This window comes from Conger conger, chromosome 3 (assembly GCF_963514075.1).
Source record: "Conger conger chromosome 3, fConCon1.1, whole genome shotgun sequence".
NCBI lineage: Eukaryota > Metazoa > Chordata > Actinopteri > Anguilliformes > Congridae > Conger > Conger conger.
In genome coordinates this window covers 62,492,531-62,564,619 of record NC_083762.1, presented here as the reverse complement: position 1 = coordinate 62,564,619, position 72,089 = coordinate 62,492,531, and the positions used below count along the sequence as shown (strand labels likewise).

At 42.8% G+C, this 72,089-nt stretch overlaps 1 protein-coding gene across 1 annotated transcript; it reads right to left on the bottom strand.

Moving 5' to 3' along the window:
* Nucleotides 1-15,248: 15,248 nt before the first annotated feature.
* Nucleotides 15,249-71,444, bottom strand: ahr1b (aryl hydrocarbon receptor 1b). The gene is made up of 11 exons (XM_061233976.1): nucleotides 71,186-71,444; nucleotides 69,467-69,654; nucleotides 42,978-43,096; nucleotides 34,647-34,736; nucleotides 30,096-30,222; nucleotides 29,156-29,289; nucleotides 26,301-26,503; nucleotides 25,935-26,044; nucleotides 23,066-23,207; nucleotides 20,767-22,396; nucleotides 15,249-17,341 (listed from the first exon to the last, which is right to left on the bottom strand). Exons 1-11 carry the CDS (start codon nucleotides 71,224-71,226, stop codon nucleotides 17,186-17,188), a joined length of 2,940 nt encoding a protein of 979 aa, XP_061089960.1. The 5' UTR covers nucleotides 71,227-71,444; the 3' UTR covers nucleotides 15,249-17,185.
* Between the last annotated feature and the right edge of the window lie 645 nt (nucleotides 71,445-72,089).

The following is a 72,089-nucleotide window of genomic DNA, read 5'->3' as shown; positions in this document are numbered from 1 at the left end:
TAATCTCAGCATATTCACTACTATTAAAACAGAAAACCGGTAAATATCAAATGCATTTGTTGCGTGACAAGCAAGCTCCTCCTATTTGGCTGTTTTACTGAAATACCATTATTGACCAGTAGATGGCAGTTCTCTCAAGCATAAGACAAATGCATGGAGTTTTTGGATGCAGTGATGCCTGAAATTGACTAGCTTGAGCCTAAAATGAATGAGAAACAGAACTGGACAAGTGGTATCTCTTTTCAGTAAATAAAGTGAATGTTCCATGTCACTCTTCAGAGATATTCAGATGTAGTAAGGAGGCTCTGTCATCCAGGATCTAAAATGACAGTGTGAACCTTCACTCCCCATGGTCACATTTTGGGACACCATGGAAGGCATGTGCCTGGCAGGATTCAGGTCAGATTCCTAGTTTGTGACAGATGACCTTTCTCTCAGAACTTTCCTCCTGACAACCCTGTGGAGAAGTCAGGTGTGACTACAGAGTCTCTCTGGCAGAGAAAGAATGAGAGAGGAAGTATATTTTTGACTGATTATTCTGGTAAGACTTTTCATTGAGAGTGAAAGGCCACAATGATTATTTAAGTATATATATTCTACATTAAGGTCAAGGGGTGGGGAACAGGGTTTAAATCCTTGTCATAATGTTTTTCACAATAGCACGTCTCTCAGTTAATAAATAAAATGAAAATAGAAGCCCTTATAAATAAATAGTTAATGGAACTTTTACCAGATAGTTAAAACACAATAACTCAAAGCAGGAAGAAAAATCATTGCATTCTGTTGCAAGTATCATGTGTCAATTATGGAGTTATGTTTCTGCCAAATTAAAAAAACAGCCTCTTTTGTTGATCCGGCATTTTGTTTTCAAGCTGGTGTGGAGTATTAGCGATGAAACGACACCGTTCTTCACAATGGAAACAGACCGATGGGAAATGTGTGCGATATGAATCCTGATGAACAATAGAACTCAGGTCCAGGAAGTGGAGAGCTTGGTGAAATGATGAATGCAGTCCTCCACACTCAAAGCCTGGCTCCAGTGTCCGTCCCACATCCTCTGTGACAGAAACATTACCCCGTGTGCCCTCCGCCAGGAGTTCATGTGAGCAGGACATCGAGGGCGATGCCAGAGAGGCTAATCGTTAGCGCCAGCCAGAAATTTAACACCTCTCAGTGACAGTGTGACATGACATGGGCGGTGTGCGGGTGGGCAGGGAAAGTGTGATTTGGGGGGGGGGGGGGGACTAGTGTGAGATGGGGGGGGGGGGAGCTTGGAGGAGTGAGGGAATGGGTGAGGGGAAAAACAGAGGTGATGTGAGAGTGAAAATAAACAAAACAATTAAAAAACCGATCTATAATAAAATAAATAAAAAATCTACAACAAAACCAATTAATTTGTAAAGAAATAGAAGTGAGTTCTGTCCCAGAGCTTGTTGCTATTGGACTGAAGAGGTGGGATGTTGAGTTGGGGGGTATGCATGTGGTTTGTATGTGGGATGTGCCCCATAACCCCTTTCTCCAGTCCCATGTAGTGCAACATTATACGTAGGTATGAGACACCAGCGGCACGGCTCCCGGTGACAGCCAATCAAAATCTCACCCGTGGATTTGAATGTGTCTCTAAGACTGCAGCAGCTCCTCTGAGCCAAAAGGGGCCAGTAAAGAGCCACTGACTCACATAGGGGCAGAGGGTGTTCTTCAGCTGCGCTGTGTGAGTTGTTACGATTCAACGGATTACACCCTCCATTCGATTCCCACCGTAGCCACACCCAGACACAGATATGCCTTAACATGCGCACCCACCCACACATAAACCTGCGTCCCAGGAAGTGCAAAGCCCCCAGCTGCCCCCCGTCTCCTTTACCGCAAGCTTATTTTACTGGAGCTCACACCCCCACCCGCCCGCCTTCAGCACTGCCTCTGCCCCTATCCCATCCTGCTCTCAGCTAGGAGCCCCCCTCCCCTCTTGTTGCATGGTGGGATCAGGGCTGTTGATGACTCCCACAGGCCATGCAAACAATAACAGTAGAGTCGTCATAGAAACGGTCAGGTGAGACAGTGAGGGTGTGCAATGAACATATCAACATATTGGTCAACCACGCCTGCCCTATTCTCCTAAAAAGACCTACACTCGCAATCTCTTTGTCATTCAGGGGTAAACATCAAGGAGCATGTCATATCAGCAACTGAAATTCATTGCAAAAAAGTAATAAAACTATGTTACTGTCCCACCCCCTTTTACATTCTCCTGTACTATTAATAACAAATAACTTTAGCCTGTGGGGCCGAGCTTGTAAATGGCATATGCTCGGTGCATGTCAGCTCACATGCAGCAAACATGAGAAGACAGGCAAATCCAAGCAAATTTGACGTTGCGTCAGTGTCGTGACTAGTCCTGAAATACTGAATCTGAGATTCTCTGAAACGTAAATGCCACCGCTGCATGACCTCAGGGATCTTTGATGAACTTTATTAGTCACTGAGGTATCAGCGGGCTAAACACAATCTTGATAACAATAAAACATTTTTTTATGGTGATGTGAAAAGCACTGCATACAATCAATAATCTGTATACAATTAGGGTTAATTCAGGTCATTTGGGACATTCTTTGTAAATGCACTTTCTGAGGTCTTATTAAGCCTCACCACCAGTCTTAATCAGATCACCAGTCTTAATACATTTCCCAAATTGTGTCCCAAGTTACCTGTATTCACCCTACAAAGTTAGATAAATTGAGAATTAATATTACATATGGCAAGGTCAAATACCCAATAAAAAATTCAATAAAAGTGATTCATGAATGTGAGCATGATAAATTCACATTATTACTGTATATCTGCAACTCTTAGCTATCTTAGACTGTATCGCTAGTCTCTCTCTTTCCTCTTCATTAGTAATATAAATCCTAAAGTATGCTCATTGGTGTGTATGTGAAGTTTAGTATTAAAGAGAACCTAAAGAGAGCTGAGCATGGATAGTAGCCATGTTTGGCTAATTTCTGCTACTGTACCCCAGAGCTCAGAATTCCTCTCGTTCCTTAAGTAGATTTGATCAAATCTATAAAAGCAATGTACTGTAAGGTAAACACAGGCGGTCTTTCCAGGGTTTCGTGCAAACGGCGACTAATCCTTGGGCTCAGGATCAGTGGATTACTGTCGCACAATAGGTGCCATTTAGCAGGCGAGAAGGTGACGGCAGGAACGCGGAAACGAGAGTCGTCTCCGACCTGTGAAGCGTTACCTCCAGTCCCGTGACTCGACAGAATGAGGCCGATGCATGCTCATGCCGTTTCTAGGTTTAGACAGGGCCTGGTACAACGCAAAAAAAAAAACCCTACATTAAATTTTTATCCATACGTAAAACGTTTTTTTTAAATCACATATATTGATTACATTATTATACCCTTTTTCATGTATACTGACGTATTTAAACGTGCACTTCTAATGATGTCAATACAACATTCAGTGTGAAGTGCCTTATATGCTAAAAAAACAAGTGAATGAATGTAAAAATGATTTATGCCAGTGCTAGAACATATATCTATTTTATATCTTCTGCATACTCCATGTGTGTTTCTTGTTTTTTTATTATTTAACTTTATTTAAATATTGTTTATTTGTTGTTCGTTAAATGTTTTCTATATGAGCCATTTAGTAAAACCTATAGACACACAAATAATAGATCATTCATGATACACAAAACATCATATTATGCAAACATGCACAGATATTAATTTTCTTAGAATTGTTGAAGCTCCTACACACCAGCACTTTGGTTTATGTTCTCATCCTTTAAGGAGAGATGCAGATGATGTTTAAAAACAACATAATTAAGGCCATAGAGAGTCTCCATCTTTGGTTTTGTGTGGTGAGTTCTGGGTTTTGCCACACTCATTTCCTGAGTCAGAAGCACAAAAATCATATCCTTTCTGGTGCTGCCATCCACTATCACACAGACAGGATGGCGCTGCTAATGACATGGCTGGCTTTTCCAGACTGTCCTGTGCCTTGGTCCTGTGCCTTAGCTTACATATGGCACATGGAAAGTTTGCCTTTTTTATTATACATTCAGTGAGCACTTTATTTAGTATTTATTAGACTTCTTTTTTAGGCTTGTTTGTCTTCTGCTGCTGTAGCCTACCCACTTAGAGGATTGACACGTTGTGTGTTCAGAGATGCTCTTATGCATACCACTGTTGTAATGTGTGTTTATTTGCTTTACTGTCACCTTCCTGTCAGCCTTGACCAGACTGGCCCTGACCTCTCTCATTAACAATGTGTTTCTGCCCACAGAACTGCTGCTCACTGGATGATTTTTGTTTTTTGTACCATTCTCTGCAAACTCTAGAGACTGTCGTGTGTGAAAATCCCAGAAGATCAGCAGTTAATCAATCCACCATATCTGGCACCAACAATCATTCCATGGTCAAAGTCACTTAGATCACATTTCTTCCCCATTCTGACATTTAGTATGAAAAACAGCTGAACCTCTTGGCCACGTCTGCATGCTTTTATGCATATTAAGGCTGCTGGGTCTAACTACATTTTTTTAAATAAAAATGAGTTAGTGTTATCAATATGTTGCTTTTTTTGCCCATTCACTTTGGTATCTTTGAAGCCCAATATCTCAAAACACAGATAGAACCTTATAATTCCAAGGTCACGACATACTATGTATTTCTCTCCAGAATGAGAATTACATTTTGTTGGAGTTGGTGTGATGTTAACGACATAACTGACTCGTGACATCATCCGTTCCAGAGCGTCTCCTCCCTGTGCTCTTTTCTCCATCCAGGAGCTTGTGTCCTTCCTGCTCTTTTGTTCAATGGAATTTTTAAGAGGCCAAGAAAGGCCTTGAATCAGTCCCCAGGCTCAGGGTTTTTTTCCCTGTGCTTGTCGGTCTGTGGTGGCATATGGAGGAAGAACAGGCCTGTTTGACCACAGAGGCCCTGAATGGAATTCACTTTCCCCCCAGAGTCAGCGTGGGGGGTAAAGGCGCTATATCCAATGACTAACCCAGATGACCAATGAACCTGACAATTCGGAACAAGTGGGAAAGAAAGAGAGAGAGAGAGAGAGAGAGAGGGAGAAAGGAGGGAGGGAGAGAAAGAGTGAAAAACAGAAAAATAGCTGTGAGTGCTTCAGCGAAAGGTCAGCATGATGATGCGATGAATCATTTATAAATATTTAGATGTCTCTGCTGGATAGATGGACAGGCGTAATGCAAGGCAGCTGATTAAAGACATAGGACTCATTTAAACCTACCAGGGTAGTCTGTCAGTCATGGGGATACAGCACATGTTAGTATGTATTTGTTTGTCTGTTTAAACAGACTTATATTAGTGTGCTGTGAACCCAGACAAAATTGTGCACTGTTTCCTTGGAGTTTTTGAAACAAGCAAATTCACAGAAACTTTTAATATATTTTTCACTGTTTGTCACAATTCTTTAAATCATGGATTTGATTGAAGACATGTGTTATGGTTTTCATTTTCAAAATGAATTTGAGTAGGCCCTCACTTACAGTACAACAGCTGCCTCCAACCCTAATACTGGACATGAAATGTACATGCTCATTTCTCCAAAGTACATTATGGTCTAAAACAAACCAATTTGCCATGACATGTTAATTGATGACAACTTGCCTATCTCTCAGACTGCTGGACGTCAGTAAGGTGATCATAAACTTATTAACTCAATATGCTACACATTCCTGCAGTCAGCCAAGCCTGGCGATGCTAATGTTTTACAAACGTAGATTCTCCTGTAATGAGCTGAAAATGTACTTTTCTGGCTGGGTCAGTGCTGAAGTGATGTGCTGAAGAGAGCTGTGATGTACAGGCGGGTTGGACGAAGCTGAAAGCAGAGTGATTCCCTCATAAAACTGATCCAAACTGACATGCACTCAGCCTGTCCCTGAAGCTCGCCTCAGAACACCCCAAATACTACAGCTCCTGTCGCGGCTTCTCCTGAGAGATGGTGAACTTTTCATTAGAAGTGAAAACCCCTCGGGGTGCTGATATTTCTGATGCATTTACAGAGAATAGAGAGAGAAAGAGAGAGAGAGAGAAGAGGGAGATTGAGAGTTTGAGGTTTAACACACCTTTATTGTGACACGACAACAAAACATCACAAGGTGCAGAAAACCATCAAGTTCAACCCCCCCAAAATGCAAGGGAGAGAGAGAGATGGAGAGAGAGAGAGAGAGAGAGAGAGAGAGAGAGAGGGAGAGAGAAAGATGTTGTGTAAAGCCCAGCATGCTGTCTGGGTACAATAAAAATAGAAAGCAAGGAGAAAAAAAGACAAATCTACAATGAACTCAGATTCCGTGACTTGAAATATCTGGGTGTATTCTCACTTTGCACACTACAGGTTCAGACTAATATTTTTGGACAGCAGAAGCGTACATGTGAAAACTCTGAAGTGAACGGAGGAGAGAGCTCTGACTACAGCTAAGACCAAGAAAAGCCTGTTTTAACCGCGTTACAAATAAAACAATGTACGTGTCTGTCACTTGTCCTTGTTCTTCCCTGTGAAACCCATCATTGTCATGACATCAGGAATATGTTATTGTCCCTTAGGTTACACTGCTTTGCCAAATCCGAGCACATCTTATTTAGAATGTTGATGCAATGGTGTCCAGCAATATGAGTCATATTGTTTTGGTTTCTTGTGCCAGGCAATTCTGTCTATACACCAGTTGTAATATACCATTTATGTTTATGTTGGCACCAATCACATGCAAAACCGTTCTCAAAGCCTGGGAGGATCCAGTGCTGGAGTTGCGTGAAGCGCATACCTTTGGGTGTCCAAACAGAACCATCTTTTGTGTGTTTGAGTCTGGACAAAGGAGCTTTGTTTTCTGAAGAGGTGTTGATTACCATCCAGTAAGACAGGCAGACAGAGCGCCGTCACTAGCGAAATATAAAGATCTCTGAACTTGTCGCCTTCTTCAAAATAAGAAAATAAAAAGGAAGACTGCACCTTTGAGGTCTTTATAAGCGTGATCGCTGTGATCTCATCATCAAGAAGGGTCAAAAGGCCAGGGAGTCTCAACACAAAAACAGATGTTTCTGGAAAATGGTGAAACATGCTTATAATTGCAATGAAATAAAAAACTAGTAGTCTGTACTTTTTTCCTGTGTTCTTCTTAAATCCAAATACCTTAAGTATCTAGCAAATATAAAATATTTCACCCTACTGCTAACATACTTTTGGGGGGCACTGTATACAACCCCTAACCACCTTATATAACAACCAAAAGTTGGCTTCAGGTAGGCTAAGGGAAGATTGTGGAAGGTGCAGCACGGGTAACCTGGTTAACAACCTCCTACTATATTTTCCAATATAGTAAGTGTCGATAATGAAGACTATGTTCTAGGAACAGGATATTGACTGGGAAATGGGTGTGGGCTGGTGGGTGACAGTGGATGTTTTATGACTGTGTCCCTGTACCAGTTTTAAAATCACTCCGCTGTCAATTTCAATCAGGTTCAAGTCACTGATCTGCGAGCCCTTCTTCCCTCAATCTTTCCTCAATCTTTCCTCTTCCTTTCTGCTCTCTGTGGAAGGCATTGTGGGTAGAGCGCGGTGTATCCTGCTGAAGGAGCCTGGTTAGTGCAGAGCTGGAAGGAGCCCAGCCACACCATGATGGTGATTAATACAAGCTGGGTGGCCCTGAAGACTCCACAGGCTCAGAACAGTCTAACTTCTTAATGCACCGTTTGTCCACCTTCTGGGATTTCACATTTAACCACAGAGAACCACTCTGTCTGCATATTTCTTTAATTTATTCCCCCCTTTAAATGTTTTACATTGTCATGAAAGGGCCCTAATTTCCCTAAAACTCTTCATTTTGTTTACTGACATATTTTGGTTCTACACAGTACACCGCACCATTTCCATTCTTCTGACAATTATTACTGATGCAGAGAAGCATGAAATTAATTTGTCAAAATACATGTATGCTTTTGATTAAGGATGGCAAAAACACCAAATAAAACGGATGGCAGTAATTTGTTTGTTTAATATTTGTATTAAAACATTTATTTGTTTTGCATATTTTTGTTAGAACATATGAAATATCCAGCAGCAATTTTATCTAATGATCTCAACAATTTGTCATTGAGTTGCTTGGTGACAAAGTGCCTCCAGACATTAAATTAATATGTAGCGTAAAAACAAAACAACAAAAATAGATGAAAAGAGACCATTCACCTTTCTGTAGCCCTGGGGTATATACTTGCCGGCTTTTTCATGTAAATGAAAATATATATTACAGTCCAATGGGATGTTTCTATTTGATGATAATATTTTTTCTGACTCTATAGCCTGTCCAGTCACTTTGAGTTATTTTAGTTTAATTGTGTCAGGTTCTGTGTCTTATTCATTTTATCCCTGAGTCTGCGATTGGTTCCTCTGTCCCAAATTCTGGCAAATTGTGTATGTTTGAAGGGGGTGGGGGTGTACCTCTCAGTGGGCTATAGAATTATTGGCACCCTTGATAAAAATGAAGAAAAAAAGGCTGCAGTTAATAAACAACACAGAAAATAATCTATTAACCCAGAACTACTTCATATTTGGGCACAAACTTGATGTCAACTTGCATACAAAGATATCCACCAGCATTCAAATTCCAAAACTACACCTAAAGAAAATCAGGAAATCAGGGCACAGAATCTTGCAAGCATGAATGAGCTTTTTCTGCACTGGGGGATTTTACTGAAAGGGACAGAGATCACGATACTGCCTCTGGCCAATGTCTCTTGACAATGTGTACACTTTCTTTCCTTGCTCATGACCTTGGGGTGGAATCTCTGTGGACTGCAGTAATCAACCAACTCCGTACACTGGATCACAACGGGGCAGCGAGCTGAATGGGACCCCAGATCTTCGATTCTGGAAATACACCAGGTGTGGAAAGATCAAGAGCAACCAGCTAGCACGCAAACAAGCGAAGAACCTGAAAACGAATGATGGAAGAAGCAAATAGTCAAGCGAATGAACACAAAAACAACACGATAATGCATCCAGTATTTACTGCCAAACCATACAGCCACACGAAGATCACACAACAAGACCCCCACACGTGCTCTTTGACGCTTGAAAGGGAGATATGTGATTTGGGCCTGAGATCGGGAGTGAAGCTGATCCTCCCACACTGTGTCCCCAGGGTAGGGCAATAGATTCAGTTCAGTGGAGTGTTAACTCGGGGATGCCCAATCAAAATATTATGAGTGCGTTTCCTCCTTACGCTCATTGTTTATACTCCCTTCTGGCGGTCTAGCAATCACAAAGTCTAGTGAGTCTAGGTCACCCCATTATAAAGAAAAACAAAAAACGAAAGATTCTGTTCAGCAGCCCACTTTTTAAAGAGCCATCACGAAAAAAAAAACATCTTTTATTGCCCCTGTTTCAGCTCTAATATATGGAGTGCAGTGGTGCCGTATTTTGCTTAGACTGGGATACGAGGGAACTTTCCAAACCCCTCTTAGAATCAATTAAAGTCTAGGAAAGACAGGAAGACAAATACCCTCAGTATAAAGAAGGCAGAGGTCCTGGGCCCAGCTCTTTATAGGGTTGTTTAGACCAGAGATTGGATGTGCACAGGTCTTAGAAAATCCCATTAAAGGCCAGCAGTGCTGGCTACAAATCAGATGAGATAGTCATGAGAATGATGCAGAGTGCATACCTTGCTTCCCATCTCTATCTATCGGTTCTCTGCCCACAGACTCATCTTTGAAAGACCCCCCCCCCACACACACACACTATTTTTGAAGGAGGTTGTTCACCATCATGTGTTCTGGGGGGATTTGGGGTGGGGGGTCATGTTAATACTTGATGGCATCGTTCCCTTGTGCATCCGCTAGGACTTTCCACTGAACCTCTGAGCAAACCTGCTGTGGCATATCGACACAAAAGACAAGCTGACCTGCTGCCCACTGTCACATGTCAGCAGTCACTCTGCAGCAGGATAGCAGCTGAACCACAGAGTGACATGTAACGCTTTTTTCACAGTTTTTATGTTTTGTCTTTGTGACTTGAATAGATTATATAAAATGATAGACATGAATATATATGAATAAATAAAAGATTAATTATCCAATAATCCAATTAACCCCTTAAGTATTGCCCCTTTTCTTGACACACGTTGGAAAATGACATAAATTTAACAGAAGTGACAGAATTTAAATGGTAGCTATTCTTTTGACTATAGGCATAATCCCGGTCTTTTCTGAAAGGTCACCCTTTGGGGTTTGTTTTCCAAGAGTCAGAATTATACTTGTATTATATTATCTAAATAGTACTAAAACAAAGTTACAGAAGCTCAAAAACAGTGAAACTTTTCTCACTGAAAAGATTTTCTGTTTTTGACTGGATACAGATTATTGTAGCTGTGGCTGGTGCGCTTAGAAACAAAATGAAGCCATGTCCCCAGAGGCAGTGCCACTGGACAAATCCCCATTCAAATTTGAGGACAACATCACCAAAAATGAGCATTCTGCATTGTCTAGGCTATTTTTCTAGACATATATGACGCTCCAAAAGGACACATGGGAACTAAATGATATGGGTCTTATGAGGTGTAAAATATTAGAAACTCCAACAGCATCAGCTGGTAGACGTTTTAATGTTTTAAATTCATGTATTTAGGTCTAGTACTAGTAATAACTGAAGTGATGGGTCAGTAGCCCTACCTTTGAATTTAAAGTCATAAAAAACTGTGGTAGGCCTATTGATCAGAATAATATAAATGTCGTGCGTGGTCATCGTGAGACAGGATGGGAAGAGACAGCTCCTCATCCACTGCTAAAAACATTAAAAAATGTAGAAGCTGCAGTAAAACTGGGAATCAGGAGAGGCCGCCTGTTACTACAAGATAAACGGTAAACTACAAGAACAAAAATAACAATTGTACAATAAAATTAAATATTATACAGTACATCACACTGCAATGGCAGTAAAATGATGAAGAATCAGGAAAGAAGAAGCACTTTGAACTTTTTGTGCTTCTCTTTCTAGGGTAATATTATCTTGGGGATATTGCTATTGATTTTTTTTCTTTTTTTCTTTTAATCATCAGAATGGGAAATGTTTGCCTGGGGCTGAGGGGAGGGGGGGGGGGGGGGCGCGGGGGTGTAGGTCAGGGTTCCATAGTGCCCAGTCTTGCTCGTCCTTGGAAAGACACCAGCCTCCTTGGAAGGATGTTACCTTTCACTGACAGACCACTTGGTCCCATACTTTTACACTGAAGCCTAATGGATACCAAGCTGCTACCTGCCCACCCCAGGACGTCCTGGACCCCTGCTGAGTGTGTGTGTTTCTGGCCGTGGGGCGTATTGACCGAAAGCGCATCTGACAGAGTGTCACAGTAACTGGGCCAAAGTCCCACCCAAGATCGGGGGCTCTCTCCCAGAGAGCGGCTGTAGATAACAGCCAGGCTTTCAGTCTGTGTTATGTAGTTCTTATGGATTTATTATGCAGGTGGCCGTACAGATCCCGCTCAGTTGCAGCAGATGATACGGTTTTATAAAGAGGGCTCCAGATGTGTTTCACATGCTACATTGAAGCTGCATTCTGGGTAAATTTGGGCTCAGTGCGAATGTAAGGACCCCATTTCACATCTGTGTTTAACAGCCCTCAATATCAGCTATGAGGTCCTCTGAGGAATCTTTTTTTTTTTTTTTTCATGATTTTTCAGCTGTTAAACTTTTATTTCTTATAGACACAGCATGTTTGATGATCCTAGGAAGTGAAATAAGAGGGTATTTATGGATTCTCTGCATGCTGAAATGAAGCTGGCCTTTGCAATTTGAGACTGTCTACCATCAGCTGTAAAAACAACTTATAACAGGCCAGACTGAAGCCACTCTGACACAGAAAAAACAAAAGGGGTACAGTGACGAAAAGGAGTGACCTCATCTTCCCTCTCTGCTTGTCTCCGGATTCTGGAACTGAGAGGCTTGTGTGAGCACTTACTGTAGCAGCAGGGTGCACCCTTCACAGATTCTCTGCACTTCCTCCAAACTGTAGGCTAAAAAAGCAGCGAAAGTAATAATAAATTCCCTTGGGCGCCGTGGAAACAGGGACACTGACGCCCTATCGGCCCCCATTAGCCAGGCGAGGAACGCAGTTTGAACCAGCAGCTCTGCAGACCTCTAGCGTTTCTATCTGTTTGATACGATAAGTTTGTTTTCTGCCCCATTGAGTAATGGACCTGCATCGGAATCAATGCTGGCAGGAATGTGGAGAGAAGGGGGAGTTTGTGTGCACAGAGGCGGAAGTAATCTGCTCTGACAGTGCATGTGGTGTGGGACCAGTAGAGTGGGAGAGAGAGATGAGGGAGAGAGAGAGAGAGAGAGAGAGAGAGAGAGCTGGGTACAATGCAGATAAAAATAGACAAAAAAAATGAGGTGATTGACTCAGATTCAGTGACTTGAAATATCCAGGTGTAAATACTTTGCCTATTACAGGTTCAGATGTATGTTTTGGTCTGCAGGAGTGTACATGTAAAAAGTCTTCAGAGAAGAGAAAAAAAAAAATGCAATAACAAAAAAACAAACAGGCCCCACACTGTCCTACAGGAGAGGCAGTGCCTGTCAATACAAAATGAAATAAAAAGTGTATCGACTAGCTGTGATGTATTTATGTATTGCACTGTTAGAAAAACTAAGAAGCTCCATTTGTTTACATGGATAGTAACTTGTGGTTTGGTGCCAGTAAATCAATGTAGAGTCTTAGTCCTATTTTATTGACCCTGGTGTCATTGGTTTAGGCCAGTGCAATACTATCGGGCAGAGATTTTAGACAAAGCTGGGAGATCAAGTAACACACACACATACTCACACACACACTACTCCCAAGTGGCCCCTGAAACCAGGTCACTGTACTCAATATTGCTTGCTGAACTTTACTTACATTTGCCATTAGGGAAACTGGCATGCGCTGTATGAAGATGCATTGAATATTTAAATCCATTTCTACATGATGAGCCATTGTGTATGTTGGGGAAGTACAGCAGCAGTGTTTTAATGGCGGTGACAGCCTTTCAGCCTTAAATGAGCAAGCGCACCATGTTCCATTACCGAGTGGTGCTCTGGGGAAGTTCACCACGCCGATGGGACCACAAAGTCCCCCTGCTGGGGTGTATCACCGAAAACGTACTGTACCATCCATGTCCCTATGCGGGCCAGTGATTAAACCAAACATGTTAATGTGGACCATTAAAGTTGTAAACAGAGAGTCATGAGAAGGGGTGGGTAGTCAGTGGAAAGGGACCCCCCCCCCCCTTCAGCACCCTCGCCCCTCACACACACACAGACACACACAAGTCCAGTGCTGAGATGATAGAGAGCATTAAAGATGCAGGAGCACTCTGGCATATTTTAATTTCTGAAGACTGATAAAACCAGGGAAGAGGGGGTAAACTTGTGAGCCAACTCCTGGCAAGACTGTCGCATTTGTACTATATTCAGGACAATGTATATCTCCGCCATTAACACCAAACACAAACTCAAAATGACCCTTTACTTGCAAGAAAAGAGCCCAAGCTTTCTCTCAATATTTGTAAATTCTGTGAATGAAGGATTTCCCAATAATACGGAATTATTGAGTCAGACATTGGAAAAAACGTCCGAAGGTTACCGGGAAATTGTGTGTGGTAGTCCTATTAGAGAGAGAGAAAGAGAGTCAGCCTACATATTTACACAACGCACGGTTTACTTTCAAGCTGAAATGGAGATGTTTTTTTGGAAGAGATACATGTGATCGAAAGCTTTCTCAATGGGCTGACTGGAATTTGTCAAGCGCGTCCAGAACAGTCTTCAAAGTTTTCCGTGAGCTGTCCTCGGACGGCGGCTGTTTGGACAAGCTGCTGAGAGCCCATCTAGGGAGCTGGATCTGGGGCCCGGTACAGGATGGCCAGGCTACCAGTGGAGGTAGGGGGGGGTGAGTTCCTCTCCACATGGGAACAAACAGACTATTATTCCGTGATTATTTAAGCTCCTTCTGAACCTCTGGGCCTTTTGGGTGTTAAGTGACTAATTATTATGCCTGTTTTTCTTTTGACTGTTAGGGAGGAGCTTTCCAGCGGTTTTGGCCCACTCTCTGAACGCTTAAAAACGAAAGGGGGGGGGGGTAAAAGACATGGTAGCTGTTCAAATAAAAAATGTTATGACTGGACTGTGTAAGGCAAAGGCAGTCTTAAAGGCATGTGGCAGAGAAAGTGAGAGAGGCAGAGACATACGGGAGCGAGAGCAAAACAGAAAGAGACACACAAGAGTGAAAGCCAAGGAGAAAACAAGGGGACAGAGAGCAACAGAGAGAGATAGAGATAGATAGAGATCACAAAAAAGGGCCACTCGGAGCCAGAGGGCGAGTGCCCTGCTGTGACTCCTCTCTTTCTCTCTCTCTCTCTCTCTCTCTCTGTACTGGGGGTGATAGTTATTTTAGCCACCAGCTTGAAGCTGTGATGTTAATCTGTGTTTGTTTTCAGCTTGCGGGGTGAGCACTCGCACATCAGCTAGTGTGAAAAGGTACGATCGATGAGAGATAGATAAAAGCACTTTCAGGAGAGCGGGGCCCTGACGGGGGTATCTGGGCAATACAGCACTGTTGTGCCCCCCCCCCCCCCCCCCCTACCATCCCCCCATTCTCAAAGGACCACAGTAGCAATTGAATGTCCCAATCATGTGTCTTCTATGTACAAAAAAAACCCCTGTGCATCAATGGCGGCATTGTTGAGTTAGCTGATTAGCTATTAGCAGTGATTTTGCGCAGGAATGTCCAAGTAAAGTGGCTGCCTCGGTCAGACCAAGACAAGGGAACCTTTGGGAGACAACTGAGGGATGACCTCCCCAGCACCATGTGACCATTTATTATTATCCATCATATGACTTTGGTGTATGGCACCAGACTCTACGTTGATAATAGTTCTCTCGGGGTGGTCCCTATAACCTGGGAAATGTAGTTTTCTGCCTTGTCTGACATCAGCTGTATAGAAATAGGAGTAGAGCTGCGAGTGCTTGAGCACAGTACATATGATCCAGTTGCACTGCATATTCTATAGGTGAAAACGGCACAGTTACCTGTCAAAAGCAACACATTTCTCCATGACACAATTTGCTTTGATGTGATTGCACAAGTCCTTTATTTCAGAACATTTTAACAAGCAGTCAAAAGACATACAGATCAAATTGTACCTGTTTCCTTTCATTTTTACATCTAGAATAACTTGTGTGTTAGCATATTAAAATAAATTGAAGGTGTATTTAAAAAAAAGATTTAAACATTGACAAAACTTCATTTCTAAACAGAAAACATTAAACTCTCCAAAATTAGTCTCACCTGTATGGCACCATTTTCTTCATATCTAAAGTGTCAAACCTTTTTTTCAAAACATGACTTGGAAATGAGACAGTACTGAGGTTTTCCTGAATAAAAAAAACAATCCCTCGCTAGACCTAGATTTAGTTCCAAAGAAAATAATTCATTAAGTAGCAGTGCCTTTTGTTTTGTTTTTTAAATAGTGCTTTCAACAAAAGTAATAAAAATCACTTTTTAGACTATTTACATACCTGTACCATGAAAAGTCCATTTCATTGATTTTCAGTTTGCTTTTTACATATCATTTTGAGCTTTGACGTCATTGTTTCATCAATCTCACATATAAGAAACATCTCTACATAAAAAACACAAAAAAAACAACCAAAAAACCAAAACAAAGGCGAGTCTGGAGAACAAGACTGTTGATTTGTCATATTTTGTCATAATAGTAACAATAACAACTACATCAGCACTCGCCACCTTCATGATGAAATTATGACAGCTTAGAACTGCTTTTTCAGTATGCACAACACATTCAACAACGCAACTAGAAGAAACTACAGAATCTCATTAATGACAGGTCACTCTCTCTTGTTTTTTGGATCAGTGCGTTCACAGGTCTGAAAGTGAAGGGTACAAAGATCCCCTCCACAATGACCTGACAGCAGTGTGTTATCTGCGAGGCTTCAGTGGACCCCATTGAGAGAGTGAGAGCCAATGGGGTCGCTTTCAGAAAATAAAATAAATAAAAAAACTGGGAAACTGAAGTTTTGAAGAAAGTAAAAAAAAGAAGAAGAAACTGTTTCGGTGAATCAAACATTTTCCAGAATTGCCCTGCTATTTTTTATCACAGTCTTGGAACAGTTGTGCCACCTGAAGATACTTGATCATACATTACAATCTAATAAGTAAATGTGAATAACCAAAAGAAAATGTTCACAGTGCTTCCACCCTCTCTCTTGACCTTTTTTAATACTGAGCTTAATACTGACAGCAAGGGTGCTGTGATCCAATATTGTGAGGAATATTTCATGTGGTTCTGCAGTTGGTGAGGGAACTGACTCTAATGTTTACAGGAAAAAGCCATGAGGTACTAACGAATGAATAAATCCCAAGGCATTGGTTCAGTAAGATATACCCAGAATGCACCGAGGCAACTGCCCTTCCAAAACAGATTTATACACACTTATCAGAACCGCCTCCCACCGCCTTCACCGGACTCTCTTCATAGCATTTCCCTTGATTTAGACTTTATTTACTTCACATACAGCAAACAAAAAGTACAGAGACCTGATTTAAAGTCGTACTTACTCTGAACCAAAATGCACCACGCCACACATAAATCAGTTTCCTGTAACCCTGGAAATGCATCACAAATGCTGTTTTTAAAATAATTGGTGGTTTTTTGTCTTATGAAGGATACAAATCATCAAAAAAATCTATGCAATCTTTCAATGCAATTCAATTACATTTTCAGTATTATGACCCTTTGTGTGAAAAAAAAACACTGCGCTGATTCACTCTCGTGAAGCCGGCTGAGGAAATGCAAGACACCGTCCTTCTGTCAGCCCCAACAACTGCATCGACGTCAAAGAGAGAGTTTTTTGGATATATAGAGAGAAAGAGAGAAAGCCAACATCCGGAAAAAACCCCCCCGAAAATGATGGAAAGCTGTAGAGAGCCGTGGTCTTGGTGAGCGCCTGGTCTTACTGTGCAGTACACAGAATCACCCTGAAAATGTTCAAAACATATGCCTACCCTACGCCAAAACAGAAATGGCGGGAAAGAAACAGAGGAAAAAAACCCCCCAGTAAAACAGAGGGAGAAAGACCCCTATCGTAGTTTTTCCGCCATGCCGTCCTCAGAGGTAAAACCCAGAAGTCCGTGGGTCTGGAAGGGGAGCTGCCTCAGGGCAGGGTTGGGCGGCATCGGCTGGAATGATGGCAGCCCCGTTGGGCATGGTACAGTTACCAGAGTAGGCCGTGCTTCCGCCATTTACCATGCAGCCGTTCTCCATCTGAAAGAGACAGAGAGCACGCGTGTGTGAGGTTGATCTGGCCCAGTTTGTAAGGGAACAAATATAGTATTATCACGATTGATCTCAGATGATTAAAAACACACACGCACACACACGTGCATGGAGGAATAGTCAAAATTCTCTAACCATCTAATCACAAATTATAGGAAAAGACTCATGGCCGTCATCTTTGCCAGGGATGTTTGCATAAAGTATTAAATCAGGGTGGCAATAATTGTGAAACCTCTTTTTGGGGAAATACATTTTTTTTATTTAAGATTTGGTTGATTCCATCGAATCATTACTAAAGCACACTACTTTACACACGTTGGAAAAGAGTGTTCAAAGAAAGGGTAAAAACTAAAATAAAATATACAAAGATCAATTGATACTAAAGAATTACAAAAGAGTTACTTTTTACAAAATACTCGTACATGGGCGTGCAGATACACTCTTCATTCCCCTGCCATTGGACCATACGGCCACACTCTCTTCCCAGCTATCTGAAGTAGCTAGCAGTAGTTTTTAGGAGGAAAAGTTTTCCGACTATTCAGGCCTATGTGCACATGAATGGAGTATTCTCCATGACATTTTTACTGGCCTTCAGGATTTTCAGTCACATGTGCAGTGTACACACAACCACATACCAAACAAGGTCACATTGCTGTTGTGTGTACAATGACCACTACAAAGCCATACAGAAGGACTATCGACCTGACCATTCTTGTAGCTCTGCTCCACACCTTTACCCTGATCACTCACCAATCACCATCAACTAAAGCAGAGCTCATTGGCTACATGCTCTACGATTCCTTCCTAAAATGATCCAAGGGCCATTTTTGATAACTTTGCCTGGCTCTGTCATTTAAACCCAGGGTAGGGATCAAACTGAAAGGACTGAGTGGATATCCACATAGAACATCCAGCATCCAGCAACAGTCCCCCCACCCCCATCAGCGGGTCTGTTCTTCTGTATTAGGTAATGGCAGTGGCGAATTGTAGGTCAGAGAAGCTCACGCTCGGTTGCCCAGAGATGCTCCATTTTCTTTTTGGCTGGGTGCTGCTGCTGACCCTGAATGAAACCAAGGCAGAGGCCGAGCAGGAGGAAGAGATGGACCCCGATCTGTGGTGTTCCAGTCAAGTCACTAGGGCTGGGCCATGCCCCATTCTCCACTGCCCTTCTTCTCTCTCTCTCTCTTTCCCTCGCTCTCCCCCCTCCGTGCCTCACCCTTCCCCCTCTCCTCGTTTTCTCTCTCCCCCTGTCTCATTCTCTCTCTCCTGCTCGCTCTTTCTCTTTCCTCCCCCTCCCTTTCTCTCTCACTCACATTCTCTCCCTCTCGGTGTCTTTCTATCTTCCCCCCTCTATTCCCCTCTCTCCTCCGTCACCCTCTCCCCCTCTCTTACTTCCCTCTCCCCATCACTTTTTTGGTACGTTACTTAATTTAATTTAGTTTAATTTAATTTGCGTTCCCTCTCCTGCTGGCTGAGAAGATGGGGAATATGATGTGTTATCTGTTATGGACTGAATTTATTTTCCCAGTGCTTCTCTCTGTCTGTCTTTATATCTCTATTATTGAAATTCAAGTGAGCTAAACAAAGTAAAGTACTGCCAAAACATAAAGCACAAAATGAAAATGAAGCAGATAGTTAACAAAAATAAGGATGGCTTGTGAGACTTGTACACCACAGACTATATACAGTATTACTGCAATTATAAGTACAAAAGTACAAAAGAAACGCAAACAGAAAGACCGCATCATTAATGAAATGACTGTAGTGTGAACAGTCTTAAGACTAGATACTGAAAGCTTTCTTATGCTTGCACGAAGGAAGTGATTGAATACACCAGACTAATTAGAAACAACTGAGAAGCCAACTGTCCAATCACTTCTGGTCTGTTAAAATAGAGGGATGTAATTTCTACATGTATTACCCAATATGGATGTAAATGAAAGGTGACAGTCAAATCCATTGCGCTGGAGTACAGAGCCAAAAGAACAGAAATTTTACCACTGTCCAAATACTTGGTATACTTGGTATGTACACTGTATGTACACTATTCGGTATGCTGAGAATCTATCTTTCGTACAGTGTATCCTCAGAGAGAGCAAGCAGAATAATTTATCCTCTAAATAATCTCTGCCTTGTGACCCCTGACCCCTCTACGGGATCCTCCAGGAATGGAGACTCCTTTTTCCACGGAGCTGATTGGTCAAAGGCCGGTGATTCATGTTTCAATCTGACAGCCTGAACACAACCTGCCCCAGGCCCGGTTAACCGTGCAGCATAAATTACCATGGCGATCTACCTAGATTAAATGTGAGTCAGTTTTCTGATGGAATGCCTAGGGTTAAATCTTAAATTAGCGCACTAACCCTGGAATCTCTCTTTGTAGTACACCCCCTTCGCCTATTGTCGCTGTTGTGCAACATACAATGATACCATGTTTCAGATTCTTCAGTCGACGCACTGATGGAATTACTATTTCCTGGCAGTGTTACAGAACTAGAAATGTAACTGAAAGCATACATCTTATACCCAGGGCGTTTACAATGACTGATGTCATCCATCATCAGATTTCTGAGATATAATTCAATGTTGATATGTGTTCGGCCATAAGGTCACCAGAAAAGCTATTATCGCTCTTGGCTTAAAGGCGCAGATCTGCTATATCATCACAATCTCTCGAGCCCTCCCCTCCCCCCATCGGCCCGGCTCACATTCATCCCTGATTACTTGCGAGTCGCTCCTGCTCGTCTCTAAAGCCAGTCTAAGCCCAGATTTCGCTTGCTCACATGGGGGAGGGTGAGATGTTTCAGGTGTGAGTGGGGGGAGCTTGAGGTAACAGGGGTAAGCCCTTCTGCCAAATGTTGGGTTTGAAGATTGCAATCGTACATGATACAGACCAATCGCATACAGACCGATACTCTGACCTTTACTGAGCTTGGCTGGAGTATTGGAACCTATGAAATACTCTCAGAAAGTGTGAACCCCGCTTTCTGGTCCTCTTGGTTCTGGTCCTCAATTGCACCAGACAAGATCAATCGAGCACAGAAAAACAATTATGTAATTGATCTGTTATGATATAACTAAATGTACAATTGCCTTAATTATTGCTTCGGTGTCAATGAAAATGACATACAAAGAAGTTGCGGTTGGAAAAAAGTTATAAAGTGCTGTGAGAAACACTGCAGAAATATACCGTTGAGACACATAGCCCCAAACGTACGTCACTGTAATAGAAAACTCTAGATAGTCATTGAAACTAGCAACCCTCACCAATATGCCATAATATCGAGTAAATATGTTAACAATTGAAGTCAACTATATCCACTGCCACACATGCACACAACTTTGTTCACAGTAACATACACACACACACACACACACAAAGCAAACTGTGCAGTGTCTGTCAGGGTCCTTACCTTGTTATGGGAGGTGTCTGCTGGTAGCGTGGGAGGGAACAGTCCATAAGACTCCAGAGAAGGCAGCTGCTGGGACAGTCCAAGGCCCAAAATGTGTTCCAGGGTGGAGTCCTGGCTGGGGTACTGAGAGAAGCAGGGGGGCACGGCCTCGCCCGGGCGGGGCTGCTGCTGTGGTTTCTGGAGGACCCCCTGATAGGAGGACGTATTGGCGGCCACGGCCTGGTACGCCCCCACGTCGCTCAGGACACCATTCGCCATGAACTCCCCGCCAGGGATCTCACTCGCGCTGTAATCCATGAGCAACGTGCCTGAAGTGTCGCCTCCAGCCACGGCCCGCCTGTTGGGGAAGCATGGCCCGTCCGCCCGGCTCAGCAGCGACCCCTGGTGGCCCGAGCCGTAGCCCTGCCACTGCTGCTGTTCTACGGGCTGCTGGCCGAGCGGAGGGTAGACCCCGTTCAGAGGGGCTCCCTCGTCTGCCCCGTTCTGCTTAAAATGGCACTGAGAGCGGAACTGCAGGAGGAGCTGGTTCTGCTGCCACTGATTCTGGGGCTGGCGCAGGCCTGGGTCCAGGGCCTCGCTGCCGGACAGCGCCTCCTGCTGGTGGCAGCGGGAGCAGCTGCTGCCCAAGGCTTCTTGGATCCCGGGGCCCGTGTGGACCTGCTGGGGAGCCCAGCTCCGGACGGGCTGCTCCCAGCCCCGAAGTCCGTTTTCAGAGGGCTGTGCCCTGGAGTCAGCATGCCGGGCTAGCGAGGGGCCGCTCGCACGTGGCCCCTGCGACTCAGCCCTCGGCCTCCAGGAGTCCCCCCTCCCGGGGGCCGGCTGCCTGTCTACATGCTGCTGCATCTGCTGGGACAGCTGCAGGATGGGGGGCTGTCTCTGCGGCTTAAAGGCCGGGTAAGATGCGGGCGTGGCCTGAGACGACGGGCCGGGGGTGGGCGTGGTCTCCACCAAGGGGGCGGCAGGCAGTGGGCGAGGCGGCCGAACATCGCTGACCTCCTCCACCCTGCCCTCCAGGGAGTCGTGGACGTAGGAGAGGATCTCGCTGTTGGTCAGCAGGTCGTTGAGCGAGGGGATATAGTCGGGCTCCACCTCCACGCGGATCATCCTCTCGTCCAGCAGAAGCAGCTCCAGGTCCTCGGCGTTGAGGCCCAGGTTCTCCAGGGCGCTGAACAGCTCGCTGTTGGAGCAGCTCTCCGCCTCGTCGCCCAGCGAGAGAGAGTCCAGCGTGGCCAGGAGCGGGTCGAAGCTCGAGCCCTCCGCACAGCCGCCCGATCCGCCGTCGGGCGGGTTCCAGCTCTCGCCCGCCCCCGAGGGACCGGGGAACGAGTCGCGGTCGCCTCCCTCCCCTCCAAACAGGCTGCTGTGGAAGGAGAGCTTGGGCTGGGCGGCCGGCTGGTACACGTATAATGACTCGTCTTGACTCATCATCGCTCCCAGCAGAGAGCAGGGGTCGGGGTCGTCCTTGGATGCTTTGCCCTTTTTGGACTTGCCGCCCTTTCCCTTGCCCGCCAGGTTGTCGGGGAAACCAGGGCCGGGGTAGCTGGTCTGGTAGAGCAGGGCCTCACCGGTGGCGAAGGTGAATGGCAGGTGCAGCGAACGTTTCCTCAGGTGCTCTCCTCCCTCTTCCTCCCTATGAGGATAAAACCAGTGGAAAGCCGTTACTCATTACCATAAATCGTATTTATTTTGGATTCTCAAATGTTTTTGCATTGGCTAGCACATAGCCTAGTGGCTAAAGTATTAGACTGGGACCTGGAAGGTTGGTGGTTCAAGCCCCAGTCGAGACACAATAAGGTAGCTGTTGGGCCCTTGAGCTAGGCCCTTGAGCCCACATTGCTCCAGGGGGGATTAGCCCCTGCTTAGTCTAATCAACTGTAGGTCACTTGGGATAAAAGCGTCACCTAAATAACTGTAATGTAATATGAATAAGCTTGCCTAGTGTATTGGAACAAATGAAATTATCACAAAAGTGTAAACAACCCCCATCTACTCCTCCTTGCAGGCTCAAAGACACAAGGCAAGATCAACTGAGCATTAGAAAAATACTTGAATCCAAAACAAGTCTTTACCTGCACAAAACATATCTGAATCCTGACCACTTGAGTTTTTCTTTTTGCAATAAAAAAAAAAAAGATCACAAGCAAAGTAGATTGTGCCAAATGTGAAGTCAGGGAGCTGGCAGGTTTTACAATGCAGTTTCAGTATGCATATACTGTACAATCAAAGATTCAATAATATTGTCCATAATAAATAATACGTTTTTATTGGCTGTTTTGGGGAATTATGTCATTGCACTTACACAAGCGGCCTCTGGGTGGCGATGATATAATCGGGTTTGCCATTCTTGTAGACTAGCCTGGCGTTGGCCTGGACCCATTTCCAGCGGTTGTCCTTGGTGAGGAGTCTGAACACGGTCAGACCGCTCTCTCCAGTCTTGATCACTGTTACAAGTGAAAAAAAGAATAATTGAAATGACAAGTACACTAATTCAGATTTAATAAAAGGTACATTAATTTATAAAATAAGGCCATTTCATGTATTTCCATTCCTTTAAAAATTGAAGGGAATTGTATAATAGAAAAATAAAATTGAGCTAAAATGAGAAGAGGTAAATATATGAATGAAAATTCAGCAGATGAATTTGCTAACCATGCAAAACAAAAAGAGTGGTCAATAAAACTAAGCTGATCTCTGAATATTGGGTTGGTCCAACCATTCGCCCAACACTGTTTTAAATCACAGAAAAACTCCCTCGGCCTGAACTGAAATACCCCCCTCTCCCCTATCAGACTCCAGCCCTGCAGAAAGAAGTGAATCCAATACAGGAAGTGATCCTTTGACCTCTTTCCCCCTGCCCTACTCTGGCCTTCGCTGTTCTCCCCACCCCCACAGTTCACACCTAACTCACCCCTCCATCAGGGGCAGGTTCGTCGTACAGGCAGAGCCTACACAGGTAATGAAGAGCCATTGTTTTCAGAAGCGCCCTTTGCCAGTAATGAGATTAGCAGACAGGCTTTGGCCAAAGCTAAAATCACATAGAATCCCCAGAGGCTATTTAATGACATGTAAAAACACTCCAACCAAACCAAAGGGGACTGCTGGATGACTCATCCTGTTCCACTAAGACACTGTTCAGTATCTGGTTCAGTCTGGTATCAAATCTGGATCTGTGGACGACCGGCCCACGTGGGGAAGTGCAGGGTTCAACCGGGTTTAACTGTGATGTCAGCGCCTCATCGCTCACCAGCGACCCCTGCTGCTCAATTGGGTGCAAGTTCAATGAGAAATGCCATTAAAGGCCCGATCAGGAATTTGCACAGAACGTTCAATTGCTTTTCCATTGAAATGATGTGTACCTTGGTGGATCACGGTACTCTGGGTATTTAACATCTTGCACTGGCGTATATTTAACCTGTGCAACAACTTAGCTTAGCCCACTAATCCTTTGTTACTGTTGCAGGTTGCATATGGCAACTGCGGTAATAGCAAGTACGTCTGACGTAGTCCGGCACGGTTTATTAGCCAAACATTAGCCAAATATTCTTTCAATATCTTGTGAGTGGTGAATGTGTTTCCATGGTGACAAGCTGAAGAAGAATGAAATGCGGAAGATGAACAAGGAAGTACCATAGTGTCTGTCCGACACTTATTTAAAATACTAATTTTTCCTTTGCATGTGCATTTTATGAGAATCTTAAGTGTTGCTTTTATTAGGAGAATAATTATACTATACTATACAGCTTGTGCCCGCTGTTGCCTCAGAGTTCCATGCTGACATCCCCTCAGAAATCTGACTTATGAAACATCAACGAGTAAGCAAAAGCCAAACACCCCAGACCACCACCCCTCAATGTCACAGAAGGCTCTTCCCAATGTAGTTCATTTGCGGAGAAGAACTTGTATCAGGAGAATAATGGCAAGAGCATCAACCGTGAAGAGGAATTGGCACCCTCAAATAAAAAGCCCAACTCTTAAACCCACTCCAGCATCAGCTTCCTGTCTCTGCAGCCCTGCTTCCTGCAGTGCATAACATCCAGATGAGTCCGATAGGTCAGTGGCTCCGGAGCGTAAGTGCGCTTTAATATCATTGTGTCATTTTCAGCTTTCGACCCGTCCTGGATCAGAATTAAAACCCCCGGCGGTGGATTTGCAGCCCCAGTTCACAAATCCATCCTCTGCTCTCCGAGGCTTTGCTCAATCTCTTCTATAATCTGCGGGATTATGGGTAAACATCCGGGCCCGTACGACATGGTATGACACAATGGCGACCGGCCACCACGCTCTCCGCCCCGGCCGCCCACCCTGGTGCTGGCCCACTTTCTCTCAGTGAGCTAGAACCGTGACGCTCTGCTCGGTGGGCCGGGCGTAGCGAGTTACCCATGAGCCCCTGCGCCTGGAGGGGTGGATCACCATGTGGCAGCGCTTTAAGAACACTGTGCTTATCTCCGTGGGGTTGTTGAGTTTACGGACCTAAGTGGGACAGACTTCTGAGGTTTACAGACATCCACCCTCTTTAAAGAGCTGGCTCTGGCTTCGTTCAGATGAACGAGCGACCAGAGAGCCAGGAAGGAAGGAATGATTTCAGATTTTTCAGCCAAGTTATTTTTCCTAAATGTGACTTTAAGCAAGGGGCTGCAATTCATTTGCTTGCAGCATATGCCATTTCTGAAACCCAATGCCTGTGATCATTAAACAATGTGGGTTTTTTTTTTTTTTGGGGGGGGGGGGGGGCGGGGGTTGTAGTGTTAGCTCTGTCAGATAATTAATAAAAAAATTTGAAAAATCTGCCAGTCTGCAGGAGAAATACAGCACCGTTGTCCCACGAGGAAGCCAATCACCTCACACTTAGTTTATGGAAGTGGAAAAAACTGTCTTCGGCATTGTTCAAGAACATCTCGTAAATGCTTGACTGGCTTCAGATCTAGTGACTGAGAAAGCGACGACACATGGGTAACGTCAGCGTGCCACTCCTAAAACCACTGGACACCTACTCATGCTGTGTGGATGGGGACATTGTCCAAGTGAAAGCCATGCCAGTGCTATGCACACCACAACATTACAAAACCACCAGAACTATTCATTGTTGGAACACTGTCGCATTCCCATATTGTAATGAAATACAGCTCAAAGCGGAGGTCTTGTATGAAAGGAGGGGGAACGAGTCTTACTCCGGACGTGGTTTTCGGCACAGTGCAGCATGTCAGCCGCATGGATGAATTGGTACCCGGAACCTCGAACCCTTAGCTCTGCCTCCGTGTAGCCAAGGACAATTTTGCCCCTAAAAGAAGACAAAACATGGGTAACATTGGAATACAAGGCCTAATGATTTCTACTGCAATTATTTTTACATTTCTTAGGTGTTACTTTCAAGGTACTTACAGACACTGAAACTACTGCTGATAATACTAATACTAATATAACAACTAATACCAATACAACTACTACTAATAAAACAACTACTACTTCTACTACTATGACTACTACTACTACTACTAATAATAATAATAATACTAATAGGCAGAAAGTGGTTGTACTTTGCATCACAAGCCATGGGAGTGAAGTCCAGCTTGTGCTTGGTTCTGAAGATCATGTTCTTGGTCCGGATTTCCAGAATAGATGGGGGCTGTAAGGGGGTGGCGATGCAGAACAGTGCCAGCTGGGGGGGTGCCTGGGCCCCGTCATCCAGGTGCCTGTTCTGCCCATGCAAGAACTTCAGCCTGCCCTGCATGTTCAAGGCCTGGGGGGAGGAGGGGGACACACGGGTCAGAGGGGGAATTCACAGATTCAGGATGTTCATTCAGGATGTGACGATGCTGACTGGCCGACTTGTCCTGTCGTCGTGTCACTCAGGCTCGTCGCTAAGGCCATGAGGAAATGGGAAAAGCCCCTCCTCTAGGTGCGTGAGCTAAGAGCCAGCAAAGGTCCTCAGCTCACGCCGGAGGACTTAAGGCCTTTTTCTCTTAAGAAGGGATAAAAATACTCTCTTTGTCTATCTTACAGCTAAGCCCCAAACACTGATGACACTCAAAATAGAAAAACATATGCATTTATCCAAATTGTGCTAATTGGTCAGTCGTGAAGCAGCACCAGTATATTTTATGTGGCTTCAAGTGATTTACTATATATGGTTTGTAGTAATAGGTCATTTATTTCGGTATGGTTTTAACTATTTTGTTGTTTTTTACTGTGTTGAAATACTGAGCCTGATGACTAGACTTGACATCCATCCAATAAAATACAACTTCAAATATCACATTTAAATGGACCTTTCCTAGCAGTATTGAGCTGCCAAAGCATGAATAGGAATTGATCCAAACAAAAACATAACAATTCCATTCTTTCCGACAGCGTGAAAACTGAAAACATCTCTCTTTCAAGAAACTGCATGAACTTGTGGGAAGAAAGAATCCGCACTGCCAAACTCCCCTTGTTTGGGTTTGCATGGCGGGTCTCAGGGCCTCTCTGCTCCCTCACTTAAGGAAAACGATCCTACAGGGCTTAGCGCTCAGTGATGATGTCAAGAATCAAGGCTCAAAATGGCCGGAGGATTATGAAAACAAAGCTATTGAAATTAGACCAAGGGACCCCAGGCTTAGAACTCACGCAAATTACCTCCTCAGAGCTGAGACAGCCCTCTTAAATGCATACTCCCTCATGCTCCCATTGGCTCTCCCAGGCTATCTGCCCACCTGGAGAGTGTGTGGCAAAGTTCCTATATTTTCGCCTTATGGTAGAATGTTGTATTATGTCTCTATCTGTTACTCTCTCTGTATAACCCCTGTCTTGTCTGACAAAAAGTGGGGAAGATATATAAAGAGGGTGGTCTGTCAACTAATTTTACTGGTCTTTTGCGAAAAGATACCTGTCCACTTTTTACCCAGTACTTCTTGTGCATCTCTTAGCACTCAAAATAAATCTTCAATGAATGCCAATACTCTCTGCATGTATGGTTTTAATTGCAATATATTATGCAATACAAAAGACAATGAAGTGTTCATTTCAATGAACAGTTTTAGTCTTCAAAATAAGTCAGTAAGCCAAAGGTGTGTTGATATCATCAGTATGTGAAGCTAAACAAAAAAAACCATTTTGAACAAACCTTCCATTGTGACATATAAATCATAAATCACAAAACACTGGATCTTCATAAATGAGAAAAATATATGTTTGTTACGTAAGGATTTGGGGGCATGTGTCATCACGGATGAAAGAAAGGTGAAGGATTCTACATCGTTCCACTTGACGTTTGCTTTTCCAAGTTTCCTGCCAGACTTGTGATGAAGAAATGGCTGATGGGAAGTGACCCATAACTACCCACAGGAGACACCCCCGCTGACCGCGAGAGACATTTTACACTTTCTTGGTGCTTACCAGTTCTGACTAACACTGGCAGTCTTAGTGCTGCTTTTCTGCAGAACACTGTTGAAATGATCTACAGTGTGCTAATGCCTTTCTCTGAATGTGCGCTATTGTGTTACTACTAAATGATAGTATATATTACTGTATAAATGCACACTAAACTACGTGAGCTCCTATTAGTTAGGTATAATGAAATTAGTACCTAAACAATGAATCCGCTACTCCGACCAAATTGTCTTTTCTCTGCTTTTTAAAGAAAGAGCTATTGAACGAGCTCACTGACAAGCAGACAGTGAATGTTTTATCTCTTGTCATGTAAGACCCATCCAACCTTATCCGTGTTAAAGACCTGAATCTTCTGCTATTTTTGTCCTTAAGGGCACATAGTAATGATGAGCACGAGCATCTCTTTTCTGACTAAGCAAATTCCTATCACCTCCCTCTGAAGATTAAAGGCCCTTTTCTTCACGACCCTGCTGCTCTCTTAAGAGGGATTATTTGTGTGTGCATGTAGCATGACTCCCAGGTTAGCCAGCGCTAATAGGCTCCAGTGCTGAGAGAATACACTCAGTGGGCCTGAGAATGACAGGTCTTTAGGGAGACCCTTATGTTTGAGCTAGAGGTCAGTGCTCCCTGCTCCTTTTGTTCTGCTTCTTAGCACAGTCATGGGACATGAAAACAGTGGCAAAGGTATTTAGAGCAGTCTAATAGCCATGAGGTCTGCAGCACAGTGGCCCTGTAAACACACACTGCAAGGCACTCTTGCAAATGTACACCCACTTTAAATTAACACACAGACAGACACACACAAACATTGTAGCTTTCATCCTGCAGCACACTTGCATACATCTGTTATGAATCCTGTAAAAACTGCCATAGTTACAGAGTATGTATGTATGGATGTATATATACACTTACAGTGTAAGCATATGACACTGAATAGTGTTTTCCTATTTGTTTTTTACAATCTCTTATTTTTGCTGTACATAAAAAAATTAAACAAACAGGAACCGGATAGAACAGATCATACCAAAAATCCAGAAGAGTTGTCAAGGAGACAGCGGAACCGACACATGAAGCTCCTCTCCAGGAAGGACGAGTTCTCTGGTGGCAACTGGTTGGGGTCATAGGTCACAAGAGATGAGTTTGCGACAGGTTCTCCATCTGAGGAAGAGAGGATACCCAAACATTATTCTCATGCCACTCCCAAAACAACATCCACACCAAACACTGTCTTTGGTAGCGTGCAGTACCTCCTTCTCCAAAGAGAAACATTTTCATAATGTGTAATGTGTATGTGTTCATAATCTCATAACAGCATCACACAGGAACGTGTGCCTAGACAGACCCGTGGGGAGTTTCTGTGGTGGTGTTGGATTTAATGCCTGCTGATAGTGTCTGGTTCCCTCTCAAATCCACATCCACCCCAACCCACTCAGCCCAGTACTGCTGTTCCATCAGCACACTCCCCTACCTACACCCAAGCCAACCCACTCAGCACCCAGCGCAGCAGTGTCCACGTTGCACTTTGACTCTCTGATTAAGCTGGACCTGCGCGTGCGGTAACATTTAGCCAGGAGCTCCTTCGAAAGGTCACAGCAGCTTTTAACAACGCCCCTGTCTGTCCATTTTTTCAGTTTGTGAATGTTTCAACATTTTTGCAGTTCCCTCTCTCTCTCTCTCTCTCTCTCTCTCTATATATATATATATATATATATATATATATATATATATGTATATATATATATATATATATGCACATACACATACACACAAACACACATTTGGAAACAGAGAACATCATTGAAAAGGTTACGAAAATGTTAATTGGTTAGCTGGGCTGTATGTAAACACGGTAATTGTATAAGTCACCTTGTACATGTCCTTGGACTTTTCCATCCAACACACAGCACTTCATTAACATAGACACTGAAGGCAGAGACCTGGCTGCACTGGGCAGGTAAACTCACCTGCTGGGGACTCGTCCGGCTCTGGTGCAGAAGCAGGGGGGTTCAGAGCCCAGTGCAAATTCTTCCGAAACTCCTGCTGATCCTCAGTGTGGATCAGCTCAAACACACTCTGGTGCATCACGTCCGTCTGAGGGAAGGAAAGCAGGCGGAGGCCATGAGATCACGACCAACTCTCAACAAACAATAATCGCTCAGACAACCAATCACCTCAGGAACCTCTACACATCATCTCACTGGCTATTAAGCATCCCTCAATGACCAGTAATCACTTTTAATCTCTACTAATTCAGAGACCACTAATCTCCCTACACCAACCACATCACTATATTCTGACCAATAATCATCTCTTCATGACCACTAATCACTTCTGGCCAATAACGACCTCACACTGGCTACTAATCACCTCTCACTGACCACCATCCACCGCATACTAACCACCTATCACCTCACACTGTCCACTAATCACCCCTGCCTTACCACTTGTCATCCACATATTACAACCCCATCATTAAACCATGATGTCTGCAGGTTAGAACAATGGCTAATCCACGTAATCTACTTTGTACACCGTAATCTAATCTGTTATCAATGATCATTCACCAGTATCATTCATAATGAATGCAGACAAACAAATTCAGAACATACAGTACTGTGCAAAAAGCACCATAGATTTTCAAATATAATACATACTCAGTGAGCAATTTATTAGGTAGGCCTGTACACCAGATTGTTAATGCAAATATTTAATCAGCCAATCACATGACAGCAACTAAATGCATAAAAGTATGCAGATGTGGTCAAGAGGTTAAGCTGTTGTTCAGACCAAATTTTTGAATGGGGAAGAAATGTGATCTAAGTGACTTTGACCGTGAAATGATTGTTGGTATCGCAGAAACTGCTGATCTCCTGGGAATTTCATGCACAACAGTCCACAGAGTTTGCAGAAAATGGTGCGAAAAACTAAAAATATCCAGTGAGTAGCAGTTCTGTGGGCAAAAACACTCTGTTAATGAGAGAGGTCAGAGGAAAATGGCCAGACAGGTCGAAGCTGACAGGAAGGTGACAGTAATGCAAAAAACCATAAATTACAACAGTGGTATGCAGAACAGCATCTCTGAACACACAACTCATCAATCCTCTAAATGGATAGGCTACAGCAGTAGAAGACCAAAAAGTAAAAAAACAGGTCTAATAAATACCTAATAAAGTGCTCACTGAGTGTATATCGTACATTTGGTCTTAGAGGTTTATATTTTGTTTTCTGCATTAGTGTGTAAGTAGAAAAAAGCACACAGGGAGCACTGACCTCAATAAATTAAATCAAATAAAATACAATCTTATAGAGAAATGTTTGTATTATGTTAAATGAAGTAACAATAATTAATATACTTTTTTTCTGATAAAAACTTGATTGGGGCTGCCTGGGATTACCTGGAGAACTAGAAAAAAGCGAGACAGCCAAAGTCAGTAGAAGAACTGTTGCAAATTCTCCAACATGCTTGGAATAACCTTCCAGACAAATTTTAGCCGAAAAGCTGCAAGAGAGTCTACCAGAGAGAACTGATGCAGTTTTAAAGCTGAAGTGCCCACACCAAATACTGATTTGACTTAGTTTTGAACTATTTACTGCTCTTTATAGGAAATCTTTATTTATTTTCCATATATTATTTTTGAAAGCATCTTTACTCTACAGAATTTTTTTACAGGTGCCCAATACTTTTGCACAGTACTGTATGTTGCATCCGGAACCCCGCTCCCCACTCCGAGCCAGATGTCAAACCTTTCCTCCCGATGTCTGCCAGTGGGTTCCATCAAGAAGTTGAGGAAAAATGGCAAGTTATAAAAAGCAGCGGACAGATCTCCTCGTTTCCAGGGACATGCTGAGAAGAGTCAAATTCGATTCATCATCCAAATGTTTGCTACGACAGCACGATGGCCTCCGACAGGGACACATGCGGCTTCCAAATCATGCTCCAGCCACAACACCCTGTCCGATATGGGCCTACAGCCACTCTGCACATCTGGGACCACAGAAACTCTGGACCGATGCTCAGGGAATTCACTGACTTGAAATGTGTCCAAAATCTGACAGACCTACCAAATCACTGAATCCTCATTTTTCAAAGCAGCAGCATGTTTCAACTAATTTCACACATGTTTTAAACAAACTGATATCATTGATGCTTACCTACATTCATTATTCATAAATTCCGACATGAAACAGTTCAACAATGAGCTTACAAAGCACTGCCCATTACATATCAGTACAATAACTTACTGTGATAACAAACTGTGATGTACTAATTCACAATGCATCAAACATGCTAACATAGCTAAGAAATGCTACGGCACTCTGCTAATAACAAAGGAGGGATTGCAATTGCATTAGAATTTTGGCAGGGCTTTACAGTACATGACTTAGTCAATAATAAAACACCAATAATATGCTGCCATCTTTAAATATGAGTTCATGAATAGCTAGCAGGCCACAAATAAAGCTGTTATTCTTTGATTATATTATTCCTTGCTATATTATTATTAAGTACCAACCTACAGTTTGATATGAACAAGATGGAAAAGCTGTGTGAGCCAACATATTTCCCCTGCAATTTACTCCTGGTATTTTTTTTCAGCAGTAGGGAGAAAAAATAAATTGGCAGATGTTGGCTGGGCAACTTTTTTTTGCTCACTTATACATTGGTATCGATATTTGTCTTGCAAAATCCATATTAGCTGACCTCTAATATATACAGCCTACATCTCCATTCACCCACCACCCCACAAGCACACACTTAACAATTCTGTGTTTGTATACATGTGAGTGTTTGTGAGTGGATGTGCATGTGTGTGTACTACGTATGTATAATATACATTATACGTGTGTGTGAGTGGATATTCATGAATTTACGCATGTGTCAAAGAGACAGAAGGAGAGGTAGAGGGGCAGAGGGAGAGGTAGAGGGAGGGTTCAGTGCCAGAAAAACAGACCAAACCTCGGGTGATAATTTCATAAGTAAATTATGTCAAATTGGATTAGATAACAGGGGCCAGTGCTGCGGTCCAAAGCCTATTTAATTAATCTCACTCAGCCCATGGGGTTGCTGCTCAGCAGTTCTCTTCTGCTAACGGTGCAGAGGTTGCCTGTCGGAGGTGAGGGACTGATATTCACAGCGCACCTGGTTTTCCTTTCCCTGTCCCACCTTCTTTTCCTTCACTTACTCTTCCTGAATTCAGCAGCAAACATGTCTATTTCCCAATTGTTCTGTCATTTAATGGTACAGGCAATGATCCGCACTGACATACTGCTGGTTCTTTTTTTATGATCTGTACCAGGCAATGAAAACACTCAGTAAATAATCAATGTCCATCTGGGCTGTCCATATGACACAAATAACATTTCTGAGAAAACTGAAGCAACAGGGCTTTTCACTCAGTTTTCAGCGCAGCGTAACAGTTAGGGAACTGGCCTTATATTATTGATTTTTGAATCGCAGGCAGGGTACTGCCTTTGTATCCTTAAGCAAAGTACTTGACTTTCTTCAGTACAATAAATATCAGTTACCAGCTGTATATATGGACTGTATATAAAATAATGTAACCTGCAGCTCTGGTTGTTCTGGATAGAACAGGGTGCTAAATGCCTGAAAAATTCTCATTAATGTGAAAATCTCGGGGCAAAACACACTGAACTTAGTTTTAACAGAGACTCAAGCCTACTGTTCAAGAAGTAAGTAGCGTGGGGCAGTGGTTTACACTAAGGTCTGTTGAACTGAAATCCTTCTCTTCACCAATAGCATTTTGGTCTCAGTATAGCATTAACAAGTATTATGGCGTAAATGCTTACTGTGTCAGCCCTCGACCCCAAAGCGGCTTCCTTGTCAAAACAAATTTGTACCAGCGTCCTGCATCATGCAAGCCATGCCAGTGGGGGATAGCGCAATGCCTCCTGCTGCTACACATGAAACATGAATGCGTTTACTGTTGCTATTTCCTAAAAAGGAATCGTAACGCACCATCAAAAGCATATGTTTATTACTTGGTGGCTAAAATACATCTTTCATAACTTTGAAATGGAGATTAAAAGTATGTGCTTCATATGAACAATTCTTAATACTCCAGCAGACAAATTATATCAATGGTGTTATTACTGCTGTTAATACCAGCAGAGGCGCCAGGCAGACACTTGGTCTTCTTAAGAACTGGCTGAGATACAAACAGGCCGGAGATTTGCACCCATTAACTGATTGACCTGTATTTGGTCTGTGTGTCTTATCTGAGGTCTTTATCCTGGGAGGCAGGGCTAGGCAGACTGAAAGCCTGGCTCCTTTTTCAGCTAAACAGGGCAGGGGGCCATGTTGGGGACGTATGGAGGGAGGGAGGGAGAGGGAGAAAAAAAGAGAAAGGGAGTGTGTGTATGTATGTGTGTGTGTGTGTGAGAGAGAGAGAGAGAGAGAGAGAGAGAACAAGGCAGGGTGGGAACAGGGAAAGGGATAATGGAGAAGCCATGTTGTGCTGTCCTCTGAGTCGGGGGTTGGGGGATGGGTGGCTTACCTGATGGAATCCGAGGTAGTCCTGGATGGTGTGGGAAGAGTAAAATATCGTGCCCTCTGCAGTGACCACCAGCACAAAACCATTCAGCGCCTGTAGCATAACAGACACAGAGACGGGTCAGACAAGTGCTTGATTCCTGTGATTCGGCCATTAAAGGCAGAAAAAATAATAAAGTTAAACGTGTGTGTGTGGTGCATGGGTGTGTAAATGTGTGTGTGTGTGGTGCATGTGTTTGTATTTGTGTATGTATGCACATGTGTATGTGTCTGTGGTGCATGTGTGTTTGTGCATGTATGTATGTGTGTGTATGTGTGTATGTATGGATGTTTGTGTGGTGCTTGTGTATGTATGTTTATGTATGTATGTATGTATGTATGAGCACATATATGCGTCTGTATGTATGTGTTGCGTGTGTGTGTGTGTGTATGTATGAATGTTCCTGTGTATGTGTGTGTGTATGTATGTATGTGCATGCATATGTGTGTGTATGTATGAATGTCCATGTGTATGTACATTTATGTGAGTGTGTGGTGCATGTGTGCGACATGGCTCAGGCAGTAAGAGCAGTCGTCTGGCAGTCGGAGGGTTGCCGGTTCGATCCCCCGCCCGGGCTGTGTCGAGGTGTCCCTGAGCAAGACACCTAACCCCCAAAATGCTCCTGATGAGCTGGTAGGGGCCTTGCATGGCAGCCAATTGCCGTCGGTGTGTGAGTGTGTGTATGAATGGGTGAATGGAGAAGCATCAATTGTACAGCGCTTTGGATAAAGGCGCTATATAAATGCCTGCCATTTACCATGTGTATGTGTGTTTGTGTATGTACGCATATGCATGTGCATGTGCATGTGTATGTGTGTTTGTGTGTATGTGCGAGTGTAACTGTGTGTGTATGTGTGTTTGTGTGTGTGTTTGTGTATGTATGTGTGGTGCATGTGTATGCTTGTTTGTGTGTATGTATGAGTGTATGTATGTGTGTGTGTATGTATGCATGTGTGTATGTACATATGTGTGTATGTATGTGTGTGTAAGTGTGCGTGTTTGTGCATGTATGTATGTGCACGTTTATGTATGTATGTATGTATGTGTGTGCGTATGTGTATGTATGTGTGTATGTGTGTATGTTTGTATGTGTGTGTATGTGTGTGTGCATGTATGTGTGTATGTGCGTGTATGTATGTTTGTATGTCAGTATGTGTGTGTATGTATGTGTGTATGTGCATGTATGTATGTTTGTATGTGTGTGTATGTATGTGTGTGTGTGTATGCATGTGTGTATGTGCGTGTATGTATGTTTGTATGTGTGTTTGTGTGTGTGTGTGTGTGTGTGTGTGTATGTATGTGTGTGCGTGTGTGTATGTATATGTGTATGTGCGTGTATGTATGTTTGTATGTGTGTGTGTATGCATGTGTGTATGTGCGTGTATGTATGTTTGTATGTGTGTATGTGTGTGTGTATGTATGTGTATGTTTGAGTGTGTGTATGTATGTGTGTATGTGCGTGTATGTATGTTTGTATGTGTGTATGTGTGTGTGTGTATGTATGTATGTGTGTATGTGTGTGTGTGGCCAGTGCAATGTTTTTCCCCCTCATGTCATATTTAATTTCTCTCTCCTGATTGGAAGAGCGTATTGCTCGCTGGCCTTTCCCGCAGTGCGGGGCTTGGAGGGGGGATTTCTCTGCCATCTGCTGTGTCCCGGGCTCTTAGTCAGTCCTGCTATTTCTGATCACTGTAATCTGATCACTGTAATCATCTGTCAGGGACGTATAGATGCAGAAACGCGGATGTCACCGCTCGCCCCGTTCCGATTCAACCTCATTTCCCCATCCGGCGTGCAGCAGCGGACCGCGGAGAGGCTCCCTAAAAACCCCGCCAAGGAGCATCCCAACAACTGGGACAAGGCACGGCACAGGCAACTGTGGACACGTCTTTATACTCCACTGATTCAACCCTGCCTCCCTGTGTTCCAGACCTGAGTCAAATATGTCATTGTTTTGGATTAAAATACTTTTTTGTGCTAGATTGATCTTACCTGAGCCAACCAAGAGGAGCAGAAGGCGGGGTTTGCGCTTTTCGACAGTACTTCACACGTTCCAAAACACCAGACAAGCTCAGTAAAGCACAGAAAAGTAATTGAATCCAAACAAATTACGTACTGACCCAGCACTGCTGTCTTCCTCAGTTATAAAATAGGAAGCCAGAACACATGTATGTGAAAGCGGGCTAACTCTGCTTTTCCCAGTCCGAACATCTGCACGCAAACAGGGGCACCGTGTTTACCGAACAAGGAAAATGCACTTAAAAAGAGAGAAACAAACTGTAGGACCCGCGCACAGTGTGTATAACACCAAGGAGCGCGCACTAGACTTCTGTTTCCTCCTGAATTTATATAACAAAACATTTCATCTTTTAAACGATTCCTTCTGGTGTGATATCCAATGCGCATAATTTGCAGCAGATATAATAAAATACTATAGCACAAGTTACCTCATACCATAAGATATGCAGATTTCAGGATCTGGTTAAGTTTTAATATCATAGGGCTGTATATTCATTTCAGATGGAATTAAGCACCTTCAAATCCAGTTGATTATTGTGTGCAGAAAAAGAGAGTGGGAGAGTTATATAAGTATATAATTTATAATTCTATTAGGAGAAGGACCAACAGCCCCAATTACAGCACAGTTCATAACAGTGAGGGACAGTGAGAGACTATCAAAAATAAACATACATATTTATTGATGTATTATTGTTATTAAAGTTACAATATATACTGTTTAATGTATCATAATTATCATTATTTTAATATTGTTATTGCAATAGTATTCACATGTATGCTTTGGCAATAAGTACATTTGTCTTTCATGCCAATAAAGAAATTTGAATTTGAGAGAAAGCGAGAGAGAGAAATAGAGGGAAAGAGAGTGAGAGAGAGAGAGAGAAAGAGAGAAAGGGAAGGAGCAGGCTCAGTCCAGAGCCGTGTATAACCTGGGGACAGGACAAACACTCTGAGGACGTGCCATTTCAGTGTCAAGGTGGAGGTCACTGCTGGGGCCACAGATGCATATAAGCAATCCCACAGAGCAGTGAGTCACACCTCGTTATCCCAAATCTCTGTCCCCTCAGGACCAGGGCCAGTGCTGGAAGGAGGGGTAGAGGAGTGGGCCATAACCCCCCTCTGCTTACCAACTGGGAATGCTCCTAAACTAAACAGATGCCCCACAGAACAGCCACCCTAGAATTACCCATCATGCCCTCTCCCCGAGCATCATCATCGTCCTTGTCCGTCCCTGCTCCCGCAATTCTCCGGGGATGACCCTTGGAGACTCTGAGATTATTATTTTTTTCCTCCTGATCCAGCAAGTGGTAATTATCTGTAGCCATGTCTCCATTTTGCCACGGTCCAGTGAAACACAAACCATATAATATGCGGTTGGATGGTTCTGTATTTTTTCGTCTTCTGCTAAACCTATGTATGGAATCAATTGGGTTGCTTACTTCATAGTATTGAATATCGTACTCCTCCGGCTGTGCAGATTAAGTCTGGCTGGGCAAACTATAATGTAATGATCCACGGTCTCAGTCTTTCATTTTTGGCCTATGGTCAGATCCTGGGGACCAAGGCGCTGCAAAACCCCATGGAGCCTTGTAGGCTTATAGTTCCATCTTTAAACATTTGTTTACAGTATGTACTATGTTACCTCCTGCCAATTTCAATAGCAATTCATGTTTGGGAGCTCATCCCACTGTTGGGGTACTGATTTTAGTTTGTTTGGGAGTGTGCTGATTAGCATGGTCCATTGCAAATACAGAGTAGTCCGGTACTGACACAGCTATTGAAGGGTTGTGATTGTGTAAAGCCCAGTCTACATCAAACAGCCGACTTGAGACGAGATGAGATGGGATGGTTTTAGAAAGGTTTTTGAAGAAAGTTGGAGCGGTGCGTACTGTCCAGTTTTATCATGTCTACTCTCGTCGGCTAGTGTTTTTTTCCGGTTCCGTGTCAAGTCTCGTCTCAAGTTGGCTGTTTGTTCTAAATTGGTTTTAGAAAATAGGGCTATGTGATAGACATATCAACCAATCACAAAGCACAACCAGTAGTGCCGCAAGGCCAGTCAGTGTCAGACACAATACAACGTTAATGTTAGCTAGCTAAACAAAATACACATAAGGTCACCAGAAGAAACATAAACAGTCAAGCACGCAAAGTTCTTGTTATGGAAACATTTGCCGCTTTGGTGTGGACTCCCTAGTTTGGACGTTCTGAGATTTTAATTTGGACTTTCTTCCCTCTTGTCTCGTCTCAAGTCAGCTGTTTGATGTACACTGGGCTTAAGTGGATAAAAAGAGGACAAGTCAATTAAAAACATATTCCTATTGAAAATTCTTATTTTTGTGGATGGAAGACTTATTCAATAGACTTATTAAGTCTTCTGCTGCTGTAGCCTATCCACTCAGACTTGACACGTGCACTCAGACATGCTGCTCTGCATACCACTGTTGTAATGTGTAGTTATTTGCATTACTGTCACCTTCCTGTCACATTTGATCTGAACAACAGCTGAACCTCTTGACCACATTTGCATGCTTTTAGTTGCTGCCACATGATCGGCTGATTAAATATTTGCATTAACAAGCTGGTGTACAGGTCTACCTAATAAATAGCTCTCTGAGTGTATTTTAGGCATTTGGCAGATGCTCTAATACAATGTGACTTACACAACCAATGCAGTCTGCAGAGTTGAAACATACAACCTCTTTACATGGTTGTATGTCTACGACAGAAATTTAGGTTAAGTACCATTGCTCAAGGGTACAAAAGCAGTGCCCCACATATGGGGTCAAACCTACAACCATTACACTACATTAATTATATTTTCTTTAGCTTTCCTCTGGTTTTCTGTAGGCCAGAGATGCTCTAAGTTTTGCCCTCAGCATGTACTTCTGCTCTGGATGTGGAGGTCTGGGTCTCTGCATACACTAATTGGCTTACAGAAAACATCAAGCAGATTCTACAACCCAAAATCTGGAAATGTCAATGAATACTTTTCTGTTTCCTTCCCCTTTAAATAATGGATGCCCTCACAACCCACTCTATAATTCATGGTCAATCGTCTGAAGTGGAACACAGAAAAGACTGCAGAAATAGCCTCTGCCTCTCTCTCCCTCTCGCTTTGTCTCTCTCTTGCTTTGTCTTTCTCTGTCTCCCTCTCCTTTCCTCTGAAAAGTGATGTCATCAGATAATGCCATCTCTTCCTCCTTCTCTTTCTAGCCAGAAGTGGAGATCCCTCCACCGCGTAGCTACAAAGCGCACTCATCTTCGACGGCACAAATTAAACTGAAGTGAATTGTGTCTGGAGACACTGGAGGGTGAAGGCCCTGGTTCATCTGGAAACACAGGGAGAAACCGCGGTGGGCCTCTAAGCACTGGCGAAGAGTCTAGGGGACGGGTGGTGTGGGGAATGGTCTTTTTCGGATTCACTAATGTACAGACGTCTGAACCGATTAATGTCGGAAGCGCTCTTTCAGCCAAGAGACAGCCGGGCTGTTGCCAAACCCCTCTTTACGGGGTCTGTCTCTCCTTTCATTCCCCAACAAAAGGGGCCCTGTCTGCTTATAAAGGAGTGCGGCCTGCAGATCCCAACCCGAGAGGGTAATTCAGGCACCTCTTAACACTGTGGAGGCTCACTGCCCTCCCCCTACCACCACCAGCCAACTGGTGTTCGACAAGTACGTCCGTTCTGTCAATGCAGGAACAGGACAATGCACAGGATTGAATCATCATCTTGATAAAGGTCCCGTATTGTGGAAAATGACATTTTCCTTGTTATGTGGATATAAAGGAGTTGAAAACATAGTCCCCAGTCCCCAAATAAATCCACACAATCAATATGCATTTAAAAGACTTCCGGGACGTTATGACATCACATCAATATGCTTGTGTGCTTCAGTACCCCCACATTGTACTTAATCCAAGCGCTCTTGGTAAAACTCATGAGAGCCATTGGAGAATGGGCATGTAAAACTGAATAGAGATTGTTTTGGTACTTACAACCACACAAACATCTTCTTAAGACCTAAAATAAAACTGAAAAGCTGGAAAATTTGGGACCTTTAAATCTATGAGACACTGGCAACTAACACATAAGTTGAAATGTGACGATTGAATGCACTTGCTTTCCCATGTCACAGACAAGCAACCAACAACAGCATTCGCCAGTGCAGTAATTATTTTGGGTGTGGTCACTAACGTAGTGCAATAGTGAATCCACTTGCAGCATTATTTAGCTAGCCAATGTGTTTGTCAGATGGTTAAAAAATGACCCTCAATTGAATTAAAAAGATTGAGTTATCTGCTACTTTAAGATCCAAGCCACTACTTCCTCCTATACAAATGCGATGCAGGGTTATGGCAGCGCATTCGTGTTTCTCAGGCCGGCTCTGTCCGTGGGCCCATCTCATCATCGCAGCCACATCAGAGAACCAGTGAAGATCATTCATGAGGAATTTACCACAAACAGCTGTTTTCTTCTGCTCAACATCCATCCTCTTACAGTAAATGTATATTCATTGTGTTTTCTGAACCAAGCATTAGCAGACTGCAGGCACTCCTTGAACCACAGAAGTCTTTTTCTGCATGCTGAGATGTGAGACACACTGCTGCCTGCATCCCGCCCACCATGGCTGAATCCACAGCCAACTTGGGATTCCCACGGGAAGAGCCGGCACTGCTTGGGATTCCCGAGAAGCACTTCTTCAGGCAGGAGGCTCAACTCCTGCTAATTTCAGATTCTGTATGCCAATCTACCCCGTACATAATCCATAAATACAACGCTTATGTAATGTCACTATGCTCTCATTATACTGGATTTGGACTAGACGCTCTCTATGTTATTTCTTGGGCTGAGAGGCACTATTGAAAATGGCTGAGTTTAGCTGTGTTAATTCTACTCTCAGAACCTGTTGACAGACAACTTTTCTCCGCTGATGCCACATTTCTCCATTGATACAGAGGGAAGAGCTCTACTGGGAAGCACGTGACTCCGGAACAAAAACGGTTATGAAGCTGATGAACGGCGTAGCCTACACTGCTGTTAAGCATTAAATTCACACCAGAAACTGCCTGATCTCTGCCTGATCCCAATTAGACCAGCAAACGATGCATCTCGCAGACATGTGGATGAGAAGTAATGTAGTAGTTAGATGTGAATCTAAGCCGCTGGCTTGCATGTTCTACAAAGGTGTGGCCATACATGGACACACAAAGAATATGGATGCCGTATTGTAAAGCACACATGTTGATTAATACCCCACAGTCTGTGAATCAGGGGGAGGGGTGGGGGGATGGTTGGTGGCTTCGGGAGAAGAAATAGAGAAGGACAGCGGCAGGCAAGTACACACAGGTAACACACTGATTTGGGTGATGTGTTATCCCAATTCATCACAGGTCTTGGTTCAGGCATGACCCTGGGGTGCTCTTGTTACTAGCAAGGTCAACAGGAACAAAACGAATGTGAGAGGAACAATGCAGCCAGTTCATAATGGACTGGCAGGTCTAGCTGTGAAGATGGCGCTTTTACTGCAAGTTTGCTGAAAGGGATTAAGGAAGCAAACTGGATTTGCGTGACCTAAGATCTTTCCAAACAAACACTTTGACCCAGGGTCATGACCTCTGACCTGTGAACAAGTCAATGGGGTCAGCTGAGAAGTTTCAAAATCCACTACAGCATAGTTTGTAGGCCTATATACTGTCAAACCAGTGAGATGCAAACCAGATTACATAAAAAAAAAAATAAACCACCACATGTGGTGCAAATCTGACTCTTGGTAGCGATTTTCTGCCTTCTTGCAGAGATATTTTTCTTTTAGTGGTGTGTGTAATTTAAAATACACATCTCTTACAATAGCACCTGCCTCAAAATTTGGAGAACCTGGAACTTTGGTAACGTGACTACCAAAGTATTTTTGAATACTTAGCCTCAAGTGAAAATTTTACAAATACCTTGAACATTTATTGTCAGAAAATACCCAACAGAAAAATGATCAAGGACCATGGAGTGGTTTAAACAGGTCCAAGGTCAGTACCGGTGGCATATCAGCTGTCTCATCCCTCTGCAATGAATTAATCTGAACAGAAATCTGTTCTTATTTGTGGAATCTGAGACCATGTTTACTGTATGAACTGTAACATAAGGACAGAAGATGGTGGCTTTCACTGTGCTCATCTCAGATGGGGGAATAAAGAGCAAGTTAGCTTAGCGTTAGCTGCGCATGCATGCACCACAGTCAGCTGCGCAGTCGGTGCATTTCTGCCGAAGTCACTCTGCACACTCACCTGCAACAGGAGCTCGCCCTCGGTCATCCAACCCTCCACCAATCCCGTGGCCTTGCTGCTGCTGTCATGGTTGCCAATGCTGGCCGTCAGCCCTTTGCCAGGGTAGTTCTTCAGGGCAACTGGAGGGAGGGAGAGAGAGAGAGCGAGAGAGAGAGAGCGAGGGTGCATTTTAGTACTGGAATAATGTTTACGAAGCACTGCTGTGAATGTCAGAATGGTTTATGTGTACTACACTAAACACAGTATGCAAGACAAGCTCCCAGCTCATTAAAAATGGATATAAATCTAAAGACAGGGCTTCTACTCTTTAAAAAAAATAACCGGTCATATCATAATTGCCTGGCGCTGACTAGCCTATTCATATCCCAAAATAAAAATTTTAAAGACCGCAGTCTGTATAAAGTATCTAAATTGGCTCAGCTGTGCATGAGGCCTATGACAGCGAGTCTTGCATGTCTCAGGATTCAGTGTAAGCCCGGATTCCCTCCTGCTGGCCCTGTCTAGCAAAGTCTCCCCCCTGCTGCAGAGTGCAGGGCCTCAGCACTGCTGCTTTCTTGTGCTAATGGCACTCTGCGCAGGGCCCAGGCTACAGGCTGTGTTATTTTTAACGCCCCGTCGATGTGTTTACAAACACTTGTTATGACTAAAAGACGATTGGGCGAGGCATGGAAGCACAGAACAGCACTGAGAGACACATACACAAAGAGAGAGAGAGAGAGAGAGAGAGAGAGAGAGAGAGCTAAGGCACATTTTAGTATTGGAGCTAGAGAGAAAGAATGGCCAAGAGAGAGAGAAATCAGGCGAGAGAGTGAGAAAGAGAGCGAGCTAGAGAGAGAAAGAGTGAGAAAAAGAGAGAGCTAGAGCTAGAGAGAGAGGGAGAGAGAGAGAGAGAGAGCCTGCACAGGCCCGGCGGGCGTTTACCCAAGTTACACAGATCTGCCGTTTATGTTATTCTGACACCACAGTCAGAAACAAATAGACCTAACCACACTTTCCACATGAAAATAAGGAGGCTTTCCTGGAGTCTGGTTCTCACAGTGCGCACAGCGCTAAGCATCGTAGCAACTCATGGGAAAGGCGGGATGGGTTCGTGCGGAAGTCCTGACACCCTGACACCAATGAAAACACATCTGCTTCCTGCTCTTTCAGCCCTCCTCAGCCGTCCCGCGGTCCATCGCCATCCCAGCATGCAGTATGGTCGCACACTGAAGGACGTCTAGTGTAATTCCGAATGACACAGCATACCTCAGTGCAGTGTCTAAACCTGAAGGAACCCTAAGTGGCCATGTTACTGGGCACTGAAATGTGTCATTAGTAAATGTGCTTTTATCTTTTGTTCTACCTTCAGAGACCCCATCCATCTTAACTGAACTACAGTTCATGTTAATGATTCATTTTTTAAATATGAAAGATTTGATGTTGCTTTTCTTTTCTTTTATATCAGAGAGAGAGAGTTGTGAGACCTGCTGAGTGACTACAGGTACATGGCAGGTCGGTGTGCTACAGTATTTCCTGGCCTGAAGAGCAGGTTACTCAGCGGCAGGGGAAATGCAGTTGGACAGCGGGCCTGGAGGAATGGGGTGAGGGGGGTGGGGTGGGTGAATGCCTTTCACATCCCCTTCAACTTGGGTGAGGGTGGGGGTGGTGGGGGTTGATGGGTGCAGCTGAGGAAGGCGGGAAAAGTGCATTAGCACATCGACGAACGGAGTGTGACATCACCGCAACACCTCTGCTGCTCTCTGTTTTTACAACTGTGGAGGGGGATTCCACCAGACAATCTTTCCCTCTGCCACACTGGCCTTGTACATGCCATAATACTGCCCTGTAATGAAGAAGTAACATAAATGTAATGCCCTGCGTAAATTACATGCTTCCAAAGCCTCTCGGGTGGCTAAACCAGAAAATAAACCCCAGGGAAAATGTTTTTTTAAACGTAGCACACATCCATAAAGGTCGATAAGCTTGCTATGCACTTAGCATGGCAAACTAAACATTTACCCTGGGGTTCATTTTTGAATATTTTTTAGTGACACAATTTTTCATCCAGCAAACATTTTTGAAACATCTGCATTGCAGATATAGCGAATTAGCAGTGACAAGCGAAAGGGACAACTGGGGCTAATGAAGTCACCGTTTCCATTTCTCTGCTTTTCAGAGGACACTGGCTCCCACCCAAAAATAGAGGAGCAAAATCCCTTTTTGATTTACACACCACAGTGATAGGGTGTGAGGGTGCAAGCAGATATTTATTTCTTATTCATTTCTTAGCATATTCTGTGCTACTGGAATTATAGTACATCAGATGGTGGATGTAACTTTCTCCAAATCCATGCCATTATTATTATTATTATTATTATTATTACTGTCAATTCTACAGTTATTGCTCCCATATAAATTATATAGGAATTGTATTTCAACAATAGAATCTAAATGTTAAATTAAATGTAAAATGAATCTGTATTTTTAAATCTGTATTGTTGCTAATGTAACAAGGAGCCTGACACTTCTCCAATTTTATTTATACTTCTGCTGCAACTTGAAGTCAGTTTTTCTTTGTCAATATATCTTCATAGCATTGTGAAAGAGCATGTACATGGATAAAAGCCTGAAGAGAAATAACATTTTGATGTTGGTAAATCCGTGATATTGAATGGCTAAAATAAACAAATAATAGTAGATCAATTGCTTCCTGTACTTAAACAAAATAATGTTCTTCTCTGTAATGCATAAGACGCTATTCATTCTCAGAATGAGCAAGGTTAAACGCTTAAGCCTAAATGTAAAATCTCCCATGACGGATTAAACAGTAATGCTACATAATGCATAATTCACAGTTTTAATATTATAAAAATCTATGTGTTTATATATAATTAATATACATTTTAAAACACAATAAGTCAAGATAATACTGTCATTTAAAGCTAAACTCCGAACTGCACACACAGAAGTGTTAACAGCAAGAATGCAGCAACTATCCATACAAGCAAACAATTATCTTCACTTTGCGGCAACCTCTGCAAATTCCGTAGCATTAAATAGCCTTGGACCCCCATGTATGCTTGAAACTATGCTTGCTACTGCTTCTGCAAGTACAGAAGACATCACCTCTTAATGAACAAAATATATTATAAAGGAGCTTAACCTAGAATATAGGTATAATATGTTTGGTATTCTAGATATATTTCTTCTAGATAGGCTGTCAGAGCAAACCTTTGTCAGAGCACCACAGTCAGAGTCAGAGCATACCTTTTGTCTATTCTTTATCAGAGCATAATTGAGAAAATATGGATTTGGAATAGTAAAATAAACCTGTTGATAAAGCAATATCTAGCTCTAAATGGCGTTTTGGACAATTTACAAGATAAAGCAAAGTACTTCTTCATAAAAATAAATAAAGCAAACATTTTTTGTCCGATTTATCACAAAAGAAGCATAGAGGCTCAGAACAGAACACATAAAGGACACATTGAGATAGTGTGAAGCTTTCGAGACAGGACAGGGGGTCTGAAGGTTTTAGGATGGCATGAGAACCAGACTGACACGGGACGCTTTGCCAGAGCCAAAAAGCAGGCTGCCTCATTGACCTCTGACATTCACAATAAGAACATGGCATGACCTGTCACGACCTCTGACCCCCGAGCGATGCCTCCACATTTTTATCGGAGGATTTTCTCTGAATGGCCCATTGTTGTCTGGAGTGGGGGGGGGGAGGTGAGACACAAAGGCCAGCGAGGCGGTGGTGCCACTTCGGGTGTTGTCAGTAATTTGCGTCCGTGTTGAAGGCTGTCTGTCCCTTCACACGCAGCGTGGCTACAGGCTGGTGTCTGATTCCCAGAGCTGTGCTTAGGGACAGCAATATGGTACTGGGGGGGGTGGAAAATGGATGGGTGGGAAGGCAGTGGTGGGGGTCAGAGTTTGGTCTGTTTGCGACTGTTACTAATTCAGGTCTTTTTATGGTTTTAGATTATAGTTTTATGTTTCTCTTCAAAGAGCTTGTTAAGTGTGTCATTTATACGCAAATTCTATAGAAATAGAATTTTGCTTCTTGGCTCGTGTCGAACATTTTCATTTTCATTTTTGTGATGTTGCACATATATTTTCTCCATTGGGAATGGTGTTAACCAGCTCTGGCTCTATGGCTGATATTAATGAGGTGGAATCTGCTGTACTGTAAGTCGCTCTGGATAAGACCTGGCAATGCAATGTAATGGACTAGCTAATGTGCGAGCGCTAGGTGTGGTGGGGACAGTGCAATCTGATACAGGTTGGAACTGGAGAAGAGCAAGTTGAAAGTAAATGTCAACCACCCAAAAGGCAACCCCTTTTTCATTGGGTTAATCACTATTGCATTTTTGCATAACAGTGGGGATCAGTCTCATGGCTGAAATAACAGACACATAGCATTTGGAATTGGAACTAAAGTATTTAATGGATTTGACCTGCATTATTCTAACAGTTCAATTATCCACAATTCCCATTAAAGCACAATTAATTAAAACTAATTTAATGAAATGATATCAAACTCCCCCAGTATAATCAACGTTTCTGCAGCCTTTTAGCCTGTTCTACTAGGAATTTTAATACAGAGCTGCAGGGCAGAGCAGAGACGTTCTGTAGGGTGCCGGCTATTCGCCAAAAACCTCCAAAAAGGCTGCGGAGTTTACGTCATTTCTCAATGAATGTTAAATGGATAAATAAATAAAGAATAAAACAATGACTTAGAACGCATTGTCTCTGGTCCAGCTGGCAGGAGCTGGGTTTGTGTACAGTTTTCTTGGCGGCAGCGTTCCTGGCGACTAATCTTACAGGCATTCAGTGAAGCACAGTGAGCCTCTGCCTCAGCCACGCCTTGCTCTTCACACTCACATTAGTCTCTGTTTTGACGGAAACAAATGTTCAGTTGTTGGCGCTGGAAGCCGAGGGGAGAGAAAATATTAACAGAAGTCCTACAGTGCTTCCTTGTCTGCCCCTCATTACTTGAACAATAGACATGGGGATAAACATGACAATTATTTATTATTATTATTATTATTATTATTATTATTATCTTTTATAATAATAAAAGATAATCACCAGCGGTGACAAGTTTGCGACAATCAAATCTCTCTGTATGAAGAAGGAGAGCATGACAAACATGCTTTTCATCTGTAATTCAATTAAATTTACTCAATCAAGCATTTAAAGAGGGACTCCACTTGATCCGGCTCATAAAAAGAAGCAGAAATCATCTGTAATTTAATTCTGCTTGGTCTAATTGAGAGAATAAAGTGAATAAATAAAGTGAATCACCCTCCTTTGCTGGGTGAATTAGACAGAATAACGCATCCTATGCAATATTCATAAATTCATAAAGATATGAGAGCTATATGTACTTAACAGGACTCCTGAGTACAAAAAGTTAATATCCATGCAAGATATTCTGGACAGGACTGAAAGAAACAGACACAGGAAGTGAGGTCACAGGATATAATCTATTGTAACAGCATCTGTTGGCAGCAGGTTTGGACCCTATGGTTTGCACCATAGGTTCTACCAAGCACACAGCATAAAAAGTTACACAGTTAACCTGCATGGTTAAAGACCACGGCATCACTTACTCACTATTGCATCTGAAACTTTATTTGGTAGAACACCTAGCAGAGGCATTGGAAACTGTTGGGTCAAAGTAGTCCCAGTAGTCCCCACTGATAAGAACCCGTACCAGTATGAAGATACCCCAGAACTTGCAAACTGTTTCAAACTGTTGTGTGGCCCCTACACAACAGCTTTATGGAGCTTTTGTGAAAGCGATTGGTGCACGCTTTTCACTCCACCCCCTCTACCCCTCGACACTTGGAGCCGTTTGGTGAACAGGCACCCGGGGGTTAACTCTATTGTGATTCCTCTACACAGGTCAGTAAGCAGCGTGGCCCAGCATGACAGCTGGGAGGAAGACCCCCACTGATAAAACATGAATTAAACTCGATGCGCTTAATTAGCTTTTTGAAAGCTGGGTCTTCGGCGAAACACCTCCCACATAAATTAACTTGTTAACAAAATCCCGGTTGAGTTCGCAGAATAACCCCTCCCCCTCCTGCCCACCCTAAAAAAGTACAGTAATATCTGAAATGTGAGAGTCTGAGGAGGACTAACTGGACCTGGGCTCTACCACGATGGTGTTCTGTAATATGATCAACAGACAATATGCTATAGGACTTTTGCCCCTCTCACAGGGATACTGACTCAAATAATCTGTATGTATGTACAGTTATTTAATTCCCCTCACTAATAACAGTTATAACTCACTGTTTGTGCTTCTGCCACTTTTACCCTGGCGGTCAAAGCTGTGGAATGATTTTTGGTGCCAGGATCAGATGGTTCACATAGCAAAGGAGAAGACTCAACTGAAAACAAATCAGTTCCAAGGTTCTCAACTTTGGCTTGTTGTCCATCTGTCTCTGATTCCCAGGAACACACTTTGAAACAGTCTCAGTGTGGAGCCCGTCACGCTTGACTAAGTGAATGAACAGGGGCGGGGCGTGAAGAGGTTCGAGAGTGTGGTGTAGTGCAACTGCTGAGAGGGAGGAAGCATGCCTGTGATGAAATATTAACACCAAGAGCCTATTTGAGGCTTCGTCACGTGTTGATGACATCACGGCAGCAGATGTCGATGACACAAAGTGCCCGGGAGCAGAGAGAGGGCTCTTGACTCCACTGAACTGGGAGACCAAACTTACTTCCCTCAGCATTAAGAACAGAGCAGTTTCAGTCAATAAAAACATCAAAATACAGCCTCTTAAGTGTGTGAATAGATGAACTCATACTAATCTGCCTATATCATAATATACACAATCTTCCTGTTCCTCTGGAAAAGGGAGGGAAAATATGGACAGATGTCAGAGGTGTCTCTCTCTCTTCCTTTTTCTCTCCTTCTTATACCTCTCTATACTGTAATACACCACACCACTGTACTGGCACAGGCTATAGCAGTTAAGGAATGCATCTTGGAAGATACCGTAGGTTCAAATCTGTGGTGAGGCACGGCTACAACCAGACTGGAGTGATTACATTTGTCAGAGTGGAGTACATTTATGACTGTATGAATACATAGTAGGTATGTGATACATCTGTTCTTTTACATAAAAAATAAAAAAGGAACTCTATATTTTGGGAAATATACCTTTTTTCAGACTTACTCAGACTTTGACGAGATGTTCGATTTCATTTTCATTTTGTGCATTCACTGGCTGTTTTTCCATGTTAGCATAATGTCTTAGCTTAGCATAAAGAATGGGAGTCAACTCTTCCACTGGTTGAGCACAATGATCCGTGCACCTTCTGAAGGTAGAGCTACTACCTTCTTCACTGCGCTCAACCAGTGGAAGACAGAAGGATACATGTGTGTTCAGCGGTTATAGTTCCACCATCTAACTTTTCAGAAAATTCCCGCATGTGTATTTCAAATACACATGATGCCTTGCATGAATAAGACAGCTTCGGAGTTGCTGTAATGTGTAGTTCTTCACTTTGAAGGAGGTAGGCTACTGACTCCTATACATTTCAAGTCTATATGCTAAGCTAACAAATTATGCTAACATGGAAACCGAGCCAGTGAATGCACAAAAATGAAAATGAAATCTCGTCTAAGTCTGGGTAAGTTGGAAAAAGTGTGTCAAACATTTCCCAAAATGTTGGTGCATTCCTTTAAATGCCAGGCCATCATAAAACAGCAATATACACCTCACATTCACCTAAAACACTTTCTCCACCAAAGTACACTGTGCCACATCTACCAAGCCCTCCCCACCCCCTCTTCTGAACTATAACCCATTTAGGGGTTTGGTGAAGAATCTAATTAAGCCATACCAAAAACAGTGACCCAGCAAATCTGACAGCTTGTGATGAGACTCCCCAGGGACCCCTGACTTCTGAACTCTCAGTGAGTAATTACTCATTAACATGGCTGGGGCGGAGGAAAGGGCTCTCGGGTCAGTCGGGCTGTGTGGAGGGGGCAAGAGTGTCAGGGGCAGGAACCCTGAGTATTCAGAGCAAGTGAAATATTCATGGCACTAATGGCCCTCAAAGTCTAGGTCAGCAATCGTAGTTGCCCCAACCTCCCCCTCCCTAAATAATTCCCCTTGTGCATTAACCCTTCACCTTGAGTGGTTTTGGGGGGCTTAAGACTCGGAGAGTGACTCTGATAATCTGGAGTTTCTCAGCTTGTTGGCACCATGGCCATCTCTCTGCAACACCAGGGCATTTGGAATGAGTCTAAACTGAACTTACAAAAGACATATGTCCTCAATTCTTGATAACAGCTTTATGCTTATCTCATCACTGAAATATCTGTCAGTTAAAAGAAATAGGGTGTATTTTTCAGCAGGCGCATGGTGTGGTGCGAGATGCCACACTGGCTAAGCGGTATGTTCGTCATGGATTTCTACACGCCTGCGCTGTTTGGTCATTTAGTGACTCGCCATATGCTGAAGTGGGAGGAGAGCTGCTGCTCAGTCAATTGTATTGCTATTTTGGTGTCGCTTATTGCAGTTTTTTGAGTCATTTGTTCCTTCGCTACCCACCTGCTCAACCCAAGTCTAAGACGGAAGTTGCAGCCCAGTCTATAGTGTATTGCTCATTTTGGGGCTTGGATAGACTGCCTTAAATATTGTTCTATAATTAATGCAATATTTTGCAACAATAACAAATTTTGCCCAGTATTCTTCTACATGAAATTGTAATATTCCCGGAAAAGGGGAAAACCGTTTTCAGCTCATACTGTATACGCTATTTCAAAATTAATGATGATCACAGAACGTAATTATCATTTGTGGTCAAGAAATTTAACTGCAAATGATACTACACTTTTCACACTTACCTCAGACAAAGAAAAACAGAAAAAAGGGCACAGATAAAAGTTTTAAGAGAACTAAACTTTCCATTTTATGTCAGTACTGTACAGTCTACAAACTACATGCATTAAGTGTATTAGAATATCCTCTGTAGCTAATGTAACATCATCCGGGTGTGCTCAATATCAAAGAGATAAACAACAAGCCATGTTATTTTTGTTTGTCTGGAGGGAAGGCTACGTTGTTAGGTAGCCTAAAAATAAAGTTCAAATATGTGGGTCATGCAAATAACCAAGGAGAAAGTCAAACATAAACATAAACTCAGTTCAGTTTAGTAATAATGCCATTGTTGTGATTCAATTATTCATATTACATATGTTGTATTTGTTTTTCTTTTGTTTAAGCAGCAGTTCACACTGAGACATTTTGCTGCTGTGAGTAGGATCATGGCACTGTCATGATCTTCTTTTATTTTATTTTTTATTTTGTCTAGTAAAACCTCCAGATACTGTTGTCTGTATGTCTTAGGCTATGTATCACTGAAAATCTGACAGAATAATATTTCATACATTCAAACGGATTACTGATTTTATTTTTAATATTCAGTTTGTTAGAACTCCAAAAAAAAAGATGGCCCAGCTCTGGTTGGTAGCTACTATATCCTTATCCTCGTCTTCCCTTACCATAGACTACAAAATTAACAGCACACCCTACACAATGTGCACAGCTCTGAAAGGGAATGAAAATAGGTCATTTGATTGGCTATGAATAAATTCAGTGTCAAAACACCTTTGAACTGTACCCTTCTTCTGAAAATGCCAACATTCAGTAACCACGCCCAGTGCGCCCACGCCCCACACCACTATCCCATGCCACACCGATCCCGGAAAACAGAGCCCATAATATCACCGATTTAAGCTAAATCTATAAATTATTCTCTGAAGTTACAAGTATTGGGGGAGAAACACTGTTGATATCAAGCGCATATGCTCACGTTCCCAGCACAACCTGCAGTTTCATTGATATGGCAGCATGCAGAAGTGTGGCCTTCTTCACTGTTTTCACAGTCACGTGGATTTCCAGCCAAGTCATGAGGAATAACAAGCGTGGAACTGGAATCACGGCATGGTGCTATATTTGGATCGCTAACGAGGAGCGGTGGGGGTGGGGGGAGTTGGGTAAGCTGCGCTTTGAGAGGGACATGCTAATGACACAGGTACGGACTCCCTCCCTGCTCAGCTGCGGTGTCGCACGGCGACCGCGATGTTGCTATGCACCTGTGCCCCCCCCCCCGATTGGACGAGCATTTTGGAGGTGGTGCTCACTTCTGCCTCACAGGCTATGTGCATTAATATAGACCTGAGGCTGAAAGAAACTATTTCAGTCTATTTGTGAGTTTGTGTTTGGGTGTGTGTGCGTGTGCACGCATGCGTGTGTACGTATGTTAATTATCTTGTCGCAGCAGTGCCTTTTTTCATGGGGGATAAAGATAGAACATTTCTACTCCCTCTGTCTCCATGAATACAGATGAACACACAAGCAAGGCACACGCCCCCGCACACATGGACACACACACACACACACACACACACACACACACACTATACATTCATACATACATAAGCTCACAGAGACACGCAGGGCCATGCACGCGAACACATACACAGCCGGCTGACTACAGAGCCTCTGGTCCCGAGTTCACATGACCTCTCAGATTGTTTCTGATTGGCTGGTTGGCTGAACCGTGATATCCAGCACGTCGTCGGGAGGAGCAAGAGAAGGCTCCCAGTGATGGAATTCCACAGAGATACTGGCCCCCTCTACCAATGTGTGTGTGTGTGTATGTGTGTGTGTGTGTGTGTGAGAGGGGGAGGGGGCGGGATGACTGGGGTGAGGGGCTCTGACCCAGAGGGGGGATAGGATAACCCTTCCCAAACAGAGGGAGCGCAAAGCACAAAAAATATGTCATAGTAAACCTAAGAAAGCATAACATCACGCAATGTGGTTTACGTAACCTCTAACCTGCAGATTCCTCATGCTGTACTGCCCATCCCACTGATACACCACCATAAATTTAATACTCGAAATACACAAGACGAGAGACTGAAACATCCTGTCTTTAAATTAGGCAATCTATCAAATCATTATTTCTAACAAATATTTAATCCACTGAAAGTTTTCTTCACAATGCATTCTCTACCCGTTTTTACTGTCTGAATGGTTATTTTTAATGACCAAGCCAAAGACAACCAGTAAAAGGCACCTTTTGAGGCTTTTCTAGTTTCACAGCACTCCACAACTGAATATTTTAAATAAGCCGAAAACACACCTGGAACTAACCGCCATTCAGTAGAGCACCTGCCATGTAAAATGAGAGTGGGCCTATTAATAGCTAAATAGTACTCTTCAAAAATACATTCAGCCAGGCTGCAATGGTTAACACCATTCCAAGAAGCATGAGTAACAATATAGAGGAGTGTTTTCATAACACCAGGGTGTAGTGTATGAGTTATACCAGGGAGGAGTGTAGGAGTAACACCTGAGCATAGTGTATGAGTAACACCAGGAAGGAGTATTTGGGTAAAACCAGAGAGGAGTGTATGAGTAAATCCAGGGAGGAGTGTATGAGTAAAACCAGGGCATAGTGTATGAGTAACACCAGGGAGAAGCGTTTGAGTAACACCAGGTCACTGGCCTGGATAATTGAGAAAAGTGTAATCCAGGAAAGAGGCACAGAGGATGGGACAGAGAGAGGGGAGGAAGGATGTGCCAGTCCTTGTTAAACCCTCTGAAAAGAGCACAGGGTGTCGAGGGCAAAGAACGAGGTCAGGATTTAGAGTAAGGCAGAATGTTAGAGCAGACAGACCCATTTCCCAAACCTCTAATTAAGCCTCCTCTTCCTCTATCCTTGAATTATTTTTCTCCAAACCTCAAATTCAACCACAAATTTCCCTAACATATAGCCTCTTATTCCCTAACCTCTAATTCAGCCTCTTTCTGGGCTAAAACTTACTAAAACCCCACTTACTAAAACCCCAACATAATTTTTTAAAATCTTACACACATACACTCAGTGACCACTTTGTTACTTCAACTCAAACCACCCTGTCTAGCAGCAACAATCATTCAACAGTCAAAGTCACCAGGATCACTTCACAACTGAACCCCTTGACCATGTCTGCATGGTTTTATGCATTGAGTGAACTGTATGTACATGCATACACAAACACACACACTAACACAAACACACACACACACACACACACCAACAACTTAGTATGTGAGGGTCTGACCAACCAGCTGAGACCAATTCCTATTTCCTTGTGGAAATGGGATAAAACAAATCTTTACAAAGAATGTACATATTTTTATATGAAAGCAAGATTCTCCAAATCCATCAAATCTCTTTGATGAAAAACAAATGGCTGTAACTACAAAGGCAGAATGTATATGCAATTTTTAAGGCTGGTTAACCTTCAAAGGAACATAACCTTATATTTCCCGTTATTAAAAGGTACATCATGCCAGTGATGCTATCAGTATCTCATTAATTCAGTCCTCCAGAAATTGCTGTCAGGGACGATAGTGAATTGGCTAAGATAGAACATTTAAACATTTCTGCTTGTCATTGCTTCCTTTTCAAGTCTTCGAGCCGAAATGAAAACAAGATGTCAAGAGCATTCTGCGTTGTCTTCCTTCTCTGCTCTGAGTGATTCCACATTACGCTGAACAAGGGGGAGGTGAGGGGGGGAAGGGGGTGCGGGTGCTAAATATGTTCTAAGACACACAATCTGTAGTCCAAAAGGTATGCTTATTCATATACAAACAGCTACTGCAGAAACTGTAGGTAACTGTGTGGTCATGTCTGTTCATACTCCACCACAGGTGCAGCGATGAGGAATATCTGAGGTTTAGAGATAATAAGTGTTGTGTTTGTCAACCAGACTCAGCTTGCGATTACCAGTTTGGTTTAAGTTGTGGACCAAAGCATGTTCTAATCTTGCTTGAAATTTGCACCATGCTGATGATGGAGAGCGCCAGAGCAGTAAGAGCTTCAGTTTCAAATGATTCAGGTTCCAGGTTCAGAAATGCTGTGACGTTCAACACTTTAAACTAACATAGGTCCCGAAATGGTCCTACATCCTGACCACTTTAAAGTAAGTTCTGAAATCCCCTGGCTTCCTAACCTCTTCAAAGAGCATCTGCAGCCTACAACTCTTACTCACACCATTACACAGTGAAACAGTAGAGGGTGGACAGTCTTCCCTCTAATGTATGTTTTCTGTATTATTAAGACAGCAGAAAAAAAAGAGGGAATGATAACAGCAGAGGAATTGCCATGGCAAAGATCCAAAGCCCCAGCCATTTGGAGATTCATATATAGGTTGGCAGTTGGCTGCCCTACACACTGTGCCAAACAGAGCTGTATGTATTTGAATAGTTTGGGTCAGTTGAGATTATATGAATCAGGAGGTGCAACAGGGCCAAAGGAGAAAGGTCCTGTGCATTTCGAACCTGGCTACTTTTCCAGGAATCCCTGTGCATACGGTACCACACTGAGGCATTATAGGGCTCCATTAAATTTGCCACATGCAAATGGAACTATTCAGATTACCCATCTGTCCAGCCCTTACACCTCACCCTCAGTTTCAGGACACTGCTTGGACTATGACCCTACTGGGCCACTATAATGATAACAGTAATCCATCTTATTGGTCCTAAACAAGGACACGGCCCAGTACTGGCATCTGTGTAATCACCAGGCATTGATCGTGTACACAGCCTCACCATTCACCTCAATAACACCCAGCCTCGTCATCCAGCATTACATAACACATCACACCACTACTAACCTTTCAGAAACACACTGAACTACCAATCATCTCTCTGCAACATATTTAACTACCAATCAGCACTCTGCAACACACTGAACTACCAATCATCTCTCTGCAACTCACTGAACTACCAATCATCTCCCTGCAACACACTGAAATACCAATCATCTCTCTGCAACTCACTGAACTACCAATCATCTCTCTGCAACACACTGAACTACCAATCATCTCTCTGCAACACACTGAACTACCAATCATCTCTCTGCAACACACTGAACTACCAATCATCTCTCTGCACACACACTTAACTACCAATCAGCTCTATGCAACACACTGAACTACCAATAATTTCTCTGCAACTCACTGAACTACCAATCATCTCTCTGCAACTCACTGAACTACCAATCATCTCCCTGCAACATACTGAACTACCAATCATCTCTCTGCAACTCACTGAACTACCAATCATCTCTCTGCAACACACTTAACTACCAATCAGCTCTCTGCAACACACTGAACTACCAATCATCTCTCTGCAACACACTGAACTACCAATCATCTCTCTGCAACTCACTGAACTACCAATCATCTCTCTGCAACACACTGAACTACCAATCATCTCTCTGCAACACACTGAAATACCAATCATCTCTCTGCAACTCACTGAACTACCAATCATCTCTCTGCAACACACTGAACTACCAATCAGCTCTCTGCAACACACTGAACTACCAATCAACTCTCTGCAAAACATTTAACTACCAATCAGCTCTCTGCAACATATTTAACTACCAATCATCTCTCTGCAACACACCAAACCACTAATAAGCTCTCTGCAACACACTGAGCCATCAATAGGCTCTCAGCAACACACTGAATCACCAATCGGGTGTTCAGAACACACTAAACCACCAATCAGCATTGTGCAATACAGTGTACCACCAATCCCAGTCTTTAGATAGATTGCTTTGGTGTGACAGCTGTCATTGTTCCAGCCGGGTTTTGGGGACATGGAATGAATGTCAGGGCGGGTAAAATGAGACTGCAGTGGCAACATCTGCCTCGATTAAAAGCAGCCCACACTCATGCCAGCTGCAGCCACAGTATCCGAGTAACATCACGCATCTGCAGTCACACTGGGGAGGTCACGTGACCCAGACACAATCCTGATGCCACTGTAGCCTGCGGGTGAAACTGAAGCAAAACAAACAATTCTGTAGCGAGTATGGATGTTTATTCCATTACACGGGGAGAGTGAGAGAAGGAGGGGCCTCCAGTATCCAGCATCTAGCTCTCGCTCTGAGAGAGAGAGCAACAGAGAGAGAAAGAGAGAGAGAGTGTGAAAGAGAGAGACTCTCTGATGTATAGATTTACTTGTTTGATCTGGTGCATGTTATTGCACAGTAATTACACAAGAAAGAACATCAAAATGCACTCGAATAAAATAAAGCTGTTTATCCAAAGAGGCTTCAGAGGCTAAAGGGGGTTTCCATGTCTGTTGATATGCATGTGTAGACAATAAAGTACCATTGTTCTAAGCAATGTAAAATTCCCCATGTTTGAAGTCTGGATTAAACTATGGGGATATGATACAGGGTTTTATACAGTATCTGGTGTTGCTACGTTGTTCAGTAAATTCTACGAGAAGCTTGAGTGGTAGTGTTTAAAAAATAAAATGAGTCCAAAATGAGTCTTGGCTCTGGATGTGAGTGAAAGGTCACATCAACAGATATATCAAACACATCTAACAGATACAGTTCAATGGCACAAGGTCCACAGTTCACAACGGAGCAATCACCAGTCACTTCAGCACTGACATCTGATAAGACCTTCGCTTCAAACCAAAAACAAGGCCATCTGCTCCATCTGATCAGCACTGTTGCTAACAACCTCTAGCCCAGAGCAGTGAAATATCAAAACAATGATGAAACCTCATTGTCAGACTCTAGGGGAATCAGATTCATTCCTTCATAGTGATGTGGAAATTGCTGTTTGCTCCTAATGATGATGTTATGGAAAATGGGCTATGAAATGTTCTGAAGCGACCTCGTCGCCGACCTTCACCTTCATGCAGAGTTTGATGTTAATCAGCACCAAAGCCTTGCTGCTCCAGCTTGTCCATCAAAACAAAGAGGGAGAAAAGGGGGAACCAACTTAAAACTGTTCCAGATGTTTCAGGATTTCTGTAATGTAACAACATTCAATGCTCTCTTCATCTGAGGGACCACCATCGCAGAGAAAGGCAATAAAAGAGACCACAGCAATAGACCTCGAATTATAAAGAAGTCAAGGCTTTGCGACTTGGGCAGGTGGCGGCAGCATTAGGTGTCGTCTTTCCCACACACACACGCACACACACACACACCCACACTTGATGCGTGCTGCAAGCATCTGGCAGCATGTACAACTTCACGGGAGATTCCTCGCGACAAGCTCAAACCACTAACCATGTCTAGGCCTGGCCATCAGAAGCTGTTTACAGTGAATGCTACCTTACTGTGAAGATGTGTTTGTTATGCCAAATTAACTTTCACAATGTGCTAATTTTTTAAAAGAGATTACATACAGCTTGTGTGTTAGTGTATTTAGCGCAACAGAGAAGGAACACTGGTGTGGTCATTGCTAAATCCACTAACAGTCCTTACTGCTGTGAATTTTTAATTCTGAAGTGAAAACATAACAAAAATATTTCCCTGCCTACAAGAGCTACAAGAGCTAGACTGCAGCCCAATAATCTCTGCATAGTGAGATTTGCTTGAAAAAAATAATAGAATACTGACGAAACACACATTACTTTCTAACTATATTATTAAACACAATGATGTCAGTACCCAGAAAACATGCTGTAGCCATAACACTGTAAAACGGCTGATATGTATGATGGTATATCGTGTACTGGACATATGTGTTTAATGTTGCCTTAACGTGGTAACAATGGCTTCCTGAAATAGTGTTGGCAGAAATGTACAATGAAATACTCTCATTAGAATTGTATTCATTTTCATAGCTTCATACTTGTTAAGTGTTGCAACAAATGCAATTGATTCTTCAGTCAACACGATGCTATAAAACTGAAAATATTAGAACCATGAACTATGGTTGTGTCACTGGATTAGAACTGCTGCATATATAATGTGAATGAGCTCTTGCAAACCTTGGGCCAATATAAAAAAAGAAACATAACTCATTTCATTTTTATATGTTCTTTGGAAGAGAAGCAGGGTTCCACAAAGTGAATGTGTGGGCATGGACTTCAATTCAGATAAACTGAAAATTTATGATTCATATAAAACGTGTATGAAAAAAACGTCAAAATTGCCAGATGCATGCTAGCTATGTGCTGTAAAAATGTTCTTGGATGCTAAAACAGACCACTCCTCTTCCCAGAATTCCTCTGGAATTGCTGAAATTGACTCTCCAATATGCAGCTGGTCATACAAGCATGACTCAATTAAGTTAATTCATTCACTTATAGAGATGCTGTTTTGCCTATACTATTCCAGTCTACTTCAATGGTCCACATACTCATGATTCAATTTAAGAAATTGAAAAAGTATTCCTTTCAACTTAAAGGTACAATAGGTAATTTCAGACATCTCTTGGACGGTCAAACACTTTCAAACCGCAACACTGTTTATCCCTCCCCCTTCTCTGTAAACGCGGTGACATTGAAACGCCATTGGCTATGGCAATTAGAACCAATTTTCAACCAATGAGCTTGAATTATTGCACAGTTATACAATGTTTTGGTACAGATTGTCAGGCCGTCAACTGTATATTTTGAAACCCAAATTTAAGGACTATAAAAACAGGCAGAGGGTCAATCAACATGTCAGTGAGCCTTTTTCAATGATGGAAAGGGATTTACAATGGGCTTGTAACAATGTTTTAACACAAACATCTTACCTATTGTACCTTTAATATCAAATGTTACGTTAGATTATGAAGCTTTCATGGTTTCTGATTAGGAAATTACTTATTGGTATTGCTGGCTATAGGCAGCATTTTCCATTGGCAGTACTATGTTTCATTAGTTTCACCTGAAATGGGCCTTCCCATACGCAAAAGGCTTGTAAAAATCATATATGCTGACTGTAATGAATTGAGGGTAGAGTAAGCGGGCCTCCAACCGGCTTCTGAAACGGGCCCCCAGATATTTATTTAACCAATTTATGTTGGACGCCTTGATCAAGGACACAGCGCTTTACCTTGGACTCAAACCTTTAACCATCTAGAAATGAAACCAATTGCATTCCCAGGTTACCGCTGGAAAACAATATGCCAGAGGGAATTCAATGGAACTTCAGTGGGAATGCCGGGAGAAATTCAGCGCTGTAGGATAGAAGAAAGGCAGATCCCACATCTGAGTGAGTTGTGGATCGATGGCACAGTGGAAAGGACAGGCTTGTACAGGCATCAGTAGTCGAACATTAATAATGCTCTGCTAACATAGCCAACAATAACAATATGGATAGGATTACAGTCATACATGCACAAGAATCAAACACCGCCTTTCTTTAATGCTCTACAAACATTTTCAAATAGGAAAAAAGTCTGATAAGGCCACAAAGTCTTACCATATGAGGCAAAATTATTTTAAGAAAAAAAAAACTATGTAACGCATCTATAATTAGAACCACTCCACTCTAATAGCACAGAGCTGTAGCAAACTGAGCCCCACCGTGTCTCTGCAGTTTTATTCCGCTGAAACACATTTTCCTCTCAGAAAAGGATCTCTGTCTGATGTTGCTTTCACATTCTAAAGTAAACAAGTGTTTCCTGTTTCCTGGATGCTTTGTTTCATTGTGTAACTCAAGATCCCGCAAACAAAAAACTAAAGTATGACTTTCCAGCATAACAGGTACTGCGTGTACTGTATTAACAGAGGATCATGAGTAAAAATACACCGTTTCCATACTCATGAATTATGATACTAACTTTGGTCAAGAACAGAACCGCTCGCCTGTGGTTTTTAATCACCTCACTGGTCTTTCTCTCTGCTTCTTCTCACCCACAAACCTCTTCTCATTTGTTTTTCTTGGAGTGGCCTTGCAGGGTAATGGATATCACCTGACAGGGATCCTGTCTGACAGCACGGCTAGGCCCAACCACTGGAGCCTGGAGTGCCTCTGACTTTAATCACCATTAATTGGTACCTCAAGCACAGAAACAGTGCGACATACTAGAGTGACAGACCGCACTTGGCTTTGAGGGCAAACAACCCTGTCCAACAATCTTCTACAAACCCCACCTAGTTCTATGCAAATTCAAAATCCTGCCAGACTAGAACAAAGAGGAGATTTACAGTGCAGTCCGTAAGTATTTGGACAGTGGTACAATGTTGGCTCTTTTGGCACTGTACTCCAGCACAGTGGATTTAAAACGAAGCAATGAGGTTCAAGTGCAGACTGCCTTTTATTTGAGGGTATTTACATCCATATTGGGTGATTCATGTAGGAATTACATCCTTTATACATAGTCCCTCCGTTTTAGGGGGCTAAACGTAATTGGCTAGTTGGCTTCTCAGCTGTTTGATGATTAGTCAGTGACAATCTGTCCGACAGATCAGAAACTCTTCAGGAGGCAGGCGTGGATGTGTTAGTGGCTACTCTCTGCAATAGACATCACAAACAGATCTACAGAGGCAACAATGCAAGATGCAAACCACTCTTCCAAAGTTTGGAGGCTAAAAGGTACTGCCCCTCATCTCTGAAACATGATGGTGGTGGTGTTGTAGTTTGGGCATGTATGGCTGCAACAGGTGCTGGCTCACTTGCCTTCATTGATTATGTAACTTGATAGCAGCAGCAGAATGAATTCTGAAGTGTACAGAAGCATCTTATCTGCTCAAGTTCACTCAACTGCTTCCAAACTCAATGATCCCAAACATAGACCAATGCTCCCTTTCTTCTTAGTGATGTTCCAAAAAGATTTTTAAGCCTATTGTTTGGCCTATGTCTGTCGCTGACTGTTTTCTCTGCCTCATAATGGCTTCCTTGACTTTCATTGGCAACTCTGGTCCTGATGTCGACAATTGCCAAGTATCAAAACTAGATACTGAAAGCTTTCTTATACATGCACCAAGGAAGTGATTGAATACACCTGACTAATCGGAAATAGCTGAGAAGCCAAATGTCCAATTACTTTTGGTCATCAAAAGGAACTATCTATAAAAATTATGTAATTCCTTCATGGTTTACCTGAATTATGGTAAAAAATAGTCTGTGCTTTATCCTCGTTGTTCATTGTTCCATTTCAAAGCCAATGTACTGGAGTTCAGAGCCAAAAGAATGGAAATTGTACCACTGTCCAAATACTGCACTGTAAGTCCCTCTTGGACTAATGCTGTTACTGTGCTCAAACCTCACCTAGAAGCTGCAAAAGAAAAAAAGGCTCATGGGCTTTCCTGGCAAAGAGCTTCTTCCCCACTCCCACTCCCACTCCCACAAGGATGGCTTGGCCTCGCACCGAAGCCAACGTCTACGAGCGGCTGCTAGTTTCCTCATGCGAGAGGAAGGCCAAGGGTCCATCTTGGCCAAAATAAACAAGGGCACTGTTGCGAAAAGGCAAGAGGCCCGCAGTGGTTATCGGAGCAGGGGGCTTCAATAATGAAGGGAGCAGACCAGCAGTGCTTTGGACAGCAGCCTACCACCCACTGCCGGCTGGATTTTAACATTAAATAAAATTCAAACACACACAAAAAATTATTGTTTCATCCCTGGCCTGTGAGAGATACGACCTCTGAGGAACAGCATCTGAGCTCAGCTTGTGGATGCATCACACAGTGCAAAAGAGATTAAATGTCTGAGAAGCCCTTGAGAAAAAGTTTGCTTTATTTGTGATGAGCACCTGTACTGTGCAATGCTCTATCAACACTATACTAACTCACAAAACCAACCAGATTTCTTAAGCCTTGAGACTAAAGTTCAGGGGCTAATCATCCCCTCTCCCTGCAACTCCTTTGAAAAGAAATTCAGACTGCCTTCAGTGCAAAGCTGTGTAGTTTCCTGATCTTTAAAGCGACATGTTTGTCACCCGCGGTTGCTGAAAGACCCAGCTATTGTCAGTGTGGGACCCCTGGCAGCCTCTGAAAAGGCTTGTTTCCGAGGCCAGCCGTGGAAACAGACTGAATGAGCGAGGGCCACGGAACACACAATGGGCTACCACTGTGAGGTGGCACGCGGCATTGAAAGTCATTATAAATATCCGTATAATTAATTCTCTGTTGGGGAAAATGAACTCACTCCATGATAAATACTTAAATTCAGAAGTATTCCCCAGCGGGTATTCACATTTGAATAACACAGGAATATAATAAAAGTCAGGCTTCCGTGAACTGAACCTTGTGAGCAGCTAAAACCACTGTAATAATGCATCCAGTGAGCACTTTATTTCGTAATTATTACTTATTTTTTAGACTTATTGGTCTTCTGCTGCTGTTGCCTATCCACTTAGAGGTTTGATGTGTTTTGTGTTCAGAGATGCTCTTCTGCATATTATTGTTGTAATAAGTGGTTATGCGATGAGAATGATGGTAAACATGATAATCCTTTTCGTCAGGGTGCCATTACTGAAATCATCTGCAGACACAGGATGCCAAATACTGATTCTTAGCAGTGTCCAATTCATCTACACTGTCCAAGACGAAAACAATATGCTAGATCCGTGGTTCTCAAACTTGGTCCTGGAGTACTCCTGCATATGCTGGTTTTGAAAGCTAACAAGCTGTTAATTTCTCTTAATTACACTTTTTATGTTTTCAGGAATTATTTACCATCTTAAGCCACATTGTCAGTAATAGTTAAAACTGTTGAAACCTGGCCACTGAAACAAACCAAATAATAAAGAAGACAAAGCACATGATAGCACTGATCCTGAAGTTGCAAATGTGTTTGGATTCCCAAATGTGTTTGGATTCCCAAACTTTTTCTTGCCACTGTTTTGAGTGTTTGTTCTTCACACTGGTGAGTTTTATTTTTACTTCATTTGCTGGAATTCTTTTGGGTTCAGGCTTGGTCTTGCCCAATTTGTCCTCTTTCCTGTTTTTCTGTAAGTTACTTGTGACAGTGTCTCTCCAAAAAGCGGCACACAAATAAAATTGAGCTGAATTGTGGTGCACGCCTAATTGTTTCCAGCCCTCTCTGTCATCCGTCATTGAGTTCTGAATAGTGCTGTAATTAAGGGGGCTTCTTTCCCTGTCGGCCTGGCGCTCGAAGCCTGGCACGGACTTCACAGTGACTGGCTCTTACTGGAGGTGGCACAGCAAGCAGGGAGCATGATTCAGACTTCCCACAATGCCTTGTTGCCAGGAACTGCTGCCGAAAGTGGGCAGAGGCTGCGCAGGATGGTGTCCAGTGTGGGCAGAGGAAATTATCCAAAATGGCCTCCGTATAGAAAGTAAATCTCTATTGCTTTCGGACTCAAGAGTGCTGAGGTAAAGAAGAGGTGGACTGGTGTTAGGTAAAGTGCAACTAACACAAGAGGATCAAGAATTCCTTTTCTTAGTACAGATTAGCACCTGGTAAATTAAATAATATTTAAAATTGTGCCACGGGTAATTAACGGAGACAGAATGGACCAAGGCCAGTGGAGTGACTACATCCTTCATTGCATTGGGAAAGACGAGAGGGGGTAATTTTCAAATTATTTTGCTGGACATTCAAAAGCTATTATGCTGGGTGGGGCATTATCCTGAAGCTATTTTCTGACAAAAAAGCAGTTCAGGACCTGTTTACCAAAAGCATTACATGAAAATACAGCAGGAAGTGGGATTGTTTTTGGCATTGCCATCGTCGTTGCCTGCTGAGATGAAGGGAGGAGCTCCGTTGTCAGACTGCTGAGATGAGAGAAAGCACAGGGCTTGGTTGGCAGGCTATATAATACGATGAGATTAATTCAGTTCATACTCTCTCCCATGTTGTGTCTTAAATGGCATGTGTAGTTGTATAGTGCCGGCAATACAAACAGAAGACACAATTCTGTTGGATGGGGACAGAGAGCCAAGCAAACTACTGGTACCAGTTTGCATTTTTACATTATTGTTGTTGTTAGGATATCATTATGGTTGGTATTATTATTATCAGATTGATCTGCTTGCATAGCAATATTAATAAAAAATGATGTCATGCCAATGAAGCATTTTGAATTTGAATGAGAGTGAGGGAGAGGGAGAGATCGACTCCCTGAAGAAGAGGTGGATAATTATCTAAATGTAATTTATTCAGAAGTATAAGATGAAGCTAATTCCTCAGCCCATTAACGATAATTGTCTTCAGCAATCTTTGTCAAAGTTTAGGCCTGGCTTCCCCATTAGCAGTGAGCACTCAGGATTGGCGGTGCTTCCTCAGCGGGATTCCCTGCTCCTCGCCCCCTGGCGCTTTCGACACAAAATGTCCTCCCATCTGAAAAGGTCACCTGCCAACACTGGGCCACCTCCTGCCCCACATATGAATGATTCAGGAGAATTCTCAGCAGTAAAAATGATCTTTTTAAACAGGCATTGTCTCCCTTAACTGTCATCAGGAAAGACCTGATAAAACCTTTGGTCTGCTGACACAGTCTATGGGAGTGAAAATGAGGTTGACTCTACCAGACAATTCCCCACTCCCTGAATTCCTGTCGTGTTGGGCATGCTGCTGTGGGAAAAGTGGGAAAGCGCTTCCGATCAGTCAATTTACGTGCACTTTGCCAGGGCTGGAGTTGGGAAGCCTGCTGCTAAACCCTGCTCTAAAAATCACACAAGTGATTCGCTAAAAGCCAGCATAACATATATAATCCCTGCACGCCAAATAGCATTTGCTCTGTTTACACTAAACAAATTATGTTTTGTAGAAAGAGCAATGATACTAGAGCTGGTCACAATCTCAGGAAGAAACTGTTTTAAACTGCCAGATGTTTGGTCTGAGACATAAATATGAGATATACATCCCTGCAGTTCAATATACAGTATGTTGGCCTAAAGTACCATTGCATTGTCAAACCACCATGGAATTCTTCTCAGCAGGTGATTGGAAAGATCCCATTCCGATTCACGTTCATTTCTGAACTCCAACAAATTGTCTTGTGGAAGTTGATTTCTCTGTCCAGGAAGCCATGTCATAATGATGTTATTTTCAGTTTGATTAAAATATACAAATGTACACACGCAGGCACACATGCACACACACTATATTGAAAAACAGATTTACTGATAAAGGTCACATCAAAACTGAAATGAATTATCTGCAGATTAGAATCAAGAAATAAAGTGCATTGTGTTGTACACAATGGACATAATTTAAAAAAACATGTTTTCGTGCTGAATGGTAGAGGTGATACACACCACATATTCAAAGCGGTATTCCTGTCTGCATATTTCCCAGATCCTCCAGATTAAAGTTGCTGAATTTGCCTTTCCTCACTATTCCATAATAATATTATGTAAACAACTTGACCAATATGAACATTATTATTATTTATGTATTATTTATGTCCACATAAAATTCCCGTTACAATTATCACACTGACTCATTCCTCTAGGAGCAGAAACCAACATGATTTCTACAAAACATGCATTTCCAATAATTATATCCACAATAATTCAAATCACTGGTTTCATTTTTGCCAATGCTTGTATTTTACGTAATACAAAACAATACAGTGAAAACACACAAATAACATAAACATAAATAAAATCCAAAACAGTAGCTTCAATCTATCAATGATCACAATGATGTGACGATCTGCTTCAGTGCTTTGCATTCCAATATTTTTTTTGACTTGTTTTAGTATTTTCTCTTTTAACGTGGATGCACGTTACATCTCCCTTAATAGGCAGATTCAATCTGCGTGTTACATCTCCCTTAACAGCCGGATTCAACCTGCGCGTTACATCTCCCTTAACAGCCGGATTCAACCTACGCGTTACATCTCCCTTAACAGCTGGATGTGACCTGTGCATTACATCTCCCTTAACAGACGGATTCAACATGCGCGTTACATCCCCCTTAACAGACGGATTCAACCTGCGTGTTACATCTCCCTTAACAGACGGATTCAACCTGCGCGTTACATCTCCCTTAACAGCTGGATGTGACCTGTGCATTACATCTCCCTTAACAGACGGATTCAACATGCGCGTTACATCCCCCTTAACAGACGGATTCAACCTGTGCGTTACATCTCCCTTAACAGACGGATTCAACCTGCGCGTTACATCTCCCTTAACAGCTGGATGTGACCTGTGCATTACATCTCCCTTAACAGACGGATTCAACATGCGCGTTACATCCCCCTTAACAGACGGATTCAACCTGCGTGTTACATCTCCCTTAACAGACGGATGTGACCTGCGCGTTACATCTCCCTTAACAGACGGATTCAACCTGCGCGTTACATCTCCCTTAACAGCCGGATTCAACCTGCGCGTTACATCTCCCTTAACAGATGGATGTGACCTGCACGTTACATCTCCCTTAACAGCCGGATTCAACCTGCGCGTTACATTTCCCTTAACAGATGGATGCGACTGTATTTGATCACATGACCGTTTATCAAGACACAATGACTGTCAAAGTGCATTGTGACTCCAAGGCCTTTATATAGGTTTTCTATAGGGCGCCTTAGTCCATAATGGGTTAAACTGAAGGATGTCGCTGAAGGTTTAATCATTCATCTGTCTGACGCTCGCTGTAGCTCCAGCACTGCTGCTACGCCCCGAGGGCAGTGAGCCATGGCCCCAGAGTAGCTTCAGTATAAGCTCTCCGCACATCCCTGAAAACACACGCCGATCATGGCCACTGTTTTCATCCCATTCACCTCAACAGCCATTTTAAAATCCACAGCCTTAAACAAACATTTCCCCTCCCTCCATTTTATAAATTCTTTAAGCTCGTTTTTTAAATTATTAATGCTTCACGAGAAACCAATGCCCGCATTGCAGCGCTGTTTTCATTTTAATTTATTTTTAAAATAACTCTGGCAGAAATAGAAAGCACGTCTTCGGGAAGAAAATAGAAATGTATATTTTCAGTCGCATTCTAACAAATTTTACGTGAATTTTATCCTTGTCTTGGTGGCTATTTTGGGCTCGGGGCTCTCCTGAAGTCTCGGAAATGCTGTCAACGTTACAGCCTCTATGAAATATTCAGTGTGTTTCTCAAGACTAAAATGGTGTGAGGGGATGCAAGCTTCCTGTAGCTCTTTGAAAACCTTTTTCCAGATTGCAAATTATTAAATATGTTTTGAAGACAATGGGCAGTCACAAGAGTGCCGAAGATTTGCTGCTACCTAATTAAGGACCACAAATAAAGATATTTCCAGAAGGAAGACCAGAATGCTTTCCATTATTGTCAAATTAGGAGCAGGAGCTGTCTATAAAAGAAACTTTGCTGCTATTTCAGTGTGCACATTTGACAAAATAAAAGCACGGCTTGTCATCATGGTTAGAAGAGGCTTCCCAAACCAACAACAACAAACACAAAAAAGTAAAACACAACTATTACACCACAGAAATTCACATCCTCTTAGCTTTTTTTCAGCATTACTTGATGAGTTACATTGACCTGTATCCATACCCGCATCTGGGCCGACATAACACCCATAACCTCATACCTCTGCTCTCAAACTCACAGCAATACAAAGTCATACAGCAAACACATCCTGCCACTGAACAAATTAGGTTCAAACACAAAGCACATCAAGAGGCAGAGCTTTCTATGTTTGCCCCCTAAACTTTCTTTACTTTATGATGGTTCTGCCCCAAACATCATACTCGACATCGGGGTGGAGGCCACATGGACCAGCAGTGCATTATGGGTAATCTACCTTGCCTGAGAGGCACACTCACCACTGAAAAAGTTCTTGGCCCTCAAGTAGCTGACACTCAGACGCAGTATGGACAGTTTATCCAAGCTGGAGGTCACCTCCTCCGGGAATGGCAGCAGAGATGCTAGGCGGTCGAGTTCTGAGTTGAGACGATCCCGATGACGCTTGGATGGGTTCGACTTGACCCCATCTCCCGGCGGCTGTTTTACTCTGATTTGGGGGAAAACAGTAAAAACATCAGTTACTAATTTCTGAAAATATGACAAATCTGTGAGGACATACTGTAAATAATATGTTATCATGACTGGTCTTACTTCATTTGTAAAATCATGAATTAAAGTCACATGCAGACACAAGTGTATTCACAGAATGAATAAAAGATGGAAATTTAATCTCTTATGAAGAACAATTAAACATACATTTAGTCATAGTGAACGGGGAACTGACCTAAAAAGTACTGTTTACCAGAAACAACAACAACAACAACAATAATAATAATAATAATAATAAGAGTATACGAGAAAAATACGAATAATTATGATATTATTATTATTATTATTATTATTATTATTATTATTATTATTATATTGATAATGTGTCACTGTTTACAAATAAACGCCTGCAAATTATTCTACCGTTCCTACGAACGGGCGTTACAGACGCACTGAAACAGTTGTAGGCTATGAGAAAATTAATACCCTTGACAGGTGTTAAAGTGTTTCATACTTCATACTACTTAACGCAGTACGAACACTTACAATCGGGCACAGATAACGGCACGAATTGAGTTATGGAATTACATTGCAGTCAGGCGGGCAATTAATCACGGAAGAGTGTAACAAAATGCCGGAGCGTACTGCACCTGTGCTTCTATCACTCAGGCGAGTTCATCCCTTAACATCCCTTAATTTGTTCGCGTATTGTATGTGCACCAGATTTAGGCTATACAGTTTTTTATTATTATTATTATTATTATTATTAATCCACCAACTAGTATAAATAAACACTAAATAAACGCAAAATAGGGCGTGTTTTTAAATGACCTATTTTTTGTGTTCTGGCTCCGCCAATAAGAAACGAAACGTCAACGTTATTGACAAAATATTTCATTTTATTTTGGAGTTTCCGTCAACTTCGCTTAAGAGTGAAAAATAAGATTATCAGAAACGATGCTCTTACAAAGTTCAATATAGATCCGTACGAATTTATACAGCCATGTGTAATAATCGAAGAAACTGGTGAATGGTTAATATAGTTAATCTTCAATATAGTTAGTCTTCTCAATCCCATTTCGCGTCATTGTAAAAGACTACCTATGGGAAAGTGACAAAATAATAACGGATTCATAGAACAACGTGGAGAAAATATCATACACATAATGAATATGGTAACAGTTCAAAATGAACTCGATGAAGTCGAAAATGTGGTGCTTCGGGGAGAGAATCCGGAGAAACAGGTTGCATAACACATTGGCTAAACCTTGGAGTTTGCTTTTGACCATTGATGCATTTGTAGCTATGTTATGCGTATGCTGAAAATTATGTTTACATATTTCCGTGTTATGACCAATATTAATTGTTAGTTTAAAATGTGGTAGCCATATCAGTTTATCGTCGGACACCACTGAAAGTTAGAGGGTAGGAAGTGGAACACAGGGAGGGGAGAGGGTGGTTTACAGGGAAAGCCTAATCTATAGAACGGACACAGACGAGTGTATAAATACATGGCAGTTTGCACTTACGTTCTCTGCACGGGTTTTCTCCTTTTACGTCCTGCATACATTTTAAGGTTTTATCTGTAGCCTAAAATGTATCCAAAAATGCAATGTTCAGTAGTCCCCGACCTACATAAAACCGGCTAAATAGACTATCCACTCGCTAATCCTCGGGAGCAAGAACAAAAATACGAATTAAAAATACTTGGAAATAGTAAAAGTATTGCATCCGAAACGGACAGCTTTTATTTTCCCTTCTATAGTTCGGACTGCAAAGTAGGCTACTGTAGACTAATGTAATTGTCCAGTGAAATATGTCACAGTTAAGTAGGCTAGGATTCCTCTGTGTCGCTATTCAATTATGTTTCATTACTAAACGTAAGATATAAAACAATTAAAGCTCATTAAATATGAGAATAGACTTTCCAACAAACTATTTGCGTAGCACAAAGTATGTTTTATTACAACTAAATAAAAAGGCTGCTCTTGTAAGTGCTTATCTTCGTCATTTTTGCGGTCTAGTCACCTAGCGCTATGGCAATGCATATTTTAGAGTTTACGTGTCCCTTGAAAGCGGCACGTGCCTGTACAATCCAACACTAAGTTGCCTAAATGATATCCAAGAAAAAAGCATAAATTGCATGGCTTCTTCTGTAGCACATCGTCGCAAAGCTTCTCTGGTGATACCAGGTTGAGCGCGCGCCCGGCGTCAGAAACCCGTAAGAACCAAGTCGGGATCTGGAACGCGCATGCTTCGAAGCCGGGCGACCGGCACAGATTTGTGCAAGTGCGCGCAAAAAGCAGAGGCCTGTGGAGGTTTGAAGCGGCAGTGGGGGAAAAAATCTCCTAGAAACACAAGCGAATACGTCAGTGATTGCGCGTTCTCGAACAGCGTAATTTGTCCAATGGCAGGCCAGCAGAGGGTTTGTAG

What these genes read in the sequence shown, in the direction of transcription:
- ahr1b (XM_061233976.1), bottom strand. Translation starts at nt 71,226, where the DNA reads ATGTATGCAGGACGTAAAAGGAGAAAACCCGTGCAGAGAAC. An exon ending in GGCCAAGAACTTTTTCAGTG is followed by an intron (nt 43,097 to 69,466) that starts GTGAGTGTGCCT and finishes CCCTCCCTCCAG; the next exon opens with TTGCCCTGAAGAACTACCCT. An exon ending in ACAACTCTTCTGGATTTTTG is followed by an intron (nt 26,504 to 29,155) that starts GTATGATCTGTT and finishes TCCTCCCCCCAG; the next exon opens with GCCTTGAACATGCAGGGCAG.